General features: G+C 52.6%; 2 protein-coding genes, 1 long non-coding RNA gene, 1 other non-coding gene and 1 pseudogene across 6 annotated transcripts in view; 2 read left to right on the top strand and 3 right to left on the bottom strand.

Annotated features, from left to right (window-relative positions):
• Nucleotides 1-6,860, top strand: part of HPCAL1 (hippocalcin like 1) — an 84,414-nt gene extending 77,554 nt beyond the window's left edge. Inside the window, exons 3-5 of one of the 2 annotated variants that reach the window (XM_039887858.1) lie at nt 3,391-3,783; nt 4,262-4,367; nt 5,984-6,860. In XM_039887858.1, coding sequence (XP_039743792.1) covers nt 3,406-3,783; nt 4,262-4,367; nt 5,984-6,081 — 582 coding nt within the window. In that variant the 5' untranslated portion in view covers nt 3,391-3,405 and the 3' untranslated portion in view covers nt 6,082-6,860. The remainder of the gene's footprint in view (nt 1-3,390; nt 3,784-4,261; nt 4,368-5,983) is intronic. The other variant, XM_039887857.1, reaches the window with a different exon arrangement.
• A 7,652-nt stretch (nt 6,861-14,512) lies between these two features.
• On the bottom strand, nt 14,513-21,309 carry ODC1 (ornithine decarboxylase 1). 2 transcript variants are annotated; one of them, XM_039887855.1, is made up of 12 exons: nt 21,171-21,309; nt 18,767-18,886; nt 18,542-18,675; nt 18,094-18,267; nt 17,721-17,893; nt 17,348-17,482; nt 17,150-17,231; nt 16,973-17,056; nt 15,895-16,057; nt 15,702-15,814; nt 15,405-15,619; nt 14,513-14,990 (listed from the first exon to the last, which is right to left on the bottom strand). In XM_039887855.1, exons 3-12 carry the CDS (start codon nt 18,641-18,643, stop codon nt 14,846-14,848), a joined length of 1,386 nt encoding a protein of 461 aa, XP_039743789.1. In that variant the 5' UTR covers nt 18,644-18,675; nt 18,767-18,886; nt 21,171-21,309; the 3' UTR covers nt 14,513-14,845. The 2 variants fall into 2 exon arrangements, with proteins under 2 accessions (XP_039743789.1, XP_039743790.1); XM_039887856.1 differs by lacking the exon at nt 21,171-21,309 and adding an exon at nt 20,556-20,580.
• On the bottom strand, nt 19,785-19,920 carry LOC120622200 (small nucleolar RNA SNORA42/SNORA80 family). Its single transcript, XR_005658451.1, has one exon. It is a non-coding gene; the product is annotated as a small nucleolar RNA SNORA42/SNORA80 family (small nucleolar RNA).
• A 16,265-nt stretch (nt 21,310-37,574) lies between the features above and the next one.
• Nucleotides 37,575-59,109, top strand: LOC120621965 (uncharacterized). The gene is made up of 4 exons (XR_005658367.1): nt 37,575-37,720; nt 52,744-53,638; nt 58,344-58,911; nt 58,996-59,109. It is a non-coding gene; the product is annotated as an uncharacterized LOC120621965 (long non-coding RNA).
• LOC120622399 (uncharacterized) lies at nt 51,149-51,267 on the bottom strand (annotated as a pseudogene).
• Nucleotides 59,110-69,499: the final 10,390 nt, after the last annotated feature.

The following is a 69,499-nucleotide window of genomic DNA, read 5'->3' as shown; positions in this document are numbered from 1 at the left end:
CTTTGCAGAAATGTTTGCTCTTTGTCCGCTGTCTCCCAGCCAGCCAGTCATCAATAAAGTTTGTTCATTGTCTTAATTAATAACAGAGGGGTCGCTGTGCATGCAGCACCCCACCTGTTCCCGTTCCTGGTGAGGCCTCCCTCTTCGGGCCGAGAGCCTCCAGGAGAAAGCAAAAGTGAGGTTCTTCTTCTGAACTAGTTCTTCTGAGCTTTCGGCAAGCACACGCAGGCCGGCCCAGCAAGAGATGGGAGTATGCGTGGGGCTGTGCCTGGCGTTCGTGGGCTGCACCTACTGGCTCCATGGCAGTCACAGTGCGAAGGCCATCTTGTGAGACCTTCCTGGCAAACGAGTTTAATGGCGAGGGAGCAGAGATGGAGACCAGCTGGGGGTACCTTGGTGGCCTCCACACTGCCCACGGACTCATCGTGCACCATCCTTAAGAGGACTGAGAAAATGGGCACGTGAGGATGCCTGGCTGAGAAAGACTGTGAGGTCTGTGCCCTCCACGGCTTCCGAGGCCTCCCCTGGGTGCTCTGTGGCCAGCACGCTGGCACTTTCCATCAGCCAGAGTGCAGTCCTTGCCCACCAGGCTGCGAGGGACTCTGAGAAATGTAGTCTGGCCCTGTGCCCAGAAGGAAAAGGAAGCAGGGTGAGAGGAACAAGGCTCTGTTTCTTACCCATATTGTCAGCTTGTCCACTCTCACTTTCCAGGGCCCTGGGGATCCCCACTCCCTGACCCTTCTGGAATATCCCGTGGCACCCGTTGGCATGCTTCTCCTCCCCGTCTCCTGTGCAGGCCCTGAGGTTTGACTGCCCTCTGCCCTGCTCTGTCGTTTGCCGGCCTTCCACTGGAGTGCGTTGGCTTGGGGTCATAGACATGACCTCAGAGACGTCGAGGTCACAAAGTCACACGCGTGGCCTTTATTTTCTGTTTCTTGTTCTTGTTGTTGGGTGAGGGGTGGGGTTCTGCCATCGCGGTGTCCCTATATTCTTCTGCCACACGATTATGCTGATGGACTCGGGATGTTATGACGAGCAGGTCCTGGTGTCAGACTTGTTTCTGTCAGCAGAACCCTTTCTTCAAATGAGACTGGATGCAGAAATAGATCAAAGGGTTGCCACTCTGCGGCCAGAGACGAGAGTCCTTCCTTCTGCCCTTTCCCCATCCCACAGGCCCCCAAAGCCCTCAGGAAGGACCCCCCAAGGGTACCCCCCAAAGAGGGTCACCCAGCCTCTATGCCAGCTTTGCCGAAAACCTCTCTGCTTCCAAAGTTAGCAAAACCTAAAAGCAGGTGCGTGTATGTGTGCGTGTGTGTGCGCGTGCGCGTGCGCGTGCACGTGCTCTGGGCCAGGCCCCGGGAGACGCAGGAAGTGCCGTGAGGCGGGATTGTGCAGTCACCTGTGTCTGCCTCCTGGGACACACGTGGGAGGGAGCTCGGAAGGCACGAAGCTTCCCCCAAGGCAGACCACGGCACACTCCACACTCTACCTCTTACCTTCTTATGGGCGCGTTGGCCGTACTCCTCACTCGCCCTAATCTGGTACCTTCCTTTCCAAAAACGTTTGTTATTTCAGACAGAGGAGGTGTTAGGAGCTCGGCACTTCAGTGAGATCTGGAAGCACAGATATCACAGCTGCCTCCTGGCGCGAACTGCTAGCGTCGTTCTGAGCGGCAGTTTGCTTTTCGGCGAGGTGGGTGGATGCTGGAAAGACCGTCTCTGAGCTCCGGGAGTCTTCGAACTCCACAGCAGACGGATTATTTCCATGAGGAAAGTGCGAGAATGCTGATCCGGGGAAGTGAAGTACCATCGACTAGCGCAGGCGGCCTAGCGAAGGCAGTGCTCACGACCACGTTGCCTCCCCCGGACCAGCCTCCCCCTCTTGCTGCCCACGGCAAGACATGGGACAGGTGGCCAGAGACACCTGGCCCAAGGGCTGGCTTCTTCACTCACTGCGCCCTCGCCAGGAAACGGACGGGCAAGTCAGGTGGAGATTTGCCGGTTTCCACTTTTCAGGAGCAACCTGCAGGTGAAGCAGAAGGAGACCGTACACCCTGACGATGTGGAAGTAACGATTCCCACGGCAGAGCCTGACGGGGACGGAGGTGGGGAGGGGACGGGCTTGGTCTCACAGGCAAGCGAGAGGTTCCGCGTCAAGTTGCTAGATCCAGAGAGAGAGATTTGGCTATTTTTGCTTTGGCGTATCTATTTTTTGAATAGAAAATACAGAATTCGACATTTTAAAATTGCAAAAGATTTACCGTAACAACTCCCCATTTGATTCATCGATGAGCTATCTTTCTCTAGCCAATGTTGTCATTTCCTAATAAGTCCTTCCAGACACACACACACACACACACGCACACGCACACACACATTGTTTTCTCTTTTTTCCCGCAAATGGAAGCTGGGTCGTTTATTACAAAGATGCAGGAAGTGGCAGCGCTCACGTTATTTGCACAGGTCAAGGTGAATGCGTGTTTGTTATTTTGAAAGAAATTGCCAAACTGCTATACTCAGAGGTTAGAAAAGGAAATTTAAATGTATAATTTAAAGTTATCAAGACGAATAAAAACAATGCGTATGTGTAAAGGAATAAACCCTGGGTGGGGGAAGAAGGAAGGGCAGGGAGAGTCGATGGGCTGCATTCGTCTTTCGTGATGAGGATTTGGCATCTGCTGTTTCATAAATGTGGAAGTGGTTCGAAGTGGTCACCTCTGGGACTAGGACGGGAACACTTTCTTATTGTCTACTCTCCTACATGCTTCAGAAAGTCAGGGGACAGGTGCAGTAATGTCTGGTAGTGACATCTCCCCAGGGCCGGCCCGACACCCAGGCCTGTGGAAACCGCACCCAACAGGTGCCTGATGCTTTACTGCTCACATCCGGGACACCATGTACTGCCTGCTGCTAATTCTGGGTCCACCCACTCTACCTGTTCTAAGGACAAAGGCAGACCCAAGTGCCCGAAAGAGGAAGGAACTGCTCAGCGTGCAGGGTGTGGGGTGCAGTCGGTGTGGCAACTCTGCCTGGAGCCGGAGAGGGTGACGGGACTGAGGAGCAGTCCCCAGATCTGTACGCTTTCCCAGTGGGCATCCCATCGGTTTTAAATGCATATATTTTTTTCACATTTCCTCATTCTCAAAGTCCAAATGCGTCCTGCAGTGCATGGGCGGAGCATCTCCGCCTTCCTAGGGGTGAGTAGACCAGAGGCCCGCCTTCCGCAGGGGGTCCTGGTCCTGCTGACGACTGTACACAGGGACAGCCTTATGGGGGCCTCTGCGGCCCTGGGTGCAGGGCACGCAGGGGACGTTTCTCGGCCTGCTCAGTGGCTGCAGGTGGAGGGGGGGGCGCCCCTGCGTCCGCAGCTGACCCCGTCCTCTGCCCGCAGGTGTAGCCGGCGGCCATGGGCAAGCAGAACAGCAAGCTGCGGCCCGAGGTGCTGCAGGACCTGCGTGAGAACACGGAGTTCACGGATCACGAGCTGCAGGAGTGGTACAAGGGCTTCCTCAAGGACTGCCCCACCGGCCACCTGACCGTGGACGAGTTCAAGAAGATCTACGCCAACTTCTTCCCCTACGGCGACGCCTCCAAGTTCGCGGAGCACGTCTTCCGCACCTTCGACACCAACGGCGACGGCACCATCGACTTCCGGGAGTTCATCATCGCGCTCAGCGTCACCTCCCGCGGCAAACTGGAGCAGAAGCTCAAGTGGGCCTTCAGCATGTACGACCTGGACGGCAACGGCTACATCAGCCGCAGCGAGATGCTGGAGATCGTGCAGGTACCCGCGGCCCCCGGGGTGCGGCCAGCGGCCCGGCGTCCCCCTGTGGGCCAGGCCATCGCCGTGGCTTGTGGTCACGCTCGCTTTCCCGAGACTAAGTCAGCACAGGTTGGGGGGACTCTGGGTTCAGAGTCGCTGAATTCTTTTCCCCGGGTCCCTGCCACCCTCAGCCAGCTGCAGAGCGTTCCCGGTCCCCCCAGAAGGCTCCCTGGAGTCCTTTCCCAGCGCCGTCCCCGTTCCCACCTGCAGACGGCCCCCCTAAGTGTGTCTGCTTCCTGTGTCCCACCTGCCACCTACGATCCCCACCTGCGTTATTGGGTGTAGTGAGGATGTTCTAGTGGGAAAGGGTCCTGGAGGCTGGTGAGCGTCCCGACCTCTGTGCCACCGTGATGTGGGGGGGCAGAAGCTCGCACGTGCCTCATCCACCCAAGAATGTTCCAGAATCTCTGAGCACACACTTCCATGTGCCCCTTGGCAGGCTATTTACAAAATGGTGTCCTCCGTGATGAAGATGCCCGAGGATGAGTCCACTCCGGAGAAACGGACAGACAAGATCTTCAGGCAGATGGACACCAACAATGACGGTAGGGTCCCGGGTCCCCGTGCGTCTGTGCGTTGGTGCTGGGAGCGAGGCGTGTTTGGGACACTTCCCTCCACCTCTGCAGCTTCTCAGGCCTCCCCCCACCCACCCACCCTGGTGTGGCCCGGGGAAGGGCAGGTGCTGAGGGAGGAGCCAGGACTCTGAGTCAGGGAGACCTGGGCCGGCATCTGACTCTGTCGTCATGGCGTCGCTGCCCCTGATCCTATAGTCTCTGAGCTCCTGAGATGGGGAGACCAGCAGCCCTACAGGCGCGGCAGGTGTGCTGATGGCAACTGGGGCCTGGAGGAGGGGGCAGCTCCCCCTTCAGACTGTCCCCTCCGCACCCCCCAACCCAGGGGTTGGGGAGCTGGCTGGTAAAAGTCATACCAAGGTAAAAAGAAAAACAAAGCCCACAAACCTGTCTGCACTAGCGGAGGGTCCTGGGGAGGGAGTGGCTATCCAGTCCACCCCTTGGTCTGGGTGTTGTTGCTTAGTCCCCTGGGGGGCCAGCCTGCCTGCCCCCTTCAGGAGACCCACGGGAGGTCCCTGAGGCAAGCTGCATCTGTCCTATGCTGCCTGGCAGCAGCCCATTAGCTGAGTGTGTCCCCCGGACCAGGCCTGGGCCGAACCCCTCAGAGGCAGCCTCCCCACCGACGCTCCCCGCGGCCAGGGCGCCCCCTGCACGTGAAGCGCTGAGGCGTGGGAAGGCTGCTGCTGGCCCGCGGCAGCAGAGCCAGAGTCTGCACGACCTTCGTCCTCCTCTGCATGCTGGGCCTGGGCCCCGGGCTGCCGCGGTCCCTTTACAGCTGTCCCTCTGTACCCGTCACTGCTCCACCTCCCCGGGGGCTGCAGAGCCCCTCAGCCGAGGCGAGAAGTAGGCTCCCCAGGGCACAAGCCGCAGAACACGGAGTCTGCCTCAGACCTAGGTCCCGCCCCAGGCCCGCTCTGGGAGAGGGCCCGCCACGTCACCTGCATCGGTGCCTCTGGGATTCAGCTTCTACGGCAACTTAGCTTTAAAACCTGCTTTTCTGCCTCCTAATCCTAGAAGTAACAGGGTCCGCAGGGGAGGAGGGAGGAGCCGAGATGAGGGCGGTACCAGCTGGACCTCAGCATGGCCAGTCTCTCTCGTCCTCCGTCCACCCCAAGGGCAGATGCTACAGCAGCAGAAAGGGCTCTCCCAGCGCGAGCAGCAGGCCCGCGCCGCCACCAGGGGACTGCCAGCTGGACGGTCAGCGAATTACGCCCTGGCCGCCTCAGGCCCCGTCAGCCCTGCTTAGTTATGCAGTAGGGCAGAGACCCCGTTCTTTCCGGCCGAGTCACACCTTTCTTCAGTAATGGATGGGGCAACTTCTAAGGTGATTTAAGTTGCCCCACTGGCCACCGTGTGCTGTCGCATGGGGTGTGTCCTAGAGTTGCCCGATGCTCTGCAGTGAGCAGTGAAAGCAAAACAGGTTTTTCCAGAAAACGTCGTCAAAGTGGCACCTGGACAGCATCCAGTCCCAGGAAGGCTCGGGACTGGAACCGAGTGGGTGGCCCTGACGTGGGAACTGTCCCCGTGCTCTGGAAAGTGCGGAACAGTGAGCCCTGGCTGACTCCCCTTTCCCGTCCTCCCTCCCACAGGCAAACTGTCCCTGGAGGAATTTATCAAAGGTGCCAAGAGTGACCCCTCCATCGTCCGGTTGTTACAGTGTGACCCCAGCAGCGCAAGTCAGTTCTAAGGGACCCGGCGTCTGGACAGTGACAGAGAAACAGGATCGTCTCGCCGTTTAAGCTTTGCTTGCAAAAGTGGATGCCTCCTCAATCATTCCTGCTCTCCCCGGCCAGGCCAGGTGACACGTGACGCCTCCCCGGCCCTGCGGCTAGCTGCACCTCCCTCCTCCGCCTGGCCTCTTCCCGTCCCTTCCCCTGTCCATCCAGGGCGACTCCCGGGGATGTTTACACACAGGGCTCAGCGTTCCCCCTTCCAGGGTGCCCCCCGCCCGCGGGGAGCCCAGAGGACGCTGCCAAGGACACTGGTGGGACTTTCTAGGATGGCGCCAAGGCCAGCTAATTTATTTCGTGACTGCAGGTGGCTCTGCGGGTCAGGCGGGGACAGGAACGGAGGGAGAGTAGGTGACGGCCAGCCCTCCCCTGTGCATGGCACCGCCTCGCTCGTTCCTTTTCTCTGACTAAAGCTGCTCGCACGTCTGTGGACTGCGGCCTCCTTTCTTTTAATATATAAATTATACGTATGGTGAAGTGAAATGTCACGTGTAGGTCCCGTATTTAATGCCTCGATCGCCTCTGAAGCGTGGTTCCCCCGTGGCCTGTGACCTCCCCCAGCCCCCGAGCCTGGTTATTTTGTGGTATTTGTGCACTCAGTCTGCCTGTTTCAAAAGGAAGTGCATGCGAGCCCTCCGTGCCCATAGGGACGCAGTGACGCAGGCGTCTGTGTAAGGTTCGTCCTGCTGTTGACTGGTCTGGCATTTCCCTTATTAAAACGATCAAATAAACAGAATTCTCCGAGTGCTGTGTTGGCCCGGGGCCCTCGGCAGTCCCGGTGACTCTGGGTTCCGCGGGGCCGGCTGCCGCCTGCAAACGCGGCTCTCCTGCCTCCCCACGTCACCACGGTGTCTGCAAATGGTGCAGCCTGTTCCTCAGCATCTGCCCAAAGGCAGGAACCACTCGTGGAAAGAAAAGATGACCGTTCTTGACAGGTTTGACGGTGAGACTTCTGCCTGCCCCTCCGCCACCCTCCCCCTGCCGTGTGGTCTAATCGGCGAGGTAGCAGACGGCACATTCCCAGTGAGGACAGAGTGGGGACCGGGGGCGTCAGGACAGACCCTGGGGGCAGGACCTCGTTTCTCAGTCATTGAGATACTTTGGGTCCCAGCAGCAGAAAACCCAGCAGAAGGTGCTTCAGCCGTAGGGACGCTTGTCCCACGGGCCGAGCGGTCCAGGGCAGCGTAGGCTCGGCTGGTTCAGCATCACCGAGGACCCCCAGGTCACCTCGCCGCCCCACTGCCCTGCCCCCGAGCCTCGCTGTTGGCCTCTGTCCTCACTGTTAAGTTCTCAGAGTCCGCCCAGGGCTGTCACCATTCTGGGCAGTACGGCTGACCCGGGAGCATTCCACAGGCAGGAAGAAAAGCAGCCCTATCTTCTGTTCTTCTTTGAGAAGAAGAACTTTCTAGAATTCTCCTCCTCACAAGCCCCGCTTCTCACTGGCCAAAACCTGGTCTGGGCCTTGGCCAGTCAAGGGGCACCCCAACTGAGGAGGTCCCACCTCCCCCGAAGGGCATGGCGCCAGGAAGGGCGAACAGGATTTGGGGTTCTGTCTCCAAGATGGCCACAACGGTGTCTGTCGCACCTGCCCACGGGCCATGCCACCTCTCTGAGCCTCACCTGTAGAAGGGGCCTAACGAAGAGGCAGGTGATCAAGGTAAGTGGGCTGAGCGTGGAGCCCGGAGCCTGACTCACGCAGGCTGTCAGGGACGGTGGCTAGTTTGTTGATTTTAGTAATCTTAATATGTCGTAAGACTTCACGCTTCTGAATATAAACAACGAGCCCATCCGTAAGTGCCTTCTGAGCTGGTGGCACCAGCAGCGGCCGGTTCCTGGTGAAGCTCATGACGTGCTCACGGCCAGGAGCCTTGATGGACAGCACCATTGGGTGGAGTAGGAGGGTGAGGCCAGGTGGCCTGGAGGTGGCTCCGAGTTGCTACAAAGAGGCAAGACGCTGCCTTTGACAACTCTGCCTGGCCTGAGGGATCTCCCCTCCCACCGTGGGGCTAGAATTTTGCAAAGATGGAGCTGGAGCTGGCAGAAGTGAGGTCGGCCGTGCTTGCTGGGGCGGGCCGCAGTGCTGCAGTGGGGCCATGGCCCAGCGGACACGGGTGAGCGTGACCGCTAGGTTCGGGCTCTCCAGAGAAACCACCAATGGGGTCTCTCTGTGTGGGACATCGGATGTTAGAGACGGGCGAGGAGCCCTGTGAGCCTGGGCCTGGAGGGGGGTGTTTGTGGAGCAAACGTTCTGGAAGGTGAACCTGGGGCATGGCCAAGAAGGGCACTTCCAGGGGCCGAGGGAGCCGGGGGGTCGAGGGCGGGGAAAGGCCACCACCCCAGGAGGGCAGAGCGTGGGCTTCCCCTCCATCACCTGTGGGCTCTTTCCAGCAGCTTCTGGGACTGAGCTGGGCCCCGGACCCAAAGCGGGGCCATCTCCAAGGACCTGCCAGGCTCTCTGCCTGCCTGCATTACGGAAGGGCACACTCGAGCCCGTCCTGGCCAGGTCCGGGGCAGGAAGCCATTCTCTCCTGCCTGTGGGCTGCGTGTGCTCAGGGTTCGTGCACACACACTCTGTGCACACACATGCACCATTGCTGCCTGTCACACACGCATTCCCCAGCTTTGCCGTCCGCTCTCACAGCACACCACAGTTTACAAGAACTTTTGTGGTGCACCTGCTTCTTCTGCAGGTGACAAGGAAACAGGCCCAGGGAAGGGAAGGGACCTGCCCCACAGACCTGTCACCAGCTCCCAAACTCCACTAGCAACCAGCCGGGCCCCTCAGGGTTCACTTGAGTCCCCCGACAGCAGTGGCAAGATCAGAGCCAGCCAGACCGCCTGACCCCCCCACCCCCAACAGTGCTCCTTTGGGTGTGTGTGCATTGTGTGTGTCTGTGTGACTGCCTGTGTGTGTGGTCTGGGTGCGTGTGTGTGGAGGGGCGGGTGGTGTGGCCCCTTGCCACGTCTGCGGACGCGGCTTGGCGGGTCGGGTCCAGTCTGGAGTGTGTCCTGTGTGGAGGTGTTGCAGGCGCACACCCGGGCACGTTCTGTGTGGAGACCCGGGATTGAGGGTCAGGAGCATCTGGCCTGGGCAGGCGGGGGGCTCCTGGAGATGTGTGTGAGGCCACGCTGAGTGGCAGCCCTGGTAGCTCATCCCAGGCGGGCGGGGAGGGGGGAACCCACGTCTCCCCGGGCTGGCAGCTGGCCTGGCTCTGCTCCAGTCATAGGCACCCACACTGCTCCTGGCCCCAGCTGGGCCAGCAGAGGCCAACTTGAACTTTATCTCACCCGCACACCAGGCCATTTCCTAAGTCTCTGCAAATGTCACTTCCTCCGGAAGCTGTCCCCACTCTTCCCTAGATAATCCCTACACTCCTGGCAGAGCGGGGTATGCAAAGCTCCCCCATGGGCCAGGGTCTGCCCCTATGGTTCTGCTCGGAGCAAGGGCAGCAAGTGACCCCTGGCTCCTCTAAATACGGGGCCAGAGCCAGACCGAGGACCAGGTACCCCTAGGGAGCGCTGGGGTGGGGAGAGCAGGGATCTGGGGGCTGTGCAAAGATGGGGAGAGGGTGACCCTTGTACTTACATTCAAAGACAAGTGGGACCTGGACTCTGGCCTCAGGGCTGGCTTGAGGGGGGCGGGATGGATAAGCTCAGCAGCCTCTGCTTCCCACTGCACTCGCGCTTCTGTGGGGAGGCCGAGCCACCCCGCACAGCCAGGACGGGGCTGGGAGCAGGGCCCAGGGCCTGAGGGGCAGCGGGTGGGCCCCAGGTGCTGAGTGGGCACGTTAGGAGGTGACTAGGGGTGTGCTACGTACTCGATGGCAGGGGGAGGCAAGAACACAGGCTGCAGGGACCTGCCAGCTGCTCACTGGGAGTGAGGCAGGAGGGCCAGGGCTGGGGTGGGCTTCACTTATGGGGTCTCAGGAAGAGTTTTGCGGGGAGCATCCTGGTTGGGGACAAGACCACCTGGAGCCCCTTCCTCAAAGCCCTGGATTCCCTGATGTGGCTGGCCCTGGAGCTTCCTCTCAGCCAGGCCACACTCCTGTTGCCACAGCCCTCCTGTCACAGTGGGCTCTGTCAGCATTTGCTGAGTGACTGAGTGACCCAATAACTTAGTCACAGCACCCGATCCACAGAAGAGCCTCCAGCACTAGGTGCTGCTGCCCCCTGGTGGCTATGGACGGGAGGGCGGGCCTGGATGTGCAGATCCCTATGGCCACCCAAAGCCTGGTTTTGGAGCTGCTTGGGCCCGCTTTATAGTGGAGCTTTCTGTCCTTGTCCCACCTGATAGATGAGAAGACCGAGGGCTGCAGGGGCACCTGATTTCCCATGATCCACACAGCACACAGAATCTGAAGCCGAGTTCCTGGTGCCCCGGACTCAGGCCTTGTCAATAGGGCTCCCAGTTAAATGTGAATTTCGGATAAGCAACAAATAATCTTTCGGCATTCCTATGTCTCGTGCAATATTTTATATTTTGATTTGCTATCTGGTAATCCTACTTTTCAGGCCTCGGAGCTGAGCCCGTCCAGCCCCTGGGGCAAGTCAGAAGCGGGAGGAGCCAAGCCACCTCACAGGCTACCCCCCAGGGCGAGGACACATGGCCCTCCCGGTGGACTCGGGCCCTCGGCCCAGCCTGTCCTCCCATGCTGGGCCCGCTCGGAGGCCCTCTGCCCTCCCTGCTCAGCCCTCGCCGAGACCACAGTCTGAGGAACGTCACCCCTCCTGAGGTCACTACTACCTCAGTAACCCCTGTGGCCAGAGGCAGAGCGCATCTTGGCATGAGCTGACCCTCCTCTTTCTAGAGTCAGCAGTAAGGATGGAAAAAATTCCTTGTACTTTCCAAAACTAGCAGCAAGGGTTTCCAGGTGTTCTCACACAGTGCACTAAATTCTGAGCTTCCCCAATCCTGCCTCAACAGCCCCGCCAGGTAGAGGCACGTGCCAGGCTTCCTTCTGAGGGGGAGGGACAGTCCCTGGGAGGTCCAGTGTCTGCTCTGTCAGTGCAGCTGAAGAAGCCACCCTCTGTGTGGCTCAGAGCCGCAGGTGCTCTGGGTCTCCTGCTGCTGCCTCCCTGGGCCGGGATGAGGCTGGGAGGGAGCAAGGACCAGGAGCTGCGGCTCCGCCCTTGGTGAGACAGAGGAGGAGGCTCACTCTAGTCACGGTGGCCAGGAGCAGAGGTGGCCAGGGAGGCGGGAGACCTAAAGTCCTCTTAAACTGGCTGGCTCACTGCGCACGGGGCACATCCAGTCTGGGCTTCATCCCATCTGTTAAAAAGGCGTCTGGGAGCGCTCGCAAAGCCTTTCTTCAAATGACATTCAACCTTGAAACCTGATGCGTTAAGCGGGCTGGGACAGAGAGGGCAGAACCCCCAACTTGTCCTCCGCCCGTCACCCCCAAGTGCCAAGGCTCCTCAGGACCCTCGATTTGGAAAAGGTTAACCTCACCTCCAGGGCCAGTCCTCCAGCAGGACCCAGGGGTGGCTCGAAGTGAGCCCCCAGGCCCAGAATGGGGGGAGCACCCATGCTGAAGAAAGAATGGGGTGATGGCCGGAAAAGCCCTCTAGCAGAGGGGGTGAACAGCCAGCAGGTGAATAACCTAAGGAAACCTACTAAGTGTAAATGGACTCTGCATAGAGACGCAAGGTCGCCTCGTAGGGGTCACTGGGTGGGCCATCGGAGCACATGACTGTAAGACAAACTGAGTGAGGCCTGGGTAGAACAGTGGGTCACACCCGAAAGGTGGCACCAAGGGTGGCCTTCCAGGAGGGCGGAGAGAGGGAGGCCAAAGGCATGGACGGTGGTCTGTCCATCGGCTCTGGCCCACCCCTAGGTGCAGACTAGTCCTTGAGGGGCAGTGGCCCAGCTGGGAGCTTGAGCACTCAGGGTCTGACCCTGACTCCAAGGTGACCCCTGGGGGAAGGTAGGTATTGACCTGTCAACATTCCAGAGTGTACAATGCTCTCTCCTTGGCTCCAGTGCCTCTGCCGTGTCCATCGGCCTCACGAGCTGGGTGGCATGAGCCAGCCCTGGGACCCTGCAAAGCTGAAGAGCTGGCCTTGGCCAGCCCCGCCCGGGTCCCCGATCCGACCACCAGCGCAGGTCTAGCAGCATGGCGAGCTAGGAAGAACACACAGAAGGGACACGCGAGTCACTCGACTCGAGGACTAACCTCTGAGCCTCTTTCCTCACCGGGAGGCTTGTTTTCAAATTCCTTTTGAAATCAGTTAACAGACACATGTCAAGTGCACGTGTCGGCTCCACCCTCCTCCCTGGGCCTTGATTCTTCTGCTGCCAGCCTCTCAGCCCTTCTCTTCCAGAAGTGTCCTGTGCGTGTGCAAGTGTGTGCAAGTACGTGTGCACACACAGGGCGAGTTTGGTTCGCTTTTTACACAAATGGTAGCACACTCCGCCCCACTCCTCACCCGCCTCCTCTTCCTCCTGCTCGGAGACTGTCCCATGAGGTTCCTGTAAGTCTGTGCCCTCATGCAGCGTGTCCCTTCCAGGGGTCATCTCGTTGGCACCCTCTTGATTCGCATACGGGTTGTTTCTAATGTGCTCTTATCAACAATGCCGCCATGAAAAGCCTTGTAAGTGGATTTATCAGAAAATTTTAGAATTACTGGTTCAAAGATAATATGGATTATTTTGATATGGCCAAATTCTCTCCAGATTATTCCTGCAATCCCTTTTCCCATCTTTTGTGGGCGAGCATGCCAGCTTACTCACAAACTAGGGATCCCTTTGCCAATCTGACAGGTTTTAAACAGATTTTGGGGGCTTTAATACACTTTGAGAATCTCACATTCAACAAGTTTTATTTCTTTGAACCCGTTCATGTCTTGCCCACTTCTATTGAATTGTTCTTTTTATTGATTAGAGCCTTTTTAATATGAAAATTAGCTCCTTTCTTGTTTGCCAGTTTCCCCATTAGTCCCTTGCCTTTTTGACTTCGAATGTTTTCTCCCAATAGTTTCGTGGCCGAACCTGTTACATTGAAAACTTTCATCTGGAATTGATAGTGATGTCAGTTGAGGATACTTTTATTTTTCCAGCTGGTTACACAGTCGTGTCCCCACCCCCCCACACCCGTTTCCACTCTCAGTGTCTGGGATGGGTCCAGCCATCTGGATTTTAAGATGCCCTGAGTGATTCTTTTGAATTCCTTCCCTTTCTAAGTCAAAGACCTCTAACTCACCAAGACTCTAGGCTTGATGTCTAGCTCGCATTTTGGGGGACTCTTAATTCCTTCCTTTGGAGCAGTAGCAGCGTGCATCAGACCCCGAGGAAGCAGGAAGGGGTGCGAAGTGAGGCCAACCACTGATTACGCTCGCCCCGCCCCTTCTCCAGGAAGAGCCCGTTTTCTCTGTGGCTCCTGACGTGTTTCAGTCTGGCACCTAAAGCCACTCTCAGGTCCAGGGAGGGAGGCCAGAGCTGATGAGAAGCCATGCCCCAGAGGGACCAGCAATCACAACGCAGTATCCATCCCCCCTTACGCCTTAGGGGAAGATGCTTTTTAGAACAAGAAATCACTCCCCTCGACTTCTCTGAGGGGCTGACAGCAGCAGCCAGGTGGCTTCATTTGCTCCTGAGACGGAACAGAGCCACAGCGCCCCCATCTGTACCATTTGCTGCTGACTTCCCATGTCCCTCTAATGAAGCTGGGGGCTTCCTAGAGCGACATGTGGCTTTTACATGGCTTCCCTTTTTCATTCTGCAGCTTTGCAGAGATTCAAAATTCCCATTTTGGGGCTTAAGTAATATGAGCCTGCCTTTTTGGGGAATGGGGTAAGTTGATAAGAAAACATAGGTGGCCAGTCAGCGGTCAAGTCAGACACCTGTAACACAGAGTAACTGAATTTATTAATACGTTGACGGCCACATGCTGTACTACATCCCTAACTTGTCTGCAACAATGCAGCTTGCGCTGGGAGTGCCCTCCGGGTGGGCAGGGGGCGCCTCTCTCTGTGGGCCGGGCTCAGAGGGCCTGGCGTGCCGGCCCTGTGCACTGGCCATGACAGCAGCAGGCCAGACATTTGGCAAGGGGCTCTGGGTGTCCCATGTTCAGCCATCCCTGTGGACATTCAGGGTGGGCTGAGCCGCTAAGGCAGACGTCTGCCACTCTCAGCAGCAGAGGACACGGCCTATCACGTCCATCCTTCTACCTGTACGTGGGCTAAACCCGCAGTTCTTTGTGAGAATCTACACTAAACTTGATACAGGACTCCTGTACCTGAAATAAAAATGGCCAACAGGAAGAAGGCTCTTCTACGGAACACCAAAATAACAAAAATCACGAACGCCTTAGTCATACATCAGCTCCCACTTGTAAAACACATGCAAGGCGAGCGTTTGAACTGGACACACTGTAAAAATTTCCCAATGCCTGATTATTTCAAGATACTTTATTTTTAAAACAGGTCACGATACTAAGCTTCTGGCCCGTTCTGCCAATGTCCAAGCTACAAATGCTTGCTCAGCAGCTGAGGGGCCCTCTTTAGTAGCATGTCTGAAGAGTGAATAAAAATCCATATAAAACAAATATTCAAATAGTTTCCATAGGAACACAGATAAGTGTGACCCCACCTCCTAGTCTTCCATATTGTTCCATCTGTGCCAACCCAACTTACAAAACATTTCAAAACTAGCAGTAATTAAGTTAAATGCCCCCCCTCCCTAAATTCAAGCTACACTCGCAGTAACAGCTACAAGAACGGCATCTACACATTGACGCTCGCGGAAGCGCAGGCCGCTGGGTGGCGCTTCATCCCACTCTCCCAGGCACACGACACGGGCAGGGTGCCGACATCCTGCTCCTCCGCTTCGGGCACGAAGTCTCGCTTCTGGATTTGCTGCATCAGTTGCCTGAGCGAGAGAGAGAAGTAGCACATTCAGAACCCCTGAGTCACTCATCACTGAGCAGTTTCGAATAACTTATTCAGGAGCCTATTTGCTTCCTTGGTCACTGTGTCATCGGGAAGCAATTCACTGTATTTCTGAAGCAATGGTTTCTTCAGAGCCCTCTTTTTGGTAATAAGGAAACCACAGATCACATGCATTCATTAAAATATTCTCATTACCCAGAGATACCATAACCAGTCTTGCCTAAAATGGTTACACCTTAGGGAAAATCTAAGAATAAAATCACTTATTGGATTTTTTCTATCCATTTGTTATTTTCCAAATTTTCTAGAACATATATTCTTGACATGGGAGGAAAATAAACTTTAAAAAAGGTATCTTTTCTTGTCAGAACCACACACAGGCATCGCCACTCACCACGTCGGCCCTGACATCACGTAGTAGATGGTCGGCCTCTGGAACCCGTTGAAGGTAGAAGCGGCAGCAACGGTGTAAGCACCCATGTTTTCAAAGAGCATCCAGTCGCCAACGTGCATCTCAGGCAAGCCACAGCGCTCAACGATGCGGTCGAGGCCGTCACACGTTGGTCCCCATATGCTGGATGAATAATACTTCTCATCCGGTTTGGGCCTCTACATTTGAGAGAAACATACCTAGTTACACCTGTCAGGACTCATCATCTTAACTCTTACACACAGTACAGTCAGAAGGTACCTTCTGCAGAAGGGGCTTCACATGCGCATGATCGTAGAGGATGCAATTAAACGATCCGTATACGCCGTCATTCACGTAATACATAAACGTCTTTTCGCTCGACTCATCTTCATCTAGGAAGCAGAAAGTCTCAATGACCACTTTTCGCACTAGCTTTCAGCTCCACATACAAGGATTCACTCTCTGTACCTACCATCAGAGCCTGTTTGTTCCTTTAATACGAGTTTTTTAGCAATGATGTTAACTGCGAGCGTGAAAGCTGATGCGACGTAGTATCTGCCTGGCTCCGCTATGAGCCTCACTCCCGAGTCTGACGGGAAATACTTGTCCAGTGCTGGGTTGATTACACTGGTGACCTACGAGAGCGAGACAGACGAGAGTCAGCCGTCAAGGCGAACCACGTGGAGGACGCAGTGCTGTGACATGACAAATGTTTTTGTTTCAGAGCAGCCATCAGGAGGAGCTTAACAAGCAACAGCAGCAAAAAATCAAAATCAAAATCAAAATCTCCCTGAAAACCAGCCCTCACCTCCCTGTGGCTTCCCTTTGATTCCTCCCCAGGTTCCCGTCCTGTCCTTTTTAAGATGTTATGGGTTGGGTTTCCTTTTACCAAACAGTATGAAACAAATTTATTATCACCTACTTAGTACCAAAATGCCTAAATATTTTTACATGCCAACAGGGTAAAACACTTTTTCTGCCAATCTCACATAATTTTAACAAATAAGAATGTGGATCTTTTGTTATAAACTTAAGCACCGTATAATGGCTTAAGTGACTAAACACTTAAAATGTTTTAAGAAAATACAGATTCTAGCGTAGCACATATGGTGTAGAGCAGATCCTCAAATTACATTTACTTTGTCCAAATGTCGTGTCACTATAACGCTGATGAGATGTCAGAGGAACTTAATTCCTGTTTCTATCAATTAGCTTGTGGTAAAATCGGTTTTGTTACGTCCTTTCTCCTAAAGCTACAGGACATCGTGATGTTAAGTGAGGACTTACTGTATTAAAGCCAGCATGTTCTTATTTCCAGTGACATTTCTTAATGTAACCAACTGTTTTCTAAGACTTTTTAGAAAGACTCAGTTTAGAAAGCTAAATGATGTTAAATACAATTTTAAATCACACGGAAGTCGCTTGAAATATCACACCAAGACATTTACTTTCATATTTGTAGTCTCTTTTGGTATCGGCTAAGGAATTTTAACATTCTAAAAAGAGACTTGCTCCAATAGCTCCCGCACACTGGAACTGTTATGGATTACCTCCTCAAACTTAAGCTTCACATCCTCAGAGCCAGGAAAGCCGCCACCAATATCAAGCAGATACATGTTGAAACCGACCTCAGCCTAGAGTTAAGAAAATTAAGTCGATCAAACAGCCAGATTCGTAATACGTCAGCCCTGCCTCCCACCTCCCACTTGGGGTTCAGATATACTCACTCCCATATCGAAGACACAGCGGGCATCAGAGATGGCCTGCACGAAGGTCTCGGGATCAGTACAGCCGCTTCCCACGTGGAAACTAGGAATAAGAAAGGAGAATCCACTATCCCTAAAAAGAACTACTTACAGTGGGGGAAAAGAGCCTGTCAAACTTGTCATCTAAATGTTTCCATCTCAGCCTCTCTAATATCTCACCTGACACCAATGACATCGATATTTAGCTCTTTTGCCCGCTCCAAAAGAAGCCTGCTGGTTTTGAGTGTGGCACCAAATTTAACACTGAGGCGACAGACTGCTTTGGAATCATCAGTGGCAATCCGCAAAACCAACCTAGAAGCAAGAACAGTGCAGCAAATTCACATGACACGAGCATCACCTACGGACATGGTTACAACATAAAGCGAACCCTGGGCTCTGACACTCTGTGCTTTGAGTCTAAAATGAGTCTAGAGACATTAAGTGATTTTCTACTTTGTCTCTGATCCAGCGCACAGATAATTTACTAAAGTACAGAAATCTAACGCAGATGCCACACCTGACCCTGCCCTCAAATGCAGGAGTAACTCACTTTGCCTTTGGATGTGCCCTGGCAACTTTCATCAGCTCGACTTCGCTGTCAAAAGTCATCATCTGGACTCCATTATTGGCAGCATATTTAATCTGAGACACTTGTTTACAAGGATTTGCATAGATAATCCTTTCTGGAGGTACCCCAAGACTCTGCACCAATTGAATTTCAGTCTGAAAAAGAAGAGGTGTTACACTGTAAGTTGCTAATAAACAAATGCAAGAAGCAGAATCACGGGGAAGCTGTCACACCACAGTGCCCCCCACTTTCATTAGCATTTACTGCCCCAGAAACATAACTCTGATCTGCCCTGCTGGGAACACCAGGGCCGTTTTTGCAGAATCATTTGTGAGTCCTGCTGCCTTTTGCTCACCTTGCTGGCACAGTCGAATCCCGTCCCAGTGGCAGCGAGGGTCTTCAGTACAGTTCTGCTGTCATTGCATTTGACCGCATAGAAGGGGGTGACCCGAGGAAGAGCTTTCAGCCACTTCAGATGTTTCCTGAGAATGTCTCCCAGGTCCGCCACGTAGAAGGCATCCTTGTCATCCTACAGTAGGTGTGGTTACAGGGAACTTATTAGCTGCCTAACGTCCAGCACGCAGCCTCTCTACTTCCCATCACTCCCAATGAACCCTACTCTCTCTAGTCCAGTCACTGACACAAATGTCACTATTATCGCTAAGTGATCCACAGCCAATTAAATTCTAAATTCCCTAACAAGTCCTAAGTTCCATTACATTTCCTTCAGACTCCAATGAAGTTTCCCCCTCGTCAGCTCGTCTCTCTGAGCTACACCGCTAACGTGGACTCAATACACTTACGGAGGAAGAAACTTCGTTAATTTTTTGGTCCAGAATGTCCTTGGCAGTAAAGCCTTCATCGAGGAAATGGCAGTCAAACTCTTCATTGATAAAGTTGTTCATGGCTTCTGGATATTCTTTCGAAACACAGAGATCTGCAAATAGCGTGGACACATTTACTCAGGAGCCTTAGAGATACTTAGTAATTTTTAACCAGATTAACCTGCAACAATCATGAATACTTACAAGGAAAACTAAGAGATGGAATTTAAAGAAACAATTGCCAGCTTTTCCCAAAGGCAATTCTCCAGGAGTCCCAAGTCCCGCCAAAGATGGGTGTGTTCTCCGCGCAGCAGTGGAAATGTCCTGAGAAACACAGAATTTGCTGTCCTCATTAGGAACACATCACATGGAAAGATCAGGCACTCACCATGCACACCCAGGAAGCAGGTTACTCAAGCAGCTCACTCTCTGGGTGTGGAACCCCATTAGTCCTGGGTGTAAGTCTCATGATTCCCTAAACTTCTACAGTATCTGAGGACACCAGATTCAATGCTTCAGATTTCTTCAAAGTAGCACACTAAAATTCCATATATAGTACTGCACATCTCAATAAGCACTTCAAATATTCATGCCAAAAAACGAAGAACGTGGGCTTCAGCTTTCTTGCACTTAGTTCACTAATAAGGGGAAGAGTTTTACAATGGTCCACTTACTTTATTTCAGAGCTGTCTCAGTTCTTTAGAAGCGTAAAACAGTGGTTACAGTAACAATTAAAAGTTGCCACACAGACATCCTGCCAATTCCTACTTTCACTAAGTCTTACAGTGGCTAATAGGCATCATGGCAATGTCAGGGTCTCTCTGCTTACTGAGTTTCCTGAGAATTTTCTGAGCTAATTTTCATGCTATTTTACTTTCACGCTAGGCATCTATTTTTAAAAACTGCATCTTCAAATCAACGTAATGTACTATAGCTGCTCTATCTGATCAGAAAGCAGTATTCTTGAACCAGTGTTGCCTACTAAATTAGCAATTCTGGGACTCCCAGCGGGCACTCTAACATTTGCTTAGCTATGAATGATAATCATAGGAGAGTAATTTTTGGTGTCTTTTATGAATAACAAAAATAAGCATAAATGAAGTATGAATAAGCAAAAATAAGCTCGTAACAATCAGAGCCTTCATGAAATGTGACCCTGGCAAGTGACAGTTATCTTAAAATTATTTTAATCTATTTAATTTCTGCCAGATAAAGCCTTTTCCAATGTGTAACCCGCTTCAGTGCCTGCAGCCTACGGGCACAGAGGCCAGGCAATGGTTCAGGGCTACAATTTGCTCTGGCATGGGACACTATGAGAGGCCCAGGGGGACGGGCCTGCCATAAATCCAAACCCATGCATGGGAGAATTTGTTTCAAGACTTGATCGGAAGTGACTTTTTGGCACCGTCAACCTCCTAAATCACCCCTAGTGCGAGGCAACAGACTAAGGTCAGCAAATCCATTGTCTATATAAACGACATTTAAATAGGCTCAAGCGGTGACAGATTGGATTAACTTGTGTCTTGTTAAACATCTTTATTTAAGGCAAAGTTCAGGCTTAAACTTGGAAAGTTTTCTTTTAAATACACCGCTCTCAAGTATTTTGCTTTCCTGTATCTTTTGAAGCATTATTTTAATAACTTGCTATTGAGAAATTTCACCCAAGAACACCTCTTGGTGTTCTGTACAATTAAGTCACTTGAAAGGATGAATCGATTAGCACAAGACAGCACTTTTCTGCCGCGTCTCTGCTGCCAATGGGTAATGTACTAAGACCAATGTAATCAGAGCCAGGCACCAATTTAAACCGAAACGGAAAAAAACTGCACAAGTCGACTCCATTACGCCCGATTTTGGGTTTGAATAAAGTCAACACATTCTTTGTTCTCCCCAGACGTTTCTAAAAGGTTCCGCTCCCCCATCTTCACCGGTTACTTCGAACTCTCGACCACCACAATCAGCCTTTTCTGAAAACCTGGGGTCTGCCTCCTACCTGTAACTGTTCCTCAACTGGATCTTAATACTCCAGGCTTTTCTTAAATCACTAAGTCATTCAAAGACTCCTCAACGAGACAATTCTCGGCCACCGCGAGCCGAGTATTTACCGCGGCCACCACACGGCGGGCTCGGCGCTAGCAGCCCCCGTGGGTCCCGCACCGGGTCGCTGGCTCCGCTCACACAGCAGACATAAAAGCCAAAGGGAAAAATGCCAGGACGAGGCGGAATGGTACGTGTCCCCCTCACGACGGCGACATGCGCGACGGGAGCCGCGCGACCCGCACGCACGGGCTGGCTTCGTGCGTCCCCTGCACCTGCCGCCCGGCGCGCCGCATGGGTGTAAAGGAGGCGGACAGCGGTTGGCGGCCCGGCAGGGCCCCCGCGGCTTCCGGCTCCGAACCCCACGTCAGCGGCGCGGCGCCCCCAGGCCCGGCGGGGCGCAGCCGGGGCGCTCGCGGCAGGACGCGCGGCGCCGAGCGCACCCCAGGCCGGGGGGCGGCCGGCCCGGCGACCACGCGCCCCGCGGCGACGCGGCCCCGTCCCCGCCTCGGCCCCGGCCGCGGCCCGGCGCGCAGGCGCACGTGGCCGGCCCCCCGCGCGCCCCTCTCACCTCGGAGCGCGGGGCGCCTCACGCCGACCCCATGGGGACGCAGGCCCGCCGGCCGCCCCCGTCGGCGCGCCGCCTCGCTCCCTCCCGCGGAGGACCGCCGGCCAGGGGTGGCGCCGCAGCGCTGGCGCAGGGGCGGCGGCGGACGCCGGGGACTGACAAAGCCCGCCGCGCCGCGGCCCCGCTACTTATAGCGCCGCGCGTGTCGTCATGGCGACGCACCAGCTCAAACCAGCCGCGATCGGTTCCGGCCGGGCGTCCGCCCGGGGAGGGGGCGGGGCGCGGCGCGGCGGGGCGGGGCGCCCGAGCGTCAGAGCCGCCGAGCGCCCCGCGGCGGGCCCGCGCCCGCGCCCGCGCACGCGCACCGCGCCGCCCGCCCCCCAGCCCCGGCGGGCGCCCCCGAGCGCCGGGCCGCGCCCCGCGCCCGGGCCCGGAGCCGCCGCCGCCCCGCAGAGCCTGCCGCTGACCGCCGCCCGCTGCCCGCTGCGCACAGCTGTCCCTCCACTTGGCATCGAATGCCTCGTGCCCGGGGACACAGAAAGGACATCGTGGGCGCAAGCGCGCCACGTGGACCCTACCGAGCGGACTCCGGCCTCTCCCGCCCCGCGCCTCCTTTCCGAGGAAGGGCCTGGAAACGATTCTGGAGCTGCTCCCCCAGGAGCGGGACAGGGACGCTGCCGGGGAAGGGGCGTGCTGAGCGGCACCTGGCGAGTCACTGTGCCAGTAAACTGTATCCGACGCATCCAGGTGCACATCCAGGTGTTTTCCACCTGGCTGGCAGACAGCGGTGGACGCGGTCCACCCGATTAAGCCAGAGACTCGTCTAAGCGCATTAGGGGGAGAGGTAGGAGGTAACGGGGCCCCACGCCACCAAGCAGCTCGCCGCCCTTTGCCGTGCGGATGGCGCTCGTCCACCACTGGACATCTTTAAGGGCAGCTGCGACTGCCACTGGCGTCTGGAAGTCCCAACGCACCGACGTCTGCGCGGTGAATGCATATGGCTAAAGCTGCGTAGGAAATTGGTCATCCCTAAGTGCAGGGGTCTCCGGTGACGCTATGGGTACCATCCATGGTCTGTTAGGAACCGGGCTGCAGGGCAGGAGGTGAGCGGTGGGCGAGTGAGCAGAGCTTAATCTGTGTTGGCAGCCGCTCCCCAGCGCCGGCATCATGGCCTCAGCTCCACCTCAGATGTCAGGCTTTAGATCCTCATAGGAGCGCGGTCCCCTGTGCCAGAGTAGTTGGGGACGGATGCCTAAGAGTGTGGCCAGTGCCCTGGGTGGAGGACTGCGCCTTTCTGGGGTGTGAACCACCATCCCCAACTGCCGGCCCCAGGGAGAGACTGAAGGAATTTGGGATTTTTCCATTTTAGCATTCCTTCCCTTGAAGACAAAATCCAACAGACGTTTACGTTCCACCCTAGGGTGTGGGTCGTGACCAACCCGAGGGCTTCCAGAAAGAGTTAAAGAACATGTAAAACTAGCCCAGGTCAGGGTGTGTGTGCAGGGGGACCCTGGAGCTCAGGGCTGAAGCCCAGGCCTGGCCCCCGCTGGCTGTGTGATCTTGGATGAAGTCCTTCTGTGGGCCTCAGAGCAGCCTGGAGTAGATAACCCAAGGGTCTTTACAGCTACAGAACCCTGGGAGATTTTGAAAAACCTCCGGACTGGCCCCTGAGCCTAGCCCCTCAGGCCCTAGAACCCAGAGATAGTGGGTGACTTGTTCAAGGAAGGCACGCCCGAGCGAGTGATCTCACTGTCCGCAGCGGGCCTGGCCTCCATAGACTGCAGGATGGGGAAGCCAGCGGTAAACAGAAGCGAGTCTTCATATGTAAAGGGCCATGACGGGCAGAGTTCCTTTTTGTCTTGGGCAACCGGATCAACTTTATTTTTACGCAGTCCTGGAAAAACCACGGGGTGTCAACCAGGGATTAGGGCGAGGGACAAGGGAGTTATCTCCGCCCTAATAAACTTAATTCCTAAGGAGGGATGAGATTAACAAGCCCATTAGAGAGCATTACAGCCTCGGGTGCTAAATGGGGCAGTTTCGAGTCCATGCGAACACATGGGGATTCGCCCCTGGTATTTGTTTGCCTTCTTTGAGGAAATGTTTTGTTCCAGTGACACACACAGTTTTCCTCACACTCCAGAAGTCTTCGTGTCCAGTGCCAAGGCAAAGAGGAGCACACTGTCTGCCCTGCCCAGCTGTCCATGGCACAGCAATCAACCAGTCATTGCAAGGGGAACACTGTCCCGCTATGTGGCATCCTCCCAGCACAGGGGACCGGATGTCTCAGTATGTGGGATCCTGGTAGCAGCCTGGTGTGGAGGGAGGGACAGCCAGCCTCTGTCCTGCCAGCAGCTCGCAGCTGTGTGACCTTGACCACCTCCCTGACCCTCTGTGAGCCTGTTTCTCCAGCCATCAGGGAAGGAGTTGGGGCCGGATCTAAGGTCCTTTCGGTTTAGTCTGTGATTCTTTTTCAGATTGAGAAATATTAGCTGGAATGGAGTCTCATGTTCTCAATTCAGGAACAAGACGGTCTCTCCCACTGCCATACACGTGTGCCACCGACGCTCCAGTCACCCACACATACAGCCTCTCCTAACCCACCCCGAACATGCAGTCTTGCGCACACGCTGCACTGTCCTCCGAGGCGGCCAGGCCTTGTCCAGATGGGGAAACAAAATCAGGGGAAGGAGGCGGTGCTGCTTTCTCAAGCACTGGCCCTCAGCAGGGCCCGAGTCCTTAAACTCCATCACTAACCTGGATTTGAGAATATAATCCCATGGGGTCTACACTGGCCTTGTTCAAAGGCATGGCATTGATATCTTTCTACGTATTTTCAGTACACTTCATCCTCTCCCTTACTGTTTTTTTCCTTTAAAGAAAAGCAACCAATTCTTGTAAACTATGTGATACCCAGTACCTAGAAGTTACTCTTACGTGGAGGTGAGGTTTTCATATTTGGTACAAAAGCAGTAAAGGAAGTGAACAAAAACAGCAAGAAGCACATCAGACATTGCCAAGATCTGCGTTCTTAGTCTCCCACCTAAGCTCTGGGACCTCTCAGCTCATTATGAAGCCTTGGGCATTGCTTCCCCTCTGGGGGTCTCGGGCTCTTTCTGTAAGATGCTTCCTGGCTGGATTGCACTGGATTGGAAACTCAAGACCTTGCACTCCGATCTTCTGTGAATCTCTGACTTCTTTTACAAAGAGAGCTCTGTATAAATTCGCTGACTACATTTTCTGAACTAAAAATGAGAACATGTCTGACGGAGGTGTTTTTTTCTTAACGTATTTACATGAAAGGGCTTATAAAGGTGTATGGTGATTGCAAATTTAAGGAGCCATCTTTACTAGAAAGAATTAACATAAAAGATGGTAGTGAGCATTTAAGTATGCTGGTACTCAATATGGGGCTATTCGATACTGAGAACTTTATAGAATGAGTTCGTATGCTCTCTATGGTCATATTCTGCACCCAATTTCTCCCCAGAAGCTTAGTAAGAGTTGGCTATGGAGTGAGGCTCTTGACATCCAGCCACATGGGGACTTTGGCTGGTTGGGACCTGTCCTGTAAGGGTGCCAGAAGTCAAGACTCCTGGGTAAGGGCAACAGTCAAATGAGACATTCTGGTCACATGTGGATGTTTGACCAAAAATAGTGTTCTGAAGCTCAATCATTTACCAGCTCAATCACTCAACTCCAGGCTTGCCCTTGAATTGTTTTAGGTGTTTCCTACAATCCGCTCCACCCTCCAAGGTAGGATGTGTGCCATCCTTGCCAATATCCAAATGATAGTCCCCAGGCAGAGAGAGCTTCCTGGAGGCCCTCCTCGCTCTGAGCAACACAGGTGTCATCGGAGAAGTGGAGCGCTTCCAAAAATATGTGCTGGAAGCCAGACACCCAGGTGTAAGTGGAAGTCCCAGGATGTTTGTTTTATAAAGTGTTTTTGCGTCACGGCCCCACCTTGCCCCCGCCCTGGTGCGGCTCCCTGGGAAGTTGCTGGGACTTGGGCCACCTGGCAGGAAGTGGGCCAGGGCGTCCAGGAGCCCAGCAGAGCCCTGCGGCAGGTCAGTGGCCACGCAGTACACTGCAGAGCTGAGGTGGCTTCTATCCAGAGGTTGGAAGCCGTTCATTTGACTGGCAAATGATTTTAGCAATGCTCTCGTCCCACAGCCTGTGTTTTCATTGGACTGAAAACAGAGTCCCAGTAAGTGTGCGCCAAGCTAGCACGTAGATATGCCACTGTGCTAGCATGTGGGCTGACAGCAGACAGAAGGTTTCAGATCCGATTATTTTACTCATTTATTTGAGACCCTTCACTGGTGGCGCTTGGTCTACAGGATAAAGTTCACACGCCTTACTCTGGTACCCAGGACACTCCAAGGTCTCCCTGCTCACCTTCCCAGCCTCGTCTGCCGCCACTCCAGCGCTCCTAAACTGCTCCGTGCTGCAGCTCCTGCCCACCCCTCGTCACAGCACGGATCACACAGCGTGGACACCTCAGGTCTTGTCCCTCCTGTCCCCTCCCACTCCCTTTCAAGTCTGGACCACGAGTTACGTACCTTCATACATCCAGTTTCTAGCCCAGTACCTGGCACTTTCAATATCGTTAAATTGAAACTAGTCCTGAAAAGTCTCTGATTTGTGGTTGCCACATGACCGATTGGCTCATGGGAATTTCCCCAAGTGCAGTCTAAAATTAGAGGGACAAAAGATTCTAAATATTGTTCCTTTGGTCATTTATTCATGCCTAATGCAAGCTAGCGTTGGGTGAGGAAGGTCCTCCCTGGCTGCAGCCGTGAGCTGGGTTCTTGGGAACCAGCAGGGAACTGATGAGGCCCAAAGAAGCCTAACCTTCTGCCCAATGCTTAGAGAAAATGACCTCTTTTGTTGTTCTCTCCTAAGCTCCTGGTGACTGCCTCTGACGCAACGTGTCACACAGCACCTCTGCTGGGTTTTGCCGCTCCTCGTTTTTGCTGAAGCACCACCCTAGTGGGGCCCCACCTTTGGGAAGCCCCAAACCGGTGAGAGTTCTTCCTCTCGTGACAGGGAACAACATGTGCAGGGCCCTTGCACAACCTGGGCCTCCTGGAAGGTGTGTGCTCCGCCTGGGGGTGGTGTGAGCTCCACATTCTGCCACGTCAGAACCATGACCGACAGACCGTCCGAAGGGCCTGTGGAGTCACGCTGGACTGAGCCACAGGGCCCCGGGTGTCTGGGCTCCCAGGGGGAGGCTGCGGGAGCATCTGAAGGGGACATTCGTGGTCGCCCTTCAAACAGCCCGTGAGCCCTTATTCCGGTCCCGGGCCCCTCCGGCTATCCAGGAAAAGGAGATGGGCTGAAGAAGTCCCTGCCCTCAAGGAGCTCACAGGGAAGCTGAGCCCCAGGCTTGTGCTCTGGGACATCCTGGTCACCACGACAGGGGCCATGCAGGGTACTACCATGGTATGTAAGCTGTGTTTTGAAAGAGCTCATGCAGAAGCCTGGGCTTAGAAAGGCTTGTCCAGGGCTGGGGTGAGCTGGAGAGAAGCCCAGGGCTGCCAGGGCACATAGGGAAGTGACCGTCCCTGTGTCTAGCTCCCTTGGAGAGAGGACTGAGTGCTGTGGGAGGGTCACTGTGGGGGGCAGCATCTGCCTCAATTTACATTCCCAATCAGCCCAACCAAATCCTGATGACAGCGCCTGGCGATCTCAGAAGGTGAGTTCGCCACGACCAGCAGGTACAAAGTGTTCCCCTTTGGCGCGTCATGCCCTGTGTCACTCAGGGCCTGAGCAGGTGGTTCGGTAGGGGAATTTAGTGTGGGAACAAGCTCTGGAGATAACAATACGTAACAGCTGCAGGAGGCTGCTGCCACTCACAGGCATAACAGCGAGTGACGGCTCCAGCGGAGCTATGGCCACCTGGGTGCTGTCCAGTGGGAACTGGGACCACAGAGCGGCACTGACCAGAGTGGGCTGGAACCACCGAGAGGAAGCAGCTGGGGACACTGCTCGGAGCGGAGAGATAAAAGACCGAGCTCCTCTCACCCTCTAGTCTCCTCCAGGGCCTCTTGGTCAGAACCTGTTGGCAAGCGTGCCGCTAAGTGTGATTTTCAGGGGTCAGCCCCCCATCTCCACCCCACCCCGAGGAACAGAGCAGGACCCCGGTGGGGTGGGGCGTGGGTCCGAGACCGAGCGGGCCGATGACAGGCACGCTCCTTTCCAAAGCCCGGTTCGATCTTCCTGGACTTGTAGGACACTTCCCGAGGGGAGTTCCCGTGAGCACAGTGTACCCTTCACGCCGGCGTAAGCAACACGGAAAATTAATCATAGCAAATAAGGAGAAGTCTCCAGGAAGGGAGGCTCCAGTCTCGTTCTCTCAGGGCCTCACCGAAGACCCAGCGAAGACCCAGGCCTTCCCCTCTTTTTCGCTTCCGGCGCCCAGGGTGTGGGCCCAGCTCCCTCACCGGTCCAGGTGGCCACCTCAGCTCCAGGCATCAGGCCCAGGTAAAGCAAAAGCTCGTGGAGAGAGGGGAAGGGCCCCTCCTCCTCGACGTCTCTATTTACCCGGGAAAGGACTCTCCCCAGCAGACGACGTTTCCCGTCTCATTGGGCAGATTATACCCTGTCCCCTTGTCTTCTCTGTTCCCAGAAAGCAGAGGGGGACCTCCATGCCGACGCGTTCCAGTCCGCGGTACTTGGTTACGCAGCCCCAGTGAACGAGCGCACTCTCTGAACGGAATTGGGGTTCTACGAGGAGGATGGTGTAGCATAAGCAACGCGGGGAGAACCTCCGATCTCTCCAGGCCCCCGGCAGTCGTGCAGAGCAGACATGGTGCACGCAGGGCCTCAGACAGGTTGACGTGAAGCTCAGAAGGCTGTGACTCGCAGAGCTCGGGCCCGGAGCAGCGTGGTAAAGACAGTCCAGGCAGAGACCCATCTTCTCTTGCTGCGTCTCAAGCGTTGAAGGAAGGGCCAGCGCATCATTCAAAGTCTCCTCCCCTCTGTCGCCAGCCGAGTCAAACTCCTGGGAGCCCCTCGCTCCCCTCCCTGGAAGATCTTTCTCTCCTTCCTCAGCAAACTGTGCCAGCCGTGTTCCCGTGATGGCCTCTCCCCTCGGGGCCCCTCATCCTCCAGCACCTGCTCCCACACGTCCTCCTTGCCCTCTGTACACGGCCCTTTGGGACAGCCGGTCTCCATTCTGCCCGCCTTGCCCCTGTCTGAGCGTGGGAGCGTGTGGAAGCCAAGCAGGTAGGGCCTTCGTGGAGCTCGAAGGAAAAAGGGTGGATGTTGGAATGAGGCAGAACTGATCAGAAATAGCTCAGTGAGTCAGTTAGGGGCTTACTTAAAAGACGGAAGAGTCTGAAATTTCAGGGTCCGAATGAATGTTTTTCACCGACAGTCCAGGGAAGCAGCTACTGCCTGGCTGCTGGTAAATGCCTTCAAAACTCGGGAGTCACCCTGTACGTCAAAAGTCTCCTCCTATCTGCTGCCTCTCCCACGGCCGCACCCCAAATCTCTGGGTTGGGCTGCCTGACAGACCTGTGATAGGCCAGGGTCTGGAAAAGGCCAGACGTCCTAGGAAGATCCCAGCTGGGAGCTGATGGAGGAAGTCAGGCCAAGTCGGACAAGAAAACGGAGAAGCGTGACATATTAGATTATATAAAGGCGGCTGCCATGATATGTCCAGCCACCCTCATCAAGAAATGGAGTCTGGGTGGGCTCATGACTTGTTTCATATAGAGCGTGGACAAGGTGATGCAGCCCCTACCTTGCTAGCAGAGGCTCTTGCCTTTGGAGCCCTGTGTCACCTCGTAAGCTGCGAGGCTACCCTGAGGCCACCACGCTGGGAGAAATCCCAGGCCACATGGAGAGGACATATGCAGGTGACATCCCAGCTGATAGCCAGCACCAATTCAGGCACAAGAGTGAGGAACTGACAGATGAAATCAAGCCCCGAGCCGTGGTGTCACTCAGCTGCCAGCTCCTCCAGCCGAGGCCCCAGGTGTCGTGCAGCAGAAACACACCTGGCCCCACCGTCCCCATCCCGCAAAATCTGTGCACGTAATAGATCATTGTTTTGCCTCACTAAAGTTGAGGGTAATATGTCACATCAGCCACGTAAAACTAAAAGCAGCGGCTATATATTATTCTTACCAAAAAATTCTTAGCCCGGCCCTCACATCCCAAGCTTTGGGGTTAAGTATGTCACAGTAGGGTTAGCAGGAGAGTGGGCTCCGGAGACAGGTGTGTGGATCTGAACCCCATCTGAACCCCAGCCGTCCCTGGCACAGTACTTCATTCCCCGTGGATCTCAGTTTCTCCATCTCTCAGTGTGGGGGTTAAGTGAGATTATTCACGCACAGCACCAGTGATGTATCGACTATGACGCCTGGAACGGAACACTGTTTGACAACCCCTCCTCGGGACAGCAAAATTGTTTTCTGTCAAAACTTGTGTGAAAACCAGCAGTAATTATTATCTTCTTGATTTGTTCTTTAGGTTTAAAACAAACAAAAAATAATTTCGAAAGAAGAAACTTCTGTTTTAAAGAGGTTATTCAAATTAAGTTAAACATCTCTTGTGTGAACTAAAATTTGTACTCACCAGACAAAAATATTACATCTCGCCGTTAGCACTTCCAGTGCTTAAATTTTCTGCTTGAAACTGCACGTGAGATGATACAATTAAAATAATTCGAGCCCTGTTCCTTGCTTTCCTTTCAAATCTGTCATGAGAGTGGAAGACACGACTTGTTCTCGGGCTGAGCTCAAAGGGAGGGTGGCCCTGCGTTTGGGGCTTTCAGAGTCCGGGCAGACAGGGGCGAGTCGGTCGGCCCACGGAAGGGTTGCAAACCAAGAGAAACTCTCAGAATGAATACCTGTGGCCAAGGCTGCGTGCATCAGGGGCCAAGTGTGGAACTGGGAGTTCTCCGAATTAATTTAGGTGCGGAATACAACGTTTATGAAAGGGCGAGTAACGAAAACGTGAAATGTACGTACATGTTATTAAAAATCATAACCGCAGCAGTTGTTGAGAACAAAGGAATGATTTTCAGGGAGGAGTGTTTTATCAGTGACATTGTTTAGGATTGATGGGCACGGTGATAATAACAGGCAGAGCAGCTTTTAGGCAGTTTTATTATAATTTTCTAAATTATCTGCAGACAATGCAGGTCCTCACTGCCTGCTCCGTCATCCCTCACTTCTGAAACCACAGCACTTGATGTGCCCGAAAGCGAGCTCTCACCGTGGCCAGCTGCGGGCTCCCGGCAAAGTCCTTCTGGCTCTGGGAGTCCGGGTGCCTAACAGTTATTTAGCTGGGTTGTCGGACAGTAGGATTTTGCCCGGCTGTTGGCTGTAGGATTATTCGATTAGCTTTAAAATGCCTGGCTGAAGCCCTGATGTTTGGGAGGGGCTCGGCAGTTGTCACTTCTCATATCCGCGTCTGCCTGTTCCCTGGGCGGATTCCTCTCCTGGAAGATCTCGCCTTTAAATCTTTGCTGATCGAAGTTTGCCTCATCCCAAGTCTAGGAAGGCCCTGTAATTACATTCCTAGAGATCTCTTTGCTTCTGGTCTGTCCAGGATCTCTTGGCTGTATCTGGTCTTGTCCAGTGACTGCTTCTTTGATAAGGTGGAGAATTAGCCCTCAGATGTGTGTGTTGCCTTGTCACCCCATGAAACTGGATGGTCCTTGGACGATGGGGTCATGCTCTCCCTTCACTGAACCCACGTAGAGGCTAAACACCCAAAGTCTCCAATAAGTCGTCTTTTTAGATGTTTGGGGTCCCAGTCCATCCAGACTCTTGGTGCTGACTTCAGGGTAGGCATTTAAACGGGTGAAGATCCTGATTTGCCTGGTACGATCACCCCGGTTTATGCTATTGTTCTCATGGTTAATCGTGTCCCCTTTCACTTTCCACGTATTCTGGTGTGGCCAAGAAGTCTCATGGTCCCTCCTTCGAGGCGACCCTCGCCTCCTGACTCCCAGCCTGCTCAGGGCCTCTCTCGGACCAGTCCTAGTTGATGGCCTGAATGCTGTTCCTGGGCTCTCGGCCAAAAGCAGCCCCTGGAAAGCAGTGAAACGAGAGAGCTGGCGGGAGGGAGGGGAGAAGCCATCGTTCAGGTCGTGACAATGGCTGTCTCACGTATAGCAAAGAGAAGGATAAATCGAACACTTACGAATGCTGTCTGGCAGTGAGTATGAACAGCATAAAAAACAAAAAGAAAAAAAAAAAATGCCACAGCTTTTAACCTGGTGAGCCCGCTTTTAAGACATTATCCTTAGGATAGATCCTAAAAACTATATGAAGTTTTATGCACAAAGTTATTCACTAAAATGTCACTGGTAACAACCAAAAATTGGAAACACTCCAAATACGCAACATGAATAGAATGGTAATAAAATTATGCTGTAGCCATGGAATAAAAGAGTATAAAGCCTTTCCAACTATATTTATGAATGTTTTCTAGTGCTATGGGAAAATGTCATGCTATGTTGTGAAATGAGAAGCATAGAATTATAAAACTGTGTATCTGGCATGATTTTTTTGTGGTGAAATCTACTATTGAGCCATTTTTAAGTGTATAATTCAGTGGCATTATGTGCTTTTACAGTGTCGTGCAGCCATCGCTATTATCCATTTCCAGAACTTTTTCATCATCCTAAACAGAGCAGTGTGACTTTATATAAGTACATATGAATAGATGGAACTTGTATTCTCTTTTTAATGCTATTCTGTATTATTTAACTCTTAATCAATGAGAAAATTACTTTGTTGATTTAAAACGTCTATAAAATGCTGTCTGTTGAGAGATACACCATCTTTATTTTCAAAATAACATGTTTAAGCGCCTCCTACAGTGCTTGGGATGATTTCTGATAGTCAGTATCCGAAAATCTAGTATTTGCTACAGTCAAATGTATCAGGTGAGTAAAGGAGGGTAAATTCCGATTCCCTTCGTCTTTAGGGGAAGTGAACATGCACTCGAGTGGTTACTTGTTAACTTGTGTCTTCCCCGCCAGACTGAGCTCCGAGGATGCGCCTGCGTCTGTCTCTTTCATCGTCCCGTTCCCATGTGACACGCAGGGAGGTTTGCAGTGAACGTCTGCCAAAAGAAGGATGCTGGGAACTTTACGTCCATTTTAGGCACAGAAGGAAGGTTTTTTAATTTTATTTTTGGATCAAATATAGGATATAAAAGTCCTTACTCTCTGAATCTCTTGCAGTGTAATGGGTCCATTCATTCATTCATTCATTCATTCCTGGAAGGTGTGTTCCCTGAGCACTCCACTGAACAGGCCCCGCTCTAGACACGTGGACACTGAAAACCGAGGTTCACGTCCTGGATTTAACAGCTGGGTGTGTTCATCGTAAGGGACCATAGTGACTGTCACTGTTTCGTTTCTCTTTTCTGACTGCACACCTGAGGATGTTCTGGTTTATTCGTCGTCCTGGCTCGTACTGGCGGGGCGGCTATGCTGTCTTTATCCTATACTCTTCGGGAGCACCTGACCTTCCGCAGTCTTGGAATGAACCTGCCCTCAGGCTCAAACAGTTGGATACAGGGAAGATGTCTGACCCAATCCTGCAGCCCGAGTTCCTCTGCCGGGACTGATGATATGAGCACTGGAGTGATAAGGCAGGGAGGCAGGGTGCAGGCAGCCGAGGGAACCATGCGAGCCCACGCTCACAGGGGACAGTGACGCCGGGGGCCGAGACGGCAGTGAACATGGGAGCGGGTGAGCACCCCGGGCTCCTGCGGACCCCCGCCAGCTCCTGTTGGGGCAGCACCGCCTCCCTCGTTTCCTGCGATTTCCCTGACTCCTTAGAGTACATTTCTCTTTGCTTAATCTAGGTCATTTTGGTTCCTTAAAAGCAAACACACCCTAAGAATAAACAGGAACATTTCCCTGGAAGAATCTGATTTGATTTATAATAATCTCTTCATGACTGAATTTCCAGGATAAAAATATGTGCAAAGTGTAAAATAAGAGACCGTTTCCAGCGTGTCCTCACTAAGCGAGGTTTAGACGAGAACTCATTCTGGGCAGAACCGATTTGACACTGGGGAGCAGCCAGCAAATTTCTTCCCGCAGGAGCGGACTCTATCCCCTGGGGAGATTTTCTGACCCCATCGAGACGGACAGACGATCTCGCTCACTCGTGTAGTTCAGGCCTTTCTGATCGGGTCCCCTGGGTCTAATTAAATACCCTTTTGCCCACTCCATCCAGTGGGGCTCACTTTCTGGGCCGGCACCATCCGATTCTGCACTGACGGAAGTGTCCCGTGGTTTCGCTCCTCAGTATGGCACTGCTGGCCACGTGTGGCTCTTGAGCACATGAAATGTGGCTGCAGTGACTGAGACACCGAATCTGTAATTGTATTTGATTTTGATCAGGTTAAACAAACGGACAGAGCCATGCCTGGCCGGCGGTTACCACACTGGGCGTTGCAGCTAAGTCTAAGCCCCAAAGGTTGGTATCAGATGTACACACAGCAACACACCTGACACTTGCACTTACATTTCAAAGACCACCTGAACTAACGAGGGCCATGGTCCCCTTCAACCTAGCCCTTCAAGGACTGTGTCCTCAGGGCAGACCCTGGCCTAGGACAAGATATTCCTTGGAAAGTCTGCTCACTCAGCACTTTAGAAGCAAGTGGGGACCGCTCCTTAAGCCACAGGCTGTGCACCTCAGTCCTGGCCTCTTTGGAAGAAATCCCTGTAGCTCTCCAGTGAGGTGTCATAAATTACCAGAGTCTGAGAGCCAACCCATGACATAATTTTAACTTTAAAACCACTTTTTCATGCCGCTGGACAAAGGCATTTCTTCCTGCTCATAAAACCAAACCCCTTATTACACTAAATGGACTCTCATCTACCCATTAGCCTTTGTGAGGCGCACACTGACCCGCGTGAAGGATCTGGAAAGATGCTGAGCTGCAGGTTTGAAGCCCAGAGGAGGTATGCGCGACACCGTCACACCTCTGTGAAGTCACATGTGGACAATTGCCAGTGACATCACTGCACACGGCTCACAGAGAGGCCTTGTGGCCCGCTGACCGCAGGGAGAGATGGTTCCTTCCAACTTAATTGCACATGTGCAGTTAGGCCTAGGGGGTGAGGCCTGCAATGCCCCGACCCGCGCCCCTCCGAGAGCAGCAGCACGCAGCTCCGCCACCCCTCTGGGAGCAGCGCTGCATGCTGGGAGGCAGAGGCCTGGCTCCTGGCCCCGCTTCTGCCACGGTTCGGTTGCATTACTTCAGCCAAGTTGTTTCTCCATCCTGAACCTCACTTTTTGCATCTCTAAAACGGGAGGGCGGGATGGCTGACCCGACGAGGGGTCCTTGCTGACTTTCTCCAGATCAAAAAGAAAGCAAAGGAGGGACGGGTTTGCCCAGGGAGGCGGCCGCGGCGTTGGGCAGGAGCTCCGCCCTCTGGTGTAAAAGCAGAGCCGTATTTTTGGCACTTTGGAAAAGTCAGGTGTGTGACCCACCTTCACGAAGAAGTAAACCAGTAACAGGTTAGATAATCGCCAGTGATTTTGGCCAGAAAGAGCCTCTCTCCTCTGAGAAGAGCTGAGAATTTCAGCCAGACAAGCTCGGGTTCAGATTCCAGCTTTCCCGTGTGACTTTGGGCAAGTGACTACTTCTGTGTGCCTCAGTTTCTTCATATGTAAAACGGGGAGAACATCTGTCTTATAGGGTTGTCATTTATTTGCATCCTTTATCTCTACCTTTCACTCATATAAAACAACAATGATAATACTAGTATTAGTCAGAATTGATACCAGGTGCCAAGGCTATGCCTTTCGTCTAAACGGTGAAATAATTCTGCAGCCCTGAGCTCTCTGACTGCTGCCTGTCCCCTCCTGGGGGACCCTCCCTCCATGATTCAGCAAAGAAAGACCTGCTGCCTGTCCCTCAGGGGGGCCTGTGGGACTCTGCTTCCATGTGACTGGCCAGTGTCTGTGTGGTAATTTTTAATTTGAAAAAACTTAAAAGATTTTATTTTTTGTTAAAGCAGTTTTACGTTTATAGAAAGGTTGAGCAGGAAACAGAGTTCTCATATAGCCATCTCTCCCACCCGTCTCCCCTTATTAACCTCTTGCAATAGTGAGCGGCGTTTACTGCAGCCGTTACGTCAAGGTGTCAACACACTGTCGTTAACTAGAGTCCCGTCTTTCACGTTAAGGCTCATCTCTGTGTTGTACGGTTGCTGCTTTTAATGTCACCCTTGGTTTTAACGATGTCCAGTGCTTCTGGAGCGGCCGTGGGTCAGACACGGACTGTTCTGGGCGCTTCCCGCACATCCCACGTGTTTCAGATGTCAGCCAAAAAGAGAATATGAACTTTGCTTGACAGGTCTGCTGCCCTAGGATGGAACGTCTTAGCTGAATATTAGGGCGCCCTGGGAAACTCTTTAAAATACGCCGATCCCCAGGCCCCGACCGTTAAAGCAGAACCTTTTGTTTGCTGGGGCGGGTGGGTGGTGGAGCCCAAGCCTGACTCTTTGAGTCCCCAGGCGGTCCTAATGTGCTGCCGGGGTTGAGGACCGCTGCTCCCGGCCCTGGCCTTCAGACGGAGGTCTCGGGCCCCCAGTAGCCCTGGAGTCTGATAGAAACACGGACTCTCAGGCTATCCCGGACACAGTGAATCAGAACCCGCGTTCCAACAAGGCCCAGGCGATGTGTGCACCCAACGCTGGAGATGCAGAGAGTTAGGCAGGCCTTCCCGCCCCTCGGACCCCCTGCGAGTCTGGACATTAAAAAATTGTCCAGGGTCTACATGGAAAAAAAAAAGTGCTGAGGCTTCATCTCTGTATGCCTCCACACGCGCCGTGCACGGAGAGAGAGGATTTTCCTTTCCCTTTTTATATTCTGAATTTAAAAAAAATTACGAGCAGCTCGTCTTCCTTTTATTTTATTTGGCTTTTTTTTTTTTGGTGAGTTTACCTGGTTTGGACGGGGAGGGGCACTATTCTGAGGTGGCAGCGGGTCTAAGCATTTGCGTGATGATTAATTTTGCCATAAAAAAAACAAACTCGGGAAGAACCTGCACCCCAAAGCCATCTGGTTGCTCTCTCTGTTTACTTAGTGATCTGACATTTACCTAACGTCGGTTTATAAAGCCCCGTCACAGGCTTCTTCTCACTTCTTTAACTTGCTCTGTGGAGCAAGAACTATGTCAAAGATAAGGAATCTGAAGCCCAGGGAAACTCTGTTCTTCCCGTCAAACGGCAGGACGTACGTGAATCCAGATCTTCTGATTCTAGAAAACGGCCAACACACACACAACTGGAGAGCAAGTAAGTTGTTGATATCCAGTATGTATTTACGGGCTGAATGAATGGATTAAGGGTAGGGAAAGTCACTCTTTGGTTTCCCACACCCTGAGTTCTGGAAAGTTCTTGTGATGGCATCAGCAGAAATGACCAGACACCAAGGCATCATCGGCCTCCAGTGACACCCGATTCTATCTACTCCTTTCCACACATGCAGTCAGTCCAATGTCAGGTCTGGCTCAAGTCCGCTGTGGTGAGCTGTGAAGGGGCTTCACTGTGCTGCGTCCCCCGCCCCGAAGGCCAAGGGCGAGAGTGGGCCCAGTGGGCTGAAGGGCCAGCAGGTTGAGGATGGGGGCGCCGGGGGACGGCCACCCCAGGTGGCATGGTTTTGGCTCAGCTCCCTCAGCTGTTCTGCGTGTGAGAACCCACGGGACGGGTCTTCCAGGAAGAGACGCGGGCCCGGGGTCGTTCTCGGGGGGCTGGAGGTCCCGAGTGAGCAGGCGTGGTAAGAGCTCATGAGGTCTGGCGCCTCCTGGCCCTACGGCCGAGTGCGCCTGGGAAAAAGCAGGATCTCACTAGTATTCTGGGGGCCACTCTTTATTTATTTTTGTTTCTAAGTGACAAGTGCATTCAAATACATGGGCCGACTTGGTTTTGTGGGCGATTTATGGCAACTGGTTTCCTTTCACAGCGGTGTTTCGACAGGAAAATACACCCCAAATTCCAAATAACCAACTTCTAAATAAAATCTTAGACTACAGCTCAGTCTTTTTAGTTCCAGAAGCGGGGTGCTGCAGGGCGCTACACGGGAAGGAAAAGCAACAGCCAGGCTGTGCTTGCTGCAAATAACACCATCCATCCTCTAAAAATAGTGATATGGACCCCATTTTCAACCAACAGACGTCGATGCCATATCTCCTCAGCAGTGAGCCCCTGGTCCCTCCCATGGAGACTAACGACACCACACTGAAGGTGTCTGCACCTCTAACTGGAGGGTGCCCCTTCAGTGGGGAGGACGGAGTCCACGGCTGTGTCCTTGGCCTCTTGTTAATTATTCCCTCAGCATATGACGAAGGCAGGAATCCTGTGTGGGCGCAGCAGGTGGAGGTGGGAGTGGGGAGTCCAAGTGAATAATCCACTTCAACAGTGCGGCCACCTGGTCAGGATGTAAGCTCTGCACACAAATAATCACGACCCCCGGACGGAGGGGAAGATGGAGGGCTGCAGCTTTGGCTGCGGGCACCTGGGCTGTGTTGTGGACAAAAGTGCCTCAGTGGCCACAACGGTAAGTAGCCTTGTTACGTGCTGAGATGCCACCACTGACCTGACCAGCCTCACTAGCTACTCCCACGGCTTTACCTCCCCAAAAGAAACGGGACCATAGAGCAGCCTGGCAGCGTCGATGAAGACGAAAGGGGGAGGGGAGTCTGGACTCGTGGCTACACGCCTCCTCCTGCCAATCACGGCCCTGCTCGGTCCTACCAGCCAGAGGCGGGCAACCAGCTGAGACCCCCAAAAGGGGCAGTCTGTGGGGGGTGAGCACAGACTTCAGGAGGGCCAGAGTACGTGGCCCGCCAGAAGCAACCATTAAATAAATTACAGGACACACACACACACACACACACACACACACACGCACACACACCCCATCCTCATTCTTTTACATTTGTCCTCTTTGTGATAGTCCAGAAACTTCTAGAAGGATCCATTGCAGTGAAGAATTCTGCTTCCCCTGAGTGGAAGGATTACAGGACATGAGTGTGAGAGTCCTTGAGATCAGCTAGACACACAGACTTAACAAGCATTTATTTAATTCTGCTCCTGTTTAAATTAGAAGGGCAGTGTCAGGGCAGACTGCCCAGAACAGGGAAGGACACGGCCCTCAGGGGCTGGGCTTGGGTGGGGCTGGCCAAGGCCAAGTCCTTGACTTTGCAGGCCCAGAAACTCCCTGCTGGTCAGGGCTCGAGGGACTAGCTCAGACCAAGCCAGGCCAGGAGGCCAAGGGGAGAGCAGACCCACCAGGGAGCTGCGGGCGTATTGGGGTGCCAGGCAGGTGGCCAGCTCATCTCTCCTGTCAGAAGCTGCCTGGACAACGCACTGACAAAGCTGGGGTCGGCATGGTAGCCATATGTGGCTTTTTCCTCTGAGAGGCAGGTCATCTGGAGATCCAATGCTTCTGTGGCTGACCAGGCCACCCTTGGGCAAGGCTGGTGCACAAGGACGTGCCTTCCAAGTTCCCGACCTTGTCGTGCTCACCACCTAGTGAGGGGAGGAAAGCACAGTCTTGTAAGCAGTGGCTCAAGACGCCTCCTCTAAGAGGTCTGGCCACCCAGCTGGTCTGAGGTAGCTCAGATGCCCCTGGCTAATTTTGTTTCCATGTTAGGGGACATTCTTAGGGCACCTCTGGCAATGCTGGCCCAGGACAGCAGGACGCCCTTTGGCGAGGAGGACGTGCCTACCCCTCCTCCCCAGGCCACGAGCCCCTCTGCCTCCCAGAGGAACCTTACAGGTGCAATGCCACCACCGCTTCGCCAGCGTCTCTGGGGACCCAGCCTGAGGCTCTGGGTCGAGGCTGGCTTTGCTCTGCAGGGTGGAAGATAGGCAGGCCACCCGGCCTGCTCGTGGCTGGAGCAGAAAAAGTGGAATCCCGCAGGAATTTTTAATCCCAAGCTGACAAGGCCTTGAGTATGTGCTGGGAGGGTTTCTCACAATAAAGGAGGATACGACAGTTGAGCCTGAAAGGAGGTGTGACCTGAGGAGCAGGAAGGAACAAAGGGGACTCCGCAGGCAAAGGAGAGAGAGAAAGGTAAGGGGCGAAGCTTTAGAACTTGTTAACACGTAAACGTTGTTGTCTACCAATTCTTATCGTTTAAAGAGGTAATCCAGCAGAAACGCATGTTCGTTTCTCTTGGATTTGCCATATCTGAGAGAAGTCTGATCTTTTGGGCCACAAGACCATACCCAGGTGCCTGCCCCTCATCTGGTGGCACTGGGGAGGGGACTTCTGGTTCCCGAGCCTGAGCTGGCAGTCCTCACACGGTCAGGGCCGATGGGATCCCGGGACGGCGGGACTCGGAGACTGAAGCCTGGGGCACGCTCGGCCGTTAGCAGGAAGGGGTCCGCGTCTCCGGGTCTGAAGGAGACAAGAGTGACATCCACCGTGTGGGAGAGGCAGGGCTGTCACACAGGACGGTGGGCGGCAGCCGTCGTGATGGCTCTCGGGTGTTGCGAAGACCTGGGTGAGGTCGCGTGGACCTCAGGAGTCTGGGCCGGACGGTGGCAGAAGCCACAAAGAAAGGAATCCGTGTGAGTCATTCGGCTCCCTGGTGGTAGCCATGGCAACCGCGAAGCAAGCGGAGGAAGGCAGAGTACTGTCACTTACTAAGCACTTGCTCGATGCCAGGCCCTGTGCCATGGGCTTTCGTTCATCAGCTCACCTAACCCTCGTGACGACTCCTTCTCGTGATGAGGAAACTGAGGCTCAAAGAGGTTGGGACTTGCCCAGGATGAACCGGAAGTGAGTAGAGAACCGGAATTCGAATCCAGGCTTGTCTGATTTCAGCCGTCACGTTGCGGGGAAGAAAGTGAAGCACCCCGAGCCATTCCGCTGTCGGGAAGGAGTTTTGCTGCTGGCATGGGAGGCCGGTGCGACGGAGCGAGCCTCGGCCTCTGGAGGAACCCGGCCCCCTCCTGACATCTCGCATACGGCCAGGCTTTCTTAGAGAGTTCCTGAGTAATTCGTGCATCCAAGAACAGAATGCATGACCTGGCTCATGAGAACAATAAAAACTCTTTGCTCCTTGCCCCTAGAAAATGCCACTGTAGGATCAATAATCTTTCCTGCGACAGACGTGGATACCAGGTGTCAGCTGGCTGAGTGAACGGATCACCCCTCTTTGAACCAGAACTTGGTTGGAATCCTGGATCCACTGTGTGACCTTGGGTGTGCCACTTCACGTTCTGAGCCTCCGCTGTTGTCCTCGTCTGTGAAATGGGGATACTTACAGGGTTGCCGCAAGGATTCTAATTAGAGGGGCGGACACAGGCCAAAAAGCCCCTAGCACAGCGCCTGGCACGCAGAAGGTGCTTGGTTGGGTCCAAATACGAGGGAAATGGGAGTAAAAACTAGCCGAGACAGTTTTTAGCAGAAGCATTTGGATCTGAGAAGTGCGCGTTTAACATGGACACTGCGATCGATTGAGGCCTGCCCATCAATCACGCCCCGGGGCTTGGGGGACCAGCAGGGGACCCCAGTGGGCCGAGTGCGGCCCGAGACAGGCATTCTGTAGGGTCCTGTTCAGACGTAGCTACTACTAACTGCTTTGGGGCCTTCGGCAAATTACTTAACTTCTCGATGCCTCACTCTCCTTATCTGTAAAATGGGGATAATAATACCTACCTCACAGGGCTTGTTGCAAGAATTAATTAAAGTTTATGAAGTGCTTTGAGAGCCCCGGATGAAAGGCCCTACAGAAGTACAAAGTATTATTATTATAATCCAGTAGGCTATAAAAGATAATTTTGCAGGAAAAGGCAAAAATTTAATTTCTATACAAGCAGAAACAAAGGCAGATATAATCATAGAAAGTTTTTTTTAAAGTCTAGAAGATAATTTATATAATTTTTAAAAATTATAACATGTTTTCTCCCTACCAATAATCAATGCAGAATGATAATTAGAGATTGCAGACACAGGCCAGCAAATCATACGTGTGCTGGGCCCTGGGTCCGGGACTCCCCGCGAGTTGTCTCCCAGAACCCCACAACAACCCCCTGAGGTAGATGTCATCACCCCAGTCTGACATACAAGGAGAGGACTCCAGGGCGAACTCTAGCATCCGCTCCTGGCCTTGGCCACCGGTCTCGACGCTTGAGCCCTGGGGAAGGCTTGGCGACATTCTAATTCCGCTTGACAGGTGGTCTTTAAGCATATTTGAGATACAAACCCAAGGGGAAACTGAGGCATAGGCCGGGATCGGGTCGTTTGAAGGAAAATGAGCTGTTGCCGTCCTGTGCTCTAGTTTGTGTTCAAACACCCATCTTCCCCTCTCCCGGCCCCCCAAAAGCACCCAGCTCACATCTCTAGGCTTCTTTATTCGTAAGACAAAAGGAACGACCGCCTCTACCTGCCTCTGAGCTGTGTTAGGCGAGTCAATTACCTTCTTTTAAAAAGCGAATAGATGATAACTAGATAGATAGAGCTTTCAGAGGAGAGGCCTGTGTGTGGAAAAGCTCCGTACTGCTGATCACTTTCATCTCCCCTTGGAGCCTTTCCACACATGGAATTAAGTGCCAGGCGGGGAGCCTGGCAGCTCTGCTATGACCCCTGGGCCGCTTAGTCAATGCATGGAAAGCACCTGATACTAAAAAAAAGGTGATTTTTATTATTCTTGTGTGTATCAGATGCACAGAGAAATGGGAAAATGCAAAGTAGGCAGAATAGTCATGTGATCTCATGACTTGTCTGGAAAATTGAGAAAAATATAGTTAGACTTGGAAATTATAACATGAAATGAATGGCGCCCACAGGAAAGCAGACGGTCTACCTGCCTGGCTCATTCCGGGGTCCTGTGTGTCTAGGGAGGGGTCTCGTTGGAGGTGGGGTGGGGAGCTGTCTGACGGAGGAGAAGGGGGCATGTAAAGTGGGGTCCTGGGAGAGCAGGCCCCTGAAGCAGGTATTGGGGTCCAGCCTACCCAAGCCGCCCCCTCTGGGCTATAAATTGTAATGAGCCAAAAATTCCCAGTCACTTTTTTCAGATCTTGGCTTTGCCACTCACTCTCTGTGACTTCAGGAGTATTTTAATTTCTCTGGCCATTTCTTTATCTGGAAAACGGGGACCCCCCCCCACAGAGTGTCGTCAGCACTCCAGGGGCCAGTGTTTGGCTAAGCACCCGTGCAGAGGTCCCCAGCCCTGTAAGGACCAGCGATGCCAGGCTCTGGGCCAGCTCCTCGCTAAATGTGCTTTTCGCGATTTTATTTCAATGATTCCCACAAGGAATCCGTGAGGCGAAGTGTGAGGATCTTAACTTTACCCTCAAGAAGTAATTTCTCACTAAATTTCCTTCTTATGAAAAAAAGAGAGGAAGATAAAATCGGTGACATAATGGAACATGGAGACGGAACCCCTCCCTCGGTCTCCGGTGCACAGAGCAGCCGTCTGGCGAGGCTTTGAGCAGGAAGCAGAAGCTTCCAGAACACCTGGTAAGCAGAAGAGCCTAGACACTCCGTCATCTCCCAGAGTGCCCGCATTCCTGCACAGGTGACTAAGAGCCAGGGAGGGACAAACACCTGGAGACCCAGCCAGTGGGGCTGTCATCCCACCAAATATGGGCACTCAGAGCTGGCCCACAGTTCTTTGTGGGGACAGACGTCAAGGAGGGGCTGGCACAGGTGCGCGAGCAGAAGGAAATCTACGCTCCTTGATTCCTGGAATTTGAGGAGTTAATAGAGCATTGGAAGAGACTTTGGGGATCGTCTAATTTTACCGATAAGAAAAGCAGAGACTCAGAGAGGCCTGGGGCTTCCCTGGGGCCAGCTGGTATCAAGGCAGGGGAGCCCGCTCTCCCCAGAGCGGGAACCATGGCTCCCTCTCTGCATGTCGCCCTGGTGCTGATTTGGGTGCCTCCCCAGCCTTTGGTTTTCCCACCTGCAAAACCAGGGTCACAGTCCCTCCCCTGCCAGTCCCACAGGATCGTCAGAGGCCACATGGATCAGAAGAACAGAAATTATGGCTGGGGGAGCCCTTGGGAGCTGCAAGTGCCAGGAGCGAGCGCCCCGGGGAATTACCTATCAGTAGAGGAAGGGGCTGGAGGGCACTTCTGGGCCTGCCTTTGGAGAAGTGGCCAGGGAAGCGTCGCTGGAGCGTTGGCAGGGCTTTGTCCCTGTCACCCAGTTCCGGGCAGCTTCCTCAGCTTTTGTCAACTTCCTCTCACCTCTTCCACAGGAGGCTCTAGGTTCCACTGTCGTGTGGCTTAGTGCCACACTGGAAGGCAGGGCAGAGGGTAGCACAGAGTCCACCCCAGTCTGCAGCCTTGGAAAGACCCCTGGTCTCAGCGGGTCTTGTCTGTGACGAGGACCAAGATGCCTGGGCTGGACCCGAGGCCGTTCAGAGCCCCCACGCTCAGACAAGATTCTCGGGACCTCAGTGTCCTCTGTCGGAATGAAATGGTTCTAGGTGCTGATTTTAGAGTGACAAAAATCTCCGTGTTCTTCTATGGAAGGGATCTCCACGGTACATTGAGACAAACAAGCACGGTGTACATGCGGTATGCTAATATAAAATTATATATGTTATTTATGTATAGATTATATACTATGTATATATACATATATGGTATATACACATTCAATATAGAATTAGACTCGAAAGATATATTTGCTTATTTTTCACAGAGAAACAATGCGAGAGTAAACCAAACGTCCGTTTTAAAAGGGCTGCCTGGAGGAGGAGGGTTAGAAAGAACAATCCTTTCTTCCAGCTAATGACTCTCTGGTCCCGCCCTGGTGAGTCTGAGTGGGACACCGGTGTGGAAAGACCTCTCTGAATTACTGTCGTTGAAGAGAAAACCGCAGGCCCCAAATGGAGTCGCTTGTGCTACAGCCCGTGACACCAAAACTAGACTTCGTACCTGACCTGATTCAAGCTTCTCCAGGATGTAATCTTAGCTGGTCAGGACCAACCAGGCCATCGTCACCTGGGCCCTCTCCATCCTGGCTCCCCCCAGGCGTAGAAGTGAAGTTGGGGCAATCTGCCTGACAAGACCCCGCCTTCCCCTAAGGGAAGGTGATCGGGCCTGAAACAATCCTTTCTTCCAGCTAATGACTCTCTGGTCCCGCCCTGGTTCTGCCTGGAAACACCCTCCACACGGGATAGCTTCTCGGGGCTCCTCTACTCGCTAGGGGGGTGCTGCCCGACTCCCGAGGCGCTCCATAAAGCCCATCAGATCTGCAAACCCACGTGGGGGAGTTTTGGTTCTTTAACGCGTTGCTGATTTTGGAACTGTGCGCATATTTTACGCAATTAATGAAAACAAAGGTTAAGAAAGAACAACAAAGCGATCCATCGAAAAATAAAGACATGCTGATTACCTAATGTTTGCATGTCAACTTGGGGACAAAAACACCCAGAGAAGAATGATTTCCATTGACAGTGACTCTATGGCCCCAGTGACGCGCGCCTCCTGAGGACACACGAGTCTGACGCCGAGTGGCCGTCCTCCTTTGCGAGAGCAGGCGGCCTGATGGACACACGGCAGGACGAACACAGAGGCCCAGCACCAAGGTCTGCAGAGTAAGCGAACGAAGAAGCAAGCTGAATGCCAAGTCTAAGACTGTGTGTCTCTGAGCCCAAGAGTCCCCTGTGGAGCCCGGGACAGAGCCCACCGAGGTCTGCGCCCCACTGGCCCCTAGCCCTTCAGCACCGCCTTTGCTAGCTTCATGGTCTCGGGGAACAGATGCCCTGGTTTGGAAGAACGTATCTTTGCCTAAAGGAAACCAACCGTCTGAACCTCTGAAGGAGACGAGCGTTAACTGCCCCCTCCGCGCTGTCATTTCATGGTTCTAGAGATCGGACGCTCGGCTACAGACGGACATGGAGCTTGTGCCCAGCTTAACACGATGCAGAAGCCACGTCTGAGCGGAAACTGTCCCCTGCATTGCAGTGAAGCGCTGCGTGGCCAACGCCCTCTGACTGGAGTTGTCGCCTGCTCTGACCCCTGCCTCGGGCTTGGGCTTGTCACCCTCGAACCTGCTGTGTTGCGAATTTATATGTCGCCCCGCTTCATCCTCTCCAAGACCTTGTGAAGTAGGGATTATTAACCCCGTTGTCTCAGGGGAGGAGAGGGAAGTGGCCCAGCCCTGGGCCCGGCTGGGCAATGGTGGGGCCAGAGGCTGCTTTTGGCCTGACTGACCCCCAAGGCCCATGCTCTTCCCCTGAGCCCCGTGCGCCTGTCACAGAGAGAATGGCTCCCTGGCTCTTTCTAAATGTTTGAGAATGACTTCGGCCAACAGTCAAAGGGCTTAGTAGCAGGTAGGAAAGAGTCTCATGGCTTGGGAACGGCCTCATCCTACCCTGGCTGAAGAGAGAGGTCTAGACACAGAAATATTAGCGACCATTTAGTAAGCCCTGCTAACCTACCTCAGCTCATCAAATCTCCCCCACGCAAACGGGACAAGTGTTCTCCATACTTCACAGGTGGGGAACCGAGGCTGAGAAAAGAAACACCTTGCCCAGGGTCACAGGAACGAGGAGACACAACTCTGAATTAGGCTGCAATGCAGCAAATTAGTCATCAAGAATTGTAATTTAAGTTTCTGTGTTGATACTGCAGGCTAGGGAGGGGACAGCAGCTTGCTAGAGGAGGAAACATTTTCTCACAGAAGAAGTTTCTGAATCAAATTCGGGTACCAAATTTTGTTTAGAGCCAAAGCATAGGTTTTATTGGTCTAGACTGGTGGTTCTCAACGGGGTGATTTTGGCCTCCCAGGAGATATTCGGAGAATGTCTGGAAATATTTTGGTCGTTGCAAGGCGGAAGGCTGTGTGCTCCCGGCATCCTGTGGGGGGAAGGCCAGGGATGCTGCACGCGCCTCACCACGCACGCAGCAGCACCCACGGGCCCCAAAAGTCAACGGTGCCGAGGGTAAGAAACCCCTCTCTGGCCCAGGCCCTGCAGAAGGCCTCCCCCACCAAACCCATTTCTCCTTTCGCGCTCCGTTTTCAAGGGAAGTGTTCTTAAAAAGTTCTCCTTTGTTTTTTGAATGTTTGAAGAGCGTCTCCATTGGCAGTGGAGCCAGATCAGTTATAGGGGAAGTGTCTCTTTCATCTCTCCAGGAGGGGTGGATGTTGGGAGAGTCGTTTGGGAACGCCACGTGATGCCAATTATTCAGATGGGCTTCTCCTCCGAGAACCTGCTCTTCTCTGAACTTCAAACATCCTGACCAATACTAATTTAGCAGCGGAGCCTCTTTGGGAAGATTCTATCTGCTCCCAAACCAATTAGTTTAACTCCGAGCAAGTTTACCAAACATTCTTCTTTGATCAGAGAATTTATTTTTTTCAGAGGGTGCGATGTTCTCCCCATTCGTCTTCCTTTGACATTAATTTATAGAACGAAAAGGAGAGGCTTTGGTGTTTCAGAATCAGGTTTAAAAGGCTGCAGTTTTCACTGTTGTTTCTGTAACTTGGTCCAGAGAGAATGAATCTCGGGGTTTCGAGGGACCCAGCAAGCACTCAGAGATCAGAATCCCAAGTTCCAGGCTCCATCAAAGGAGAAAGGACGTGAAGTTCCCTCCGAGCAAAAAAAAAAAAAAAAAGAAAAAAAAGAAAAGGTGCCGGGTCAGTGGCGCGATGGCCTCTGTTTCAGTTGCTGTCCATTCGCTGAGAGGCCCCACCTGCATCAAGCCCACTGTGAGGTGCCGGGGCTGCCACAGAGGAAGAAAATGCCATCTGTGCCCCAAGGTCACAGTCCGTGGGCGAGATGCATAACCCACTGGACAGTTACGGTGTTTGTGGGGGCTGGAGCGCTGCGGGCCCGCCCCCCTGTGGAGGGTCCTGAGCTGGCTGTCCTCTGCCCTCTTCCGAGCACGTGCACCTGCTGGTTCTTTTCCCGGTGAGTTCACCCCTCCTCCAGACCCAGACGCAGTGTCGGCTCACCCCGCAAGCCTCCCCGTCCCCAGCGGAGCCGGCGGCCCGTCTGTCCACGGAGCTGTCGGGGCTCCCTGAGCGTCCCTCCAGGAGCCAGAGGACTTGGTTGGCTTTTCTCTCCCCATCCCCACCCCAAATGTCAGCTCCTTGAGGTGGTCGCCTGGGTTCTTTGTCTGCATATCCCCAACACGTGGAAGATACTGGATATGTAGCGAATGGACTGATGCATGAATGAATGAACAAACTGATGAATGAATGAACCGATGAATAAATGAATGAACTGATGAATAAATGAATGAACTGACGAATGAATGCATGCACGAACTGATGAATGGAGGGATGGAGGGATGAATGAATGGACTCGTGTACCCAGGCACCAGGGCAACGGGGAGTCCCGGTGAAGAAACGCGGAGGTAGATGCAGACCTTGTTGGCTGGTGCTTTGTTCTGACTGTTTGCTGGTGCGGTTCTGGTGTTTCCCCCTAGAACAATGTTGACAGGTGTCCAGTCAAATAAATTAGCATTCCCTTCCCACCACGAAAGCCTCATTTCATGGGAACAAGTCCACACAGCCGTGTGCGGGTGTGCGCCCCGCACACCGACCCCATCGGAAACCATCGCGCGTTTGCCGGCGTCTTCCTGTTAGCAAGGGCTAAGGAGTGTTCGGCTTTCTTTTCTCAGGATAGCTGCCGACCCCCGTCCGACCTTGCAGCTCCGTAATGGGGAACGGGGAAGAAGAGGTGGGAGAAGGGGGCGGGGCGATGAGAGGGGAGATGATCGAACGTGAACACAGGTGCTCCTACGGCAGAGGGAAAAAACCCTAGTCACTATTTAGAGGCCATAAACTTTGTACCTGTGGAATATTCTCTTGGAAGTTTTCTTTTTAAAACAATCACTCTTTTTTTTTTTTTCTAATGAACAGAAAAATGGAGGTTCTCTTCTCAAGAGAGTAGAAATAAATTTCTCTAGTTATAGGCAAGGTGGATTTGGAGCTAATAACAACTGTTATACAAACTCCTTCAGGTAGAATTTAAGCTGCCTCTTGATTAAAGTTAATATTTGAATAATTCTTGAATAAGAACAATCATGATTTAGCAGTTCTGGGGCCTCTAACCTTACTCAATTTAGCCTCAAATAGCTACGCTCATTTGAAAAAATTTATCAGCTGCTGTTTTTTTTCAGGATGGCCAATGACCCGTGGGCTCACCCTGTGGCATCGTGATACCTTTCATAGCCTAAAGTGACCCCAGGTCTACCAACTCCTGTGCAGGTTACACACAATATGCAGCGTGACAGTGTCAGGGAAGCCAATTCCTTACCTTGTTTGGTCAACGAATGAGCATTGACTTGGTCTTCAATAAGCACTTGCTAAGCACCAGGCCCTGTGCTCGGTACCTGTCTACTCCCCTCTGCCACACTCCTGAGGCCGTGTGACCTTCACCCGGTAACAGATGAGAAAGCAAGATGAAGCCCGGGGCACAGAGCCCCGGAGCCAGAAAGCGAAATGGGAAGGGAACAGAGGCTCAGGGCTCTCGCTCCTCCAGGACCCATAGGGGCTGGAGCCAGGTTCTCACTCAGTAGCCCAGATAGGAAGAGGGCCAAGAGATCTTGGGGTACACAGCACCCCCTGCACACCGCCCTCCCCGGCTGCTCTGGGGTCAGAACCTTTCACTTGTCTGCCCCTCGGCCCTTGCTGTTGCGATGCTGTCACGGGCGCTCCCGGCCCCTCGTCTTAGTGGGGAACACACCTGCCTTTCTTCTGTGCCCTGCCCAGTCACTGCTTCCTTTCTACGACCAGCAAATGCAAACTGTTGTTATTTTTCAGTATTCAAGGTAAAGAGAGAGAAAAGACTTGCTCTCTCCTAAGTGCTGTGTCTCTGTCCCCAAGTGTAATCAAACCTCTCTGGCTTCAGGGTCGGAGAGGTAGTCACGTGATGGAATGAAGGTCGTTCCATAATTCGGGGGGTGTGAAGATGGCCACAGCTCTTGGAAGCGCCTTCCGTGACGAGGTGGTGCCTTTTCCTCGCCCCTGGACTCTGGGCTCGCCGTGACAGAAGCTACTCTGTGAGTTCTCTGCCTAGACCTCAAGAGGCTTTGCAGCCTCTGCTCTTGGGCTGGGAGCCCTCTGCCACCAAGTCCGAGGTAGCCTGCTGGAGGATGACAGATGTGTGAGTGACCTCAAGCTCAGAATAGCCAAGCTCAGCTCAGCCCCGTGGGACAACCTCACTGAGCCCCAGCTCACACCACCGAAGCACAGAGCTGAATGAGATGGTCATTTTAAGCCACTCCACCATGGGGATATTTCTTACGCAGCAGCAGATAACCGGTGCACAGGGCAAGCTCATGGAAACAAAGCCCGTTTCATGGGAACTGATGCCGGTTTCTCTCTGGGGATACGTGGCAATTCTTGCTGCACGTCTGCCCATCCCCCCATCCCCCTCGGCAATCCTACTCTGTCAGCCCCAGATGGCCGCCCCAGCTCCAACTCAACATGTCCTGTCGGTGCCAGAGCTCGCAATCACCAAGGGACTGGCCCTGGTGTCTTTTCGACTCACCCATACCCTGATCCCAGGTGGCCTGGCTCAGCAGCCAATGGGTGAGCTACCGGAGTCACGTGGCCCTTTGGGCAGCAGGCATTGTGGGTGGGGGGTGGAGGGTTGGGGGAGCCCGTCTGAGGAAGGGCTCATGGTGGGGTAGGCAATGGAACGCCGCATTTCATCATCCATATGAGAGAGGGACTGTCCTATGGCCGAAGAAGCTACAGGAAGAATAATTTTACTGACTTGTTCTGAGTCTTATTAAGCGTGAGCTGATAAGTCGGTGCCTCACAGTTCCCACTCGCTAAATATCAGAGAAAGGCATCCATGTGTGCTTTATCGCCAGATGTGGCAAATCGCACTGGACTTCACTTGGGTCTAGACCAAGGGCCAAGGCCCAGAATGTGACAGCCCCCAACTTCTCTTTCGGTTTATTTTTCTTTTGGAGGTGGTAACTTTTTCCCCTTCCTTTTTCTACCAGCCCTTTGTGCCCCTTTCTACATCTCCCCAGGGCGGCTGTGCTAACAACCTCATACAGAGTCTCCTTGCGCAGATCATAATATACGAGCATATGCAGGGTTTTAATAATACCGTTTACAAAAACGAGGTCATACTTTATACAGATTTTTGCATCCAGTTTTCTCAAAAAAGTCACAGCTCTCATTTATTCTTGTTAATGCTTATATGATATTCTAAGGCGAGGATTACTACGCTTACTCACCCCTCTCCTGCTGATGGATACTCACTTTGTTTCCACAGGTTTCCAGGGCTGTGATCCTTGAATATAAAGCCTTATGTACTGATGCTTTTATTTCTATGCATTAGATTCCCAAGCATGAGATTCTTGCTGGGCTGAGGATATACGTGTATTATTTTAATAGATGTTGCCATATTGACTTTCAATTAATTATAACCAGTAATTGAGTACTCATTTCTCCATAACCTCAAGAGCGAAAGGTGTTATTGCTATTTTAAAATTTTGCTAGTTTTATAGTTATGAAGAATTATCTCACTGTTATTATAAGTTATGTTTCCTATACTACTGGAGCATTTGAGAATCTTTTAAAAAATTGCATTAGTCACTTGGATTTGCTCTTCTGTGAATTGCTTTTCTATATCCTTGGTCTATTTTTTTATTGGGCGATTGTCTTTTATCAATTTGTCAGAATACTTTGTATATAATAGATACTAAGTCACTGTCTTGTCTCTGAATTGCAAATATATATAACTGACACCTTGTTTAAGGTAACTTTTGCCATAAACGATTTTAAATAGTTTAATATTGACAAATGTATCTGCTTTACTTTTTAAAATAGCTTCTGAACTTTCGTTCTTGGGTTAAAGGGTTTTTTTTTTTGGTTTGTTTGTTTTTTTTACTGCTTAATTTTTATGTAGCCTTTTTTAAAAAAGAAAAAAGATAAAAGATTTTTGTGCTTTTTTTAAAAAAATTTTTTTTAGGTGAGGCAACTCTTGGTTGACCTCACAGATTGCAAGGACCTTATCAGTTTACAATCCCTTATTTTTATTTTTTATGCCTACAGCACCTGGTCTTCCTAGGTGGTTTCCCATCCAAGTACTAATCAGGCCTGACCCTGCTTAGCTTCCGAGATCAGACGGGATTGGGCTTGTTCAGGGTGGCACGGCCTTAGACTTGTAGTGTGTGTGTGTGTGTGTGTGTGTGTGTGTGTGTGTGTGTGTGTGTTTTGTCTTGCTTTTATATTTAAGTCTTTATCTGGAATTGATCACTGTATAAGTCATAAGATTGAAGGTCATTTAATCTACCTTTTCCCATTAGTAAAAGATAATGTTTTCACACATTTGATTCTTAAACATACGAAGATCTATTTCTGCTTTCTGTTTGGTTCTAGATTTAGTTTCCTCTTCTGATCCCAATATCGTTTTTATTTGAATAGAGCGGCTTTTTGGTATGTCCTGATCTGGTAATGCAAATTCCACTAACTACTCTTTTTACAGAAGTTGGTATTCCCAGGAATTTATTTTTCTAAATAAGTTTTGTAATTATTTTACCTAATTATTCGTCTTAAAAAAACTCCGTTAGCATTCTATTTGGAATTGCATTAAGTATATATATTAATTTGAGGAGCGGTAACTTTAAATAAATATTACGTCTTCCCATCCAAAAATAGGGTACAATGTTCCCTTTATTCATGTCTTGGTTTTTGTCATTTGATAAGATTTTATTGTTTTTATGTAAGACCTTTTTCTTTCTTGTTATTGTATTCCTAAATATTCAATAGTTTGGGTTGCTACTGTGAATAATTTTTTCCCATTTCTAGTTACTTAAGGCTAGAAGGGAGAACCTGTCAATATTTGTACATTTATTTTAAATTTAGCTATATCACCAAATACTCATTAATTCTAGTAACTTTTACTAATTTCTTGGGTTTCTAAGTTTATAGTTATATCATCAACAAAATAGACAAATTTATCTCTTGTTTTTCTAAGGTTCAAATCAGAATTATACTTTTTTGATCTTATTGTATTTGCTGGAACCGCCAAGACCATGTTCAATGTTAATAATGGATAGTATCATTCTTGTTTAGTTCTTGATTTAAATGAGCGTGGTTCTAGAAGTTCACTATTTAGAAAAATAGTCTGTTGGATCTTGGTCTTTATTTCTAAAGTTTCCACGATCTATTCTTTAGAATTTTTTAGAAGAGGATACTATATTTTTGTCTAATGCTTTTTAGGCATTGTGTGTGTATGTAATTTTTTGTTTGAATTGCTCTAACTTTGTTTTTCAAGAAGACACTTTTATGCTTGGAAACTTACACAGGCATATAGTCCATCCCTTATTTTTTCTTATTTTAATTCACTTCTATGGTTTTTCAGAGACATAAATCAAGCAAAGTGTTGTTTGCATGTGACGAAACACTGTATCCTTTAAAATATCATCTTTCCAAAGACTAACGTCATGGGAAGAGAATCGTGAAAGAGTTAAAGTGGAAAAAGACAACTAGGATTCAAAACCATATACAGCATGATTCTAACTCTTTCAAAAAGAAATACCAATTTATACATGAAAAACCTCAGAAAGAAAATACCATATCTCCATAGAGATATGGTTGGTTTTCACATGGGTTCTCATGGTTCTATGTATTTTCAGGATTTTCCACGATAAACTTGCTGTGACGTTACAATCAAGAGGAAAACCACATTTTAATTTTGAAATGTCATTGATGAGAATCCTGTGTCTCCTTGGGATGCAATCGGTGTGCAGGGCGCTCACCGCACAGCCCGGCTGCAGTCAGGGGAGGGCTCCGGCTCACAGGTTCTGCGTGGCTTAGGGGCCCCACTACCTCCCAGTGGGTCCTGTTATAGGGATCCACATTATAGTATTTTATCCAAAGTCTCTGCTGTCCCTCCAGCCCAGGACAGTGCCACCTGATAGGAGAGTCTCTGTGACCTAGCACGGGGCGGCGGAGCAAATGGAAGCCCGGAGACCAGCTCAGCGTCGGCTCGGTCCTTCTGCTGCTGTGTAACTTTGGGCAAGTCACTTGGCTTCACTGAGCCACAAAACAACTCCTTGCTCGTAAAACGGGGGAAATCATGCCAGGTCTTCCTCGTACAGTTGGTTGTGTGGATCAAAACCCTTTTGAAAGACCATACAGGTGGGGGCAGCTTTCCAAACCACCCAGCACAAACCCAAGGGACTGTTCTTGCCTCCACAGAGAAGGTTCTTTGTCACCATCTGAACAACCTGATTGCAAAACAATTCCTCTTTAATTGGACTCATCTGAGTAGGTTAAATAAAAATAATTACCGAGAGTGGTAATCACATCAAGGACAGCTCATCACGCTGCTGTTACATAACCCAAGCTTCTCTGCGACGCCCGGTCTGAAGGACCTCTCCCACTCGCCCGCATGTGACTCAGGGATCACGGATCAATCTTGTGCTTGGAGAAAGTCATCTGCATCTTGGTCTCTACACCAGCTGCAGAGCGAATGTGTACCGGTTGCTCAACCCGCCTTAAAACACAGGATCACTGCTCCGCGTCCAGGTGAGCCATCAGGCGAGGGGTTTTAAAGGCCGAGGGGCGAGGGGGCTGATGCTTCCGCCTGTTCTTTCAGCCCAAATGCATTCAAAGCGCCTCTCTCCCACCCGACGCAGCTTCGCCCTGCGCAGCCGTCAAAGGTCCCTTTCTGCCACAGTCCCTGGTGGCCCTGCTCTGCAACTGTCTCCTGTCCAGCTCCCCAGAGTCAGCGGGGGGCCTGGGCCCCCATTTGGGTTTCTGCTCCCAGGCTGGGCCTCACCCCCCTCAGTAAACCTCTCCACTGATTGGACGGCCCCCAGTCCATCATCTCACCCCATGAAATCTGGCTCCTGGGAGGGCGGCGGGGAGCGTGCTCCAGGGGTGCCGGGGGCCGCAGAGGTCGGTGCAGAGGCCGGTGCTGAGGCCGGGCGGGGCCGGGCGGGGGCCGGGCGGGGGCAGGGCGGGCTTCGCCTTCCTCCGTGCCCTCTGCTCGGCCTGTCACCCACCAGAACGGGGAACAGCGCCTCGAGGGCTCTCTTCCTCCACATGTCAGGAAAACGGCTGCTTACCCGTCACTGGTCATTTCATCCATCGCACTGGGACGCAGGGACCCGGTCATTCTGGACACTCAGGCCCCCTGGTTCGGGAAAAATTTCTTGAAACACTTTTTTGCTTTTCTTCTTCCCCGGCCCCCGCGGTTGACCTTCGGTTTCCTCGTCTTTCTCCTCCTGTGGCCTTCGCGCCCCCTTTCGCTTCACGTCCTGGGAGCCCTTCGACCTCACTTTCCAGTCTCCCGAGCGTGTCGTGACTACCCTCCAACTGTTACCTCAGGAGAACCGTGTGTTGTTTTCTAAACATTCCTTTCGTCTGCCATCTGGTGTGTGTGTGTTCGTCGTTTCACGGGCGGAATTACTATTCCTTTCGGCACGTCGGGGAGAACGGTCATTCCCCCGCATAGCCTGTTTTCTTCTGGTGTATTTACTGGCTCGGGTCTCTGTATGTCGCGGTCCGAGATGCTCGGTTGTCCGCCCCCACTGAAGAACGAGGTTCTGAAGCCGTGGTTGGGAGGCCTGGGCACATAGGTGGGCTCTTAGAGCACAGTTGGGGCGAGCCCCCAACCAAGGCTCTATCTTCAGATCTTTATTTTGGTGCTGGTGGTAATTCCAAAAGGCTACGAAGATACCACTGGGGTTTTTTTTTTTCCCACTAACTTCTTTTTATTTTAGAGCTCGGCCCACGAACCCAAATAGCATTAACAAACATTTGAGAGCAGATAGACGCAGAACATGATGGGTTTGTAAACATCAGATTTCTACAGCACCCTCTCTAAGAAAGATGCCCCAGAACGTAGGACAGACCGGTAGTGCCAATGGCGCTGACTTTGGAATCTCCGGCGGGTGAGTAAAATCTGCCCAGCAGCGCAGGGCGAGGACCCAGCCTCACGTCTCTTGGTTTAAAGAGCACATGCTATACCCGCCTGGTCTCAGACACCAGTGCTGTGTCTGCAGCTCAGCCAGCGGGGTTTCCCTAAATAGCCTAACTCAGCGAGGACCTCCTGACTGAGGGGCGTGGGCAGAAGGTCAGAACATTCCCAGCTTTCTTCCCGAGGGAGCTTCCATTCATGCCAGCTCTGGATCCAGTTGACAATGTGTCCAGTGTCTCCTGTTCCAGCCGGTCTTGTTTCTACCCTCCCGAGAAACCTCCGACTAATTCTGTCCCCTGAGACGCTGCGTCTCAGAAACCACACTCCTAACTGTCTCTGAGTGTCTCCTGCGCCTGAGTCCTTGTTCTCAATGTTTCAGATTTTGATCTGAAAGTGCTGCAGATCCCCTATGGGCGCTGGAAGGCGCCGCTCAGACCAAGTATTTAATTTAAATGCTTAACGCCCAGAAGAGGGTATTATTATGATTATTTATCATATTTAACGCGTTCCATCTCTGAGCCTCTGGGTACTCATAACGCGAACAATGCTTCCATTGAAGCACTCTGGCCACAGCTGAATGTCCTGCGGGTCAGTTTGAAGCAGGCAGCGGGACCGGAGAGGAAGATGGGAGTCTCCGACAGTGCTTGGTTTCCAAAGAGAGAAGGATTTTAATTCACAGGACGTGCTGTAGGATCAGCCGTGTCCTGGAGCATCCCCAAGTGTCTTCTTTGGTGGAGTTGATAGTTGTCTAGATCCAGAACGAGGGAGCTGCCTGTTCTGCAAACATTAACAGAAGCCCTGGAGATACAGAGCCTGGGTCACTGCCTCTTACACGTTCACAGTGTCCTGGCGGTGGCAGATGACTCAACACAGGGTCGGCATGCGGGAGCCGAGGAGCAAGTGGCTCACTGGAAGACAGCGTGGTGTCGTAGGATGTTGTGGGGCCTCTGAAAGTGCCACCCTCCTCCCCAGGACTGCCGGCTGGACTGGAGGCACTGCTCAGAGCGTCTTGGCTTCATACCATCAGAGGGACCTGGAGCCCCAGGAGCACTATCAGAGGAGTGGCCGGGGACTGAGGGGCTTGTCCAGTGTGTAACCTTGAGAGACTGCAGTTATTTTAGGTGGAAGGAAAAGGCTGGGAGGGGCAAGAGGGAGAGGGAGAAGACCATTGAATAATTAAAGAAGACCCAAATAGAAAGACATCCTCAGTTTATGGATTGGGAGACTTAGTGTCGTTAAGATGGCTATATTTCCCAAATTAATCTACAGATTTAATGCAATCCCCATCAAAATTCCAGGTGGCTTTTTTTTTCCTTTTTCAGAAATTGACAAGCTGACCCTTAAATTCATTTGGAAAGTCAAGAGACCCAGGATAGTCAAAATAACATTGATAAAGAAGAACAAAGTTGGAAAACTCACACTTCCCAAATTCAAAACTTACTACAAAGCTACTATAATCAAGACAGTGTGGTACTAGCATAAGGATAGACATGTAAGTCAACGGAGTACAATTAAGAATCTAAAAATAAACCCATACACATGTGAACTATTGATTTTCAACAACGAGGCCAAGACAGTTTACTGAGGAAAAGAATAGTCTTTTCAACAAATGGCGCTGGAACAGCTAGATCGCTACATTTGAAAGAATAAAGTTGGACCCCTACCTCACATCACATGCAAAAATAACTCAAAATGGATCAAAACATTTTAAATGTAAGAGCTAAAAGTATAAAACCTTTAGAAGAAAAATCTTAGATACAAATTTTCATGACTTTGGATTAGGCAATTGTTTCTTAAATGTAACACCAAAAGCAACAGAGACAAAAGAAAAAAATAGATAAAATTTCATCAAAATTGAAAGTTGTCAAATCATCATGTCGTACACTTTAACTCTCTTACAATTTTATTCATCAATTGCAGCTGAATAGAGCCAGAAAATATTAAATTTTTTGCGTGTTTAAAGGATACTATCAAGAAAGTGAAAAAATAACTCAAAGAATGAGAGAAAATATTTGCAAATTGTATGTTTTATAAGAGTCTAGCATTCAAAATATATAAAGAGCTCTTACAACTCAACAATAAAAAGACAAATAACCAAATTTTAAAAAATTGGCCAAGGCTTTAAATAGACAATTCTCCCAAGAAGATGTACAAATAGCTAGTAAGCACATTCAACATCATTAGCCATTCAGGAAATGGAGATCGAAACCACAATGAGATACCACTTCACACCCACTAGAAGGGCTGTCATCAAAAAGAGGGACAATAACAAGTATTAGAGAAAATGTGGGGGAATTGGAATTCTCATCCATTGCCGTGAGAATGTAAAATATTGTGGCGGCTTTGAAAACAGTTTGGCAGTACCTCAGAAACTTAAACATAGAGTTGCCACATGACCCAGCAACCCCATTCTTAGGTGTACACCCAAGAGAATAGAACACATGTTCACAGAACTTGTTCGCAGATGCTCATAGCAGCGTTATTCATAATAGCCAAAAAGTGGAAACCACCCAAACGACCATCAGCTGGTGCATAAGCAAAATGTGGTCTAGCCGTGCCGTGGAATATTACTTGGCGATGGGAAGGGAATGAAGTACTGATCATGCCGCGACGTGGATAAACCTCGAAAACATTACGCTGAGTGAAAGAAGCCAGGCCCGGAAGGACACGTGTAATTTTATTTACGTGAAATGTCCAGAATAGGCAAATCGATAGCAACCGAAAGTACATTAATGGTTGTCAGGAGCTGGGAATGGAGGGGTGGAGAGTGACCGTCAATGGGTATGGAGTTTTTTTTTAGGGGGTGACAAAAATATTCTGGAATCAGGTGGTTAGTGATGGTTACATTGTCCTGTGACTATACTAAAACTACTGACTCGTGCACATTAAAGAGCAATTTTGTGGTGTGCGAATTCTCTCTCAGATAGATAAAGGGTGAGAGGGAGAAGCTGGGTGTAAATAGCTGGGTGAGAGGGAGAAGCTGGGTGTAAAGAGCTGGGTGTAAAGAGCTGGCGGGGGGTGAGGGCCCTGTGGCTCCACAGAGTCAACGCATGGCCAGTCAGACCTCGTGGGTGACAGAAAATCCTTACGGGAAGAAAATCGATCAATGTGAGCTGCTACCAGGTGGCACCAACCATGTGATCAGGCAGTGAGCTTCATGGCCCTGGAGAAGTTCCACAAAGCTGGGGTTGACCCACCGCCTGGCAGACCTGCTAGAGAGATGACTCTCGCACAGCGTTGGGAAGGCAGGGTTGGACTAGATGACTTTAAAAATCTTTTCTGACCCAAAACACTATCATTTTATGACAGGTTAAGAGAACCTCTGACGAGCACATAGTAGGTGCTCAGTGGAATGCCTGCTGGACCCGGCCAATCATGAATCACGTACCTAGACCCTAAGTCTTGTGCGGCCCTCGAGGTACTAAGTTCTTTACCACCAGGAAGCAGGTGTCTAATTCTGGAAACCACTCGACTTTGTAGGTTGGGAGCCAATGTCTATTTGTCTCCCCTGGGCTGACACTTGGCGACCCAAATAACAACAATAAAATCATAACAACTGGCCCTTGGAGAACATGGGCCCTGGCGGGGGGAACCACCAGTGGCATTTCAGAGCCTGGGTCCTTCCCGTCCGGTTCCTGCGTCCACCCCAGCGCCCACCTTTGTCTGCATGCTCGTGGCCATTTACACAATGGCGCTGGGACAGGACACGTCCCCAGATGGCAGGCTTTCTACATGTCGCATCCTGGAAAGAGGAGAGGATAGTTGCTCAACGGGATGAGTAAACGGTCCCATTGATTCACTCAGAAACCATCCAGGGAACCAGCAAGGCCGGGTGGTGTTTGCCTTTGCAGAGCGTGAGATGGCGCCACGGGCTCAGGTGAGCTCTGGGACTGCCCGCCCAGCAGACGAGGCCCCCCAGGTGAGCTCTGGGACTGCCCGCCCAGCAGACGAGGCCCCCCAGGTGAGCTCTGGGACTGCCCGCCCAGCAGAAGAGGCCCCTGGGGTTGAGGGCCATTGTAGCTTTTCGCAAATTCCAGGCTGCCGCAGCTGGAATCTTCAGACTGATCCTTGATGCACAAAGGCTCCCCCGAGGGCGGAAGCACCACAGAGCACCCTGGGAGAGGCCAGCGCTGTCCAGCCCCCTCCTGTTATGCATTGATGTGGCTCACCATGCGCCAGGAACTTCTGCGTGTGACCTGGCCCAGGCTCAGTAATGACCTGATGTATCTGCGCCCATCCCACTGGGGAAACTGAGGACTGGTGGAGCTGGGACCAGCACTCCAGTCTTCAGACGCTTGGTCCGGAACTCTCTGTGATCTGTTGCGTCTCATTTGAGTCATGGGGCGGCCACGTGCGGAAAGCCAACACCGTGAGATGGGACCAGGGACTCCGGCAGAAGTCTCCGGGGATGGCCCGTTGCCAAATCCAACGAGCAAAGGTCACGTTTGACCAGTTCCTGCCCTCCATCAACGCCGCTTCCCGGTCCCTTCTTCTGTTTGGTTTCCATGACACTCCTCTGTCCTCTGCCCCTCTCACCCTTTATGTCGAGGTGCCTTCGACTTAACCTCTGCCCTTCTCACTATTGCGGTTCCTTCTGAGTGACCCAGTTGTGGCCCCGCCTGTCACGTCTATGCTCAAGACACCAACGTCCACTTCCAGGCGTGGCTGAACTCCGAGCATCACTCCTGGAAAGTTCCAACAGCAGGTCCCTCGGAAGCTTCGCTTTTAGCCGAAAGGTCGCACGCGTGCTCCTCACTAAAGACTTATTAAATCAGTCGGTCAGTCAGCGTCCTGAATCAACCCCAGGGGCGGCCTGACTCACGGACTGTGATTGTTATTCAACCGTTTGATGAAAATTTCAAATGTGTACAAAGTGAGTGGAATCGTTTAATTAACCGCATGGGCCCATCACCCAGTCGGAACAATGATCAACATTTGGTCATTTTTGTTTTATCCTTCTTGTCGCTCACTGATGTTTACAAAATATATAATTCGAAGATGATGCCGTTTTTTCTTTCTGTTCTCCACACTACCGTATCTCACTAAAATGGGCATTTGCCTGTGGCTATCTGACTGATAGCAAAGGAAAAGAATAGTCGAGCATCGTGACAGTCATCAGCAGCAGGCGTTTTTTATTAAGTTCTGATTTTACGTCAAGCACATGGTGCTGAGGGCTTTCTAAACATTATCTCAATTAACTTAAAACTCTGCAAAGTAGATGCCATTATTCTGCTCATTTCACAGCTGATGAAACTGAGGTTCAGGGATTCTAGGCACCTGACCGAAGTCACAGCCGTCAGTGGCCGAGCTAACCCCCAAGCCGACACAGCTCATTTGCTTGACTTAAACCAACGGTCATTTGAAGCGGTGTCCTGGGCCTCTGGTGGCTGACCCTAGGGGCCAGCTGGCGGGGAGCTCTGTGCGAACAGACTCAGCCACCTCGCCTCTGGAGACAGGAGAGCCGCTCACACCACCCTCCCCGTAATGATCCAGGGAAGAGCAGGAGCCGCTGGTGCCGAGGCAAGACGGGGCCCGCCAGCTGTGTGGGGGGGCCGCGGGGAGTTACAGTCAGCATGCATCACTGGCCAGGTTGGGGCCGGGGCCGGGGCCAGGGCCGGGGCGTCGTCCAGTGTGTTTGGGTGGGTGGCGGACAGCCGGGTGTGTGGGCTGTGACGTAACAGGGCGGCTGCAGCTGCGGGTGGCAGGGCGACCCACTAACTCTCCTCCTGCCGAATCTCTCTAATCACTCCCACTGCGGGCGAGGGCGGGTGTGGCAGCTCCCGTGGCCGAGGCAGCCAGCCAGCCAGCCAGCCAGGCCCAGAGCGCCAGCCACTCGCGGCTCAGCCACCACGTGCAGCTGCTGCTCACTTTAGCCCTGGAGCCGACGGGCTGCCAGGACGGGCCTGGCCCAGCGCGCGGTGCGGGAAGAGAAGGACACGCAAGGCAGACCCCAAAAGCGGCGCATCTGTGCGTGCCGTGGATTCGCAGTAGGGTTTTCTTCTTTCGTCCTGGAGAAGGAGGTGAAGGAAGGAAGTGATCATATGTTGGGTACCTACCGGGTGCCAGGTGAGGCGCCATCGCCTGCATGGTCTCACTGACTCTCCACAGCAGCCCAGTGAGATGGGTAGCGTTCATTCATTCATTCACTCATTCATTCATTTATTTCTGAGCACCTCGCAGGTGCCATCACTCATCATACATCCTTTTAAGGAAACTGAGACTCGGAGGTGACCTGACTCCCGCAGCAAGGCTGAGACCAGCCCCTGCAGCTGCCTTGTGAATCAGAAGAGGAGGCACTTCTGGGAAGAGGCTTCCTGTCACCAGGACGCATGGCTTGGCGAGGGGTGTGCCCCTGCCTGGGTCCTTAGCTCTGTGCCCAAGAACACTCAGCCAGCGGGTGGTCCAGCCAGGCCTGAGGGATCCCAGGCCACACCAACTCCCTCTACCAGCACCGGTCTCACGGGGCGAGGCACCTTGATGGATTCTTTAGCGAACTCTACTAACTAAAATAGACATTTCTGGTCTTAAAAAGGAGACTGGAAGAGCTCTTATGAAACAGTGAGCAAGGCAGAGCCCAGGAGGGCTGGGGCCAGAGCAAAGGGCCTGATCACGCTTCACAGAAGGCACAGATGTAGATACTGAGTCCTGAACTGTCGGGGGAGGGACACGTGAGCGGCACTCAGTGCACAAGTGACTGCCGCTTTGGTTGGCCCATGTGAGCCCGGTTTTCTAGCACTTGAAATGCTCTACGGAAATGGGCTGCCCTAAGGGCATAAAGGTGCAAACCCCCAAAGGGAACATTTAAAGAAAAGCTTCTAATCAGAGCCATTGAGAAGTGGAAGGGGCCGCCTTACATGTAGTGAGGTTCCCGTCATGGAAGGTATTCAAGCAAGGGCAGGCTGGCCACCTATCCAGGTCTCATTCGTGTGGATGGTATAATGCCCAGGGGACTTTCCGATGGTGAAACTTAAGGATTCTAATGTGTTTGACAGACCCATTTAGGTCACTGCATTAAACCATTGTGTCAGATTTCCTTAACATGCAAACCAGAATCCCCGAATTTAGGCCTCAAGCATGGCCGCGACCAGGCCCGGAAGAAGGAAGTGGAAGATGGCCGGTGGGAGGTGCGTCTGCAGCCCAGCTGGGGAAGCCAGTGTTCCAGGAGCCGCTGCCAGCTGTCATCTCAAGCACGTTGCTCCCAGGACCCGGGGCAGGTCCTTGGTGCAGTTGGGCTCATCTGCCAGCAACCACTGTTGAGGCAGAGCCCTGGCTGAAGGTGGGGGGGTCCACGTATGGTCTAAGCACCCCAGGTTGTCTACACTGGTTGTGACAATAGGGACAGGCTTCTGCACCAGCTGGCAGAGCTGCTGCTGCCCTGACCCCCCAAGTCTCTGAGTCCCTGACACGGGGCCAGGCAGAAGGTGCCCAGGATATCGGGGTGAAGGAGAAGCACACGCGACACGGCTATGCCCTCGGGCTCCCCACAGCTCCTCAGTCCCGGAGGCATGCAGCCTCGCCAGCCACCCCGAAAGTCTCCTGCTGCAGTGGGGTGACAGCTGGGCCCCCACGACTTCACTGAGAGAACCGCTGGATTAATACTTGCCAGGCACACGTACGCCGCTGCTGCGTTTTCTATTAGGTGGCTTGGGTTTCAATTCGCATTTTGGGAGAGGCTGCAAAATGATTTAAACATCACTGTCTCATGGTTATTTAATTTGCATGTCTTTACATCGCAAATGAAGTCAACTTTTTGTGCGTGGCTCCTCCTGGTGAGCTTAGGCGTGCGAGTTGCTTGCATACGACTCCATACGGCGGTTCTTTTTCATGCCGATTGGTCAGGGCTTTTATGTTGGGGGATAGATAGTAACACGTAGTCATGGCCGGTACACGTTTCTCAGCCATAGCCAGGGGCTCGGTCCAAGACCGGCAGCGTGCAGGGGGCCTTTGTGCCTCTAGGGCCCTTTCCCTGAGGCCGGGGCTGTGCAGGGTCCAGGGAAGAAGCCTGGTCAGCTCAGGCCCCACCTGTAAGTGCTCCTTGTTTACCTGCATTATTTCTTGGGCATCCCGGGTAAGATTCCGCTGAGTGAGAGTTTGTGGTTTAAAAGGTCGGCACGCTCGCTTCTGGTCTAAAGTGCTCGTTTTGCCACGACCAGGTCAGGAGTGAGTTGTTCTGGACACACGTGTGCACGCACCACACGCCACACGCCACACGCCACATCCTCTGGTGTCCTGAGCCTCGGTGCCACACCCGCACAGGTGGACGACGGGACAGGGCTCGGTGGGGGCTTTGGTCCTGGGGCCACGGCCTCAGACACGACGGTGCTTCAGCCTGCCTCAGTTTCCCCTTCTGCAAAGTGGGGACGATACTAGTGGCACCTCTCTGCTGGGGCTGCAGTGAACCCTAAATGAGATAACTCACGGAGAGCTTAGGGGAGTGCCAAGCACAGCGCTCAATAAAAGTTAATTATTATTACGTGGCTCGGTGCCTGCAACCTATTAGCTGTTCAATTAACTTTCCTCTCCTTCCCAGCCCTGGGGACTCGCGAGCCGGGAGGCCGCTGGGCCCTGAGCACCCCCTTAGTCAGAACCCCGACTGGAGACGAGAACCGCGCTCCTCCCTCGCTCGGGGCGGCATCGTCTCCCCGTCGCCACAAACCGGGCAGAGCCCCAGCGCACAGTCAGCACCTCCCGTGCCTGCTCCGCGCTGTGTTCCCTGGACAGAGATCAGGGGGCAGGGTCCTGCCCTCTGCCCCTTCTTCTCTGGTGCCTTTTCTGTCCCTCCTCACGTGCTGTCCCTGTCTTCCCACATCCCAGACGTCCCCCTGGTGGCACTGCCAATGCCATACGGACCCAGCTGTGGCTTTCGGGCCCTGCTGTCCTGCCACCCTCATGCTTTTCCATTGTCCCCCTGCTCTCCTGGGACCAGAGGCCTGAGCTGGCTTCAGGGTCCGGTGTGTCCAGCTGTGGGTGCACTTTAGCCAGTGGGAGGTGAGGTCTGACGCCTGTACCCCTCCAGGCTGTTTTAAGCCTTGTCTCTGACCCGCCTGGAGGTTGGGAGGGGAATCGGGAATTAGGGCCGTCTTCCTGACCCCAGCTGCTGCCCCCATTCAAAGGGCTGACTGCGGGGAGGGCTGAGTCCACCTCCCCGGCCTCCTGGCAGCGCAGGCCCTGGCTGGCCCAGGTTGGGATGCGGTGGAAGCAGACAGCTGAGCCCTGTCCTTGTGGTAGCTTCTGTGGAAGGCAGGGAGCCCCAGTTGGAGCGTTAGGCCCCCCCAGGAGCAGGTGGGAAGAACAGCGGAGCCCTTGGTGGGCACGGCTGGTCCCTGGGGTACAGACCACACACCTCTAGGTGGCGGCAAACCTGCCATCCATCCCGATGGCCCTTGGGCTCCTCCTGGCTCTGAAGGAAGAACGTGGGGACAGGTCCAGGCCTGGGCCACCGCTGCTGATGCCACATGGAAGGACTTGCCTCCTCCCCTACTGAGAAAACAGCGTCCACAGGCACGAACTCCCTCTGCCCCTGCCGACCCCCCGACGTGCACCTCACACACCCCAGTATGTGGAAGACAGGCCCCGCGGGGCTCCCCGCACCCCACCCCCACAGCGCCCCAGAACCCTTTCCCTCTCTGCGCACTGCCGCTCTCTCCTCTGGACACAGTCACGCGTGAGTTTCTTCCAGCGTCTGGAAGCCCCTGGGGACCCTCAGGCTGCCCCACTCCCGTGCCCCGCGTGCCCCTCCAGTCCACCTCGCTGCTCGCCGCGTCCTTGCCGTCCCCCCCGAGCCCCTCTGGGCCTGCCCTCCTCTCCGTCTGCCCAGTGCAGGCCTCCGTTTCCCACCCGCCCTCCGCTCGGCCTCGCCGATGTTGGCAGAGTGACCCGGAGTGAACAGAGCTTCCACCCGTGACCGCGGCTCCCGCAGGCCTTCCAGCCCGCTGCCCCGGCCCCTGGCCCCTGGCCATCTGCCCTTCCTCCTCATTCCAAACGGCACTCCTGCTTCTCAACGCCACCTCTTTGCACAGGCTGTTCCCTCTGCCCAGATGCCTTTCCTGCCTCGCCTGCCTGGCTCAGTGCCCCCAATCCCGCCAGGAGCCCTATTTGGGGAGTCCCATGTCCCCGGCTTCCCTCCCCGCTGGTGTTTACCCCCAGCACCAAGGTTGCTGCACAGGCTCCCAGAGGTGGCAGCCTGTCTGACCCAGCTCTGTGTCCCCAGCCCTGGGCAGGGCCCAGCACAGGGGCAAAGCCATGACCGATGGTCCAGAGCCTCAGCCATGGACTGAAATGGGGGTGCAGAGAGGGGCGCCTTGGTCGGGCAGCGAGAAGAATCACAGCCCTCACAGCCGCGAGGCTGAGAACGTGGTCAAACCTGCCCAGGGCGGCAGTTAGCTTTCCGATTAATTAGTGAATGCTGTAAAGCACTTTGAACATGAAACACGCTTTATACATGCTAAGTATTATTATTAAAAAGTCAGAAGTTCTCTAATATGCCAGGCTGGAGAGCCCCGGGCTAGTCTAAATAAAATGAACGAATGCAGAAAATTAAGCAATTAAAAGGTGATATTTCAGGATTTGCAAAAGGCTGAAAGTACCAAATGGCTCCGTTCTGTGCTGGCCTGCGGAGGCCCCTCCCTGCTGGCCCCCTCCACCGGGGCGTCTCTGCCCGAGGTCTAGCTCCGACACCGGCAGGGGAACCCCGAGATGGCCTCCCGTCATGCGTGTTGGCCAGGGGGTCTGGGAAGAGCGGGGGAAGGTTGAAAGGGGGCAGGGTCTAGGAAACACTCCGGGACAGGCGGGTCGGAGCCTCTGTGCCAGCAGTGTGGCCTCGGGCAAGCGAGTCGCCCCTCAGAGCCTCAGTTTCCCTCTATGTAGAGTGGAAGGGCACATACTGCTTCAGCACTGGCGCTGCCCCGCCCCCTCTCACCCCCGGAGGGTCCTGCGTGGAGGCAGAGTGGGGATGTGTCAGCCGGGCCCAGGACCCTGTTTCGCCTCCATCCTTTCCAGCTGGGTGACCCCAAGCAGGATGTGTGCTCCCCTGGAGCCTCGGTTTCCTCGTCTGCCAAACGGACAGGGTAACGACCCCCTCACAGGACTGTTGTTGCTAAGAAATGAAAATTAGGTACAGAAGCACATGGAAAACTGGACCGCAGTCTGCATCCTAGGTTCGCTTGCTGTCTCGTCCTTCGAGCTTGAAACAATGAAGCCCTTTTGGATGCCCAGGCAAAGTCATCGTGTGTCAGGTTTGTCCCACCTTCGTGAAAGGAGATAAAAAAAAATTCCGGCCTCTGAGCCTTGCCTCCCCTGAGTGGGAAGGCCTCAGGCCAAAGTCGGCCTCATGGCACGTATGCGCGTGTCTCCTCCCTGGAGGAGGGCCAGCGGGCGGCGGGCACCTTGTCATCCAGGCTGAGCTGAGGGCTGTGGGAGAGAAGGGAAACCCCTTCACGGCCCCGTACCCAGAGCCTCCTGCAGGGGGTCGAGACTCGCCTCCACGCACACGCACACTTCTTAAGGAAAACACCCAGGCGGATGCTGTCACCAGCCAGCCTAAGAAGGCACGGAAGGGACTGGGGACCGGCATGAAGTCAAAATGCCTCGGCCTCAGGTGACAGCTGAGCAGGAACAGTGACTCGGGAACCTGGAGGCCTGTGCTCAGCCGATCTGCCTCAGTTTGCTTATCTGTGACAGGGATGCTGGGGTCTAGGTGAAGCTCAGGGCACCCCAGCACGCTGACCTCACTTGTAATCTGCATAAACCTCTGGCTCAAACAGACGAGGGCAGCCAGAGTGCTGGGCTGGCCTGGCCCATGCGACCCCCCTTTCTTGTAGGTTGTCCGTCCAAGGTGTGGCGTTCCCAGGTTGGTCCTAGATTCTCCATTGCTGCAGAAGAAGGAGGAGCCTAGCCCGGAGGAGCACGTGTCCTGGGGGGGCCCTGGGCCTCTAGCACGCTGGCCCACTGTGGCCTATCCGCTGCACCCCTTCTGCTGAGCACCCACAGATGGTAACAGGGGAACAGGAAGAGGGGACGGATCAAAGCACTGGAGACCCATGACGGTTCTGGGAGCTGGCCCACGGCCCAGCTCACTTAAATTCAGTAAACGTGTCTGATGGCCTGGTGTAAGCAAAGGCCCTGGTCCCCCGCCTCAAGGAGCCACGGTGGGCTTTTCTCAAAGAGGGAACTCAAGAGGGCCTCGTGGGGTGGGCAGAACCTTACACCGAATGGCGGCGGATGTTCTAGCAAGGTGGGGAGACCCACCGTGAGGGAGAAGGCATCTCGGTGTTCTGTATGAGCGGGGGTTGGCGTGGCAACAGCGCAGGTGTGCGGGGGCTGTGGGCTGGCTGCACCAGAGCTCCCTGAAGGCGGGATTTCGGTTTTCACCACCACGGTATCCCAGTGCTATGTGCCTGGCACGTAGTAGGTACTCTTACGTGTCGCATAAGCGAATGAAAGCATGAACCAAGCTGGAAAAGAAAGTCGGGGCCAGGTGACGGAGTCGCGGGACGCCCAGCTGAGGAGCTTGCTCTTCGCCGCTTGCAGGCAATGGAGAGTGTGTGAGTGTGCCAACCTCACCGTGCTTCGGAAAGGTCACTCTGGTGGCCAGTGTGTGGTGCTTAAGAAGTGTGCACTGCACCGAATGGCCGACATAGCCCCTTGACCTTGAGGGAACCACGGGGCTCTCGGGGGGTCTATGACCAGCTTCCAGGTTCCCACTGGCACGGCTGAGGCAGATAATTGCTGGCTTCAAAGCAGTGAGTCACCAAGGCCAGCAGGCTCTGGGCCCCAGGCCGCAGGGACCAGGCCTGAGAGAGGCATCTTTCGCCTTCTCTCCTTCCTCAAGCAAAGGCAGCTTGAGGGGCCTAGGCTCAGATTCAGCCTCACCGTAGCCCTCGGGGGCCCCACTGGCAACTGAGCCCCAGACAACCTGGCAAGACTTGTACTGAATCATCCATAATGAAAGTACAGTCAAACAAATGCTCGCACCCAGCCAGGGAGAGCATAACCTTCTAGAAAGAAATTACTGTTCGTATGCTTTGACCGAGGAAACTTGCTTTTGAGAAACTGCCCCAAAGAAATAATTAGATGTAAGTAGAAAGATGTTCGTCTAGGCATTGTTCTTGATAATGAGAAACTAGAAAATCATCAAACGCTTAACAATAGGGTAATGGCTAAATAATTCAATTAATATTAAGTACCTACAAAACCTGAGTTTTAAGGAATATTTAACTGGGAAAAGATTTATGACAATTTTAAGGAAGAAAAGCAGGATATAAAGCTGAATGAATCATTACATTTAAAATATATACACATCAAACGAAGATTAAAGTGGACTATGAAATAGAAAAAGGAAAAGAAGAAATCAATGAAACCATCACTTGATCTTTGAAATGACCAACAGCATCGACCAACTTTTAGCTAAACTGACCAAGAAAAAAAGAGAGATGCCACAAATTTCCAAACTCAGGAAGGAGAGAGAGGATATCGCTACGGACTCTACAGAAATTAAAGGATTATAGGGGAAAACCATGGAAAATTTCTGCCAAGAAATAGAAAACTAAGGTGAAAGAGACCAATTTCTAGGAAGACAAATGACCAAAACTGACTCAAAAAGAGAGAGATAATAGATAGACGTATAACATGTAAAGAAACTGAATTAATAATTTTAAAACTTCCAGCAAAGAAAAATCCAGGCCCAGATTCACTGGTGAATTCTACCAAACATTAAAGAAGAAATAACACCAATCCTTCACAAATTCTTCCAGAAAATAAGAGAGAAGGGAACACTGACCAACTCAGAATTTCCCTGATCCCCAAACCCGACAAAGATGGCACAAGAAAAATAAAACTACAGACCAATATTTCTTCTGAGGAAAGGTACAAAAATTCTCAAAAAAAAAAAAAATACTAGTTGACCAACACCAATGATTTATAAAAAAAATTGTGTACCATGACCAACTGGGATTTATCCTGGGAATGCAAGAAAAACAATTAATGTAATACATGATATCAGTAGAAAAACCTCATGATCAATAGACACAGAAAAATGCATTTGACAAAATCTAACACTCATTCATGATAAAAACTTTCAACAAATTAGTAATAAAAGGAAACTTCCTCAGCCTCATAAAACTTTTTTTTTTTTTTTTCCAGAAAACCTATATCTAATACAATTCATGGTGAAAGGCTGAATGGTCTCTCCCTACGATTGGTAGCAAGGCAAGGACGTTGGCTCTCGCCACTTCCATCCAGCATTCTGCTAGAGGGTTCTGGCCAGTGTTATCAGGCAAGAAAAAGAAATAAAAAGCATCCATATTGGAAAGAAAGAAGCAAAATTGTCTTTATTAGCAGACAACATGATCTTGCATATAGAAAACCCTAAGGAATACACACACGCGCGCGCGCACACACACACACACACACACACACAGAGAACTAAAAGTAATGAACAAGTTCAGCAAAGTCACAGTTTAAATATC

The sequence above is a fragment of the Pteropus medius genome, unplaced genomic scaffold (assembly GCF_902729225.1).
Source record: "Pteropus medius unplaced genomic scaffold, Ma_sr-lr_union100, whole genome shotgun sequence".
Classification (NCBI taxonomy): Eukaryota; Metazoa; Chordata; class Mammalia; order Chiroptera; family Pteropodidae; genus Pteropus; species Pteropus medius.
The sequence above is the reverse complement of the archived record's forward strand: the minus strand, read 5'-3'. Positions and strand labels throughout refer to the sequence as shown.

Excerpts from the sequence above, each read along its gene's own strand:
- ODC1 (XM_039887855.1), bottom strand. The coding sequence starts at position 18,643 with ATGAACAACTTTATCAATGAAGAGTTTGACTGCCATTTCCTCGATGAA. Across the intron at positions 17,232-17,347 it reads ATCGATGTCATTGGTGTCAG|TTTCCACGTGGGAAGCGGCT; the intron begins GTGAGATATTAG and ends TCTTATTCCTAG. Across the intron at positions 16,058-16,972 it reads TGAAGCTTAAGTTTGAGGAG|GTCACCAGTGTAATCAACCC; the intron begins GTAATCCATAAC and ends TCGCTCTCGTAG.